The sequence below is a fragment of the Panthera leo genome, chromosome D4, assembly GCF_018350215.1.
Source record: "Panthera leo isolate Ple1 chromosome D4, P.leo_Ple1_pat1.1, whole genome shotgun sequence".
NCBI lineage: Eukaryota > Metazoa > Chordata > Mammalia > Carnivora > Felidae > Panthera > Panthera leo.
This window is the reverse complement of record NC_056691.1, coordinates 90,661,331-90,729,878: the sequence shown is the minus strand read 5'-3', so window position 1 is coordinate 90,729,878 and position 68,548 is coordinate 90,661,331. Positions and strand designations below refer to the sequence as shown.

At 61.4% G+C, this 68,548-nt stretch overlaps 2 protein-coding genes across 7 annotated transcripts in view; both read left to right on the top strand.

The window, feature by feature from the left end:
• Positions 1 to 2,656, top strand: part of TCEANC (transcription elongation factor A N-terminal and central domain containing) — a 14,435-nt gene extending 11,779 nt beyond the window's left edge. Inside the window, 3 exon segments of the mRNA XM_042912127.1 lie at positions 2,032 to 2,284; positions 2,286 to 2,451; positions 2,454 to 2,656. Of these exon segments, the coding sequence (XP_042768061.1) occupies positions 2,032 to 2,284; positions 2,286 to 2,451; positions 2,454 to 2,638 (604 nt within the window). The 3' untranslated portion in view covers positions 2,639 to 2,656.
• A 5,687-nt stretch (positions 2,657 to 8,343) lies between these two features.
• Positions 8,344 to 44,841, top strand: OLFM1 (olfactomedin 1). 6 transcript variants are annotated; one of them, XM_042913684.1, is made up of 6 exons: positions 8,344 to 8,553; positions 22,431 to 22,580; positions 27,358 to 27,513; positions 29,471 to 29,690; positions 36,855 to 36,961; positions 43,924 to 44,841. In XM_042913684.1, the coding sequence occupies exons 1-6, from the start codon at positions 8,458 to 8,460 to the stop codon at positions 44,596 to 44,598; spliced, it is 1,404 nt and encodes a 467-aa protein (XP_042769618.1). In that variant the 5' UTR covers positions 8,344 to 8,457; the 3' UTR covers positions 44,599 to 44,841. The 6 variants fall into 6 exon arrangements, with proteins under 6 accessions (XP_042769618.1, XP_042769622.1, XP_042769617.1 ...); XM_042913688.1 differs by lacking the exon at positions 8,344 to 8,553 and adding an exon at positions 18,803 to 19,071; XM_042913683.1 differs by lacking the exon at positions 8,344 to 8,553 and adding an exon at positions 20,281 to 20,515.
• The last annotated feature ends 23,707 nt before the right edge of the window (positions 44,842 to 68,548 follow it).

Genomic DNA, 68,548 nt, shown 5'->3' with positions numbered 1-68,548 from the left:
CATCAGAAGTGGAAAGTACATGGATAAATAGAACATGAGCATTTCCCCTCTAATTTCTTGCAAACACCTAAGACTGCCTACAGCAAAAAGTAGACATTGTCTTGGGGGCTTATCACGCGTGTGAAGTAACACATTTGATGACGATCCCATGAAGGATCAGGGTGTGAACACCCTTCTGGGCTGAAGGGACACAGCATTGACCGGGTGGACTGAAAAATTGGGGAGTGTATGCCGTATCCCGAGAATAACCCCCAAAATAACGACACAAGGATGTGTCACTTAAAAGTCAAGACGTAGATCATGGCGGAATTAGTTGTAAAAATAGTCACGTAATCCAAAAGGAGGTAAGAAAGTACAAGAGCAGTAACAGACAAAAAGAGGAAAAACTAAATACAAAACAACACACCTAAACATTGATAGAATAAGTAATCCAATTAAAAAGGCAGAGGTCATCGAATGGATAAAATGCAAAACGAGACCTGACTTCATACTGTCTGCAACAGAAGCACCTTAAGTACGAAGACAAAACAGGTTGAAAGTGAATGGATGGAACGCCTACACCATGCAGACAGTAAGGATAAGAAATTAAGGTGGCTTTGGGGCACCTGGGTGGCTCAGTTGGTTGAGCGTCCGACTTCAGCTCAGGTCACGATCTCACCGCTGGTGAGTTCAAGCCCCGCGTCGGGCTCTGTGCTGACGGCTCGGAGCCTGGAGCCTGCATCCGATTCTGTGTCTCCCTCTCTCTCTCTCTCTCTCTGCCCCTCCCCTGCTCATGCTCTGTCTCTGTCTCTCTCTCAAAAAGAAATAAACATTAAAAAAGTTTTAAAAAAAAAGAAGCTAAGGTGGATTAACTCACATCAAATACAATAACTTCCAAGGCACAGAATGTTGCCAAAGATAAAGACATACATTTCATGAAGATAAGAGGGTCCATTCGCCAGGACAAGGAAACAAGCACAAACAGAGCCTCGGGGTACATGAAACGCTGGGTAGAACTGGAAGAAGAAAGCAAGTCCATAGTTGTAACAGCAAAAGGGCTGGAGAGAGAAGTCAATAGAAACATAGAGGACCTGAAAAACATCATCCATCACCTTGACAAAATTGATATCGAACACTAAACCCAGCAACTAAAAGATGCACATTCTTCCCAAGTGCAGATGGTCTGCTCGCCAGACGGACCCCATTCTGAGCCACGGAGCAAATACACTAAGTGTAAAGGAATCGAAGTCAGACAGAGTGTGCTCTCTGGCCACAGAGCAATTAAACCAGAAATCAACAGTGAGAGACCTAGGAAACTCCCAAACGTACGGATGCCAACAACATCTAAGTAACGCGTGCTCAGGGAGGACATCACCATGGAAATTAGAGACTACTTCACCCCGAGGGGATAACGGAAACACAACAGGTGACAGTTTATGGGGTGCGGTTAAAGCCGGGTGCAGAGGGAAATCCGTAGCTTTAAGTGGCTTCTGTCAGAAATGAATGAAGTTCCAAAATCAAACACCAAAGTTTCTAACTCAAGATTAAAAAAAAAACCATCAACTCAAACCAGAGAAAAGAATAAAGATAAGAAAAGATACCAGAGAAACAGGGAACCAACAGAAACCAGAAAATGGGGACAAAGCCAGACACTGATTCTTTGAAAAGATCACACAGTTGACCAAATCGGAGCCAGACTGACCGAGGGGAAAAAAATAAACAAAAAACAAGAAAAACACAAACGATCAATATCAGCAGTCAAAAAATTGCTATTTCAGGGGCGCCTGGGTGGCTCAGTCGGTTGAGCGTCCGACTTCGGCTCAGGTCATGATCTCATAGTCCGTGAGTTCGAGCCCCACGTCGGGCTGTGTGCTGACAGCTCAGAGCCTGGAGCTTGCTTCGAGTTCCGTGTCTCCCTCTCTCTCTGCCCCTCCCCCATTCATGCTCCGTCTCCAAAATAACTAAATTTTTAAAAACTTTTTTAAAAATTGCTATTTCACCACCCGTGAAATGCTTTTTTCTCAGGTTCCACTGGACTAGTGCTGTTTTCAGGCGCAATCATTTCACGGGCGGTGCCCCTCAATCCGCTGATGAGCGATCCAGTGAGTTGCCAGATCCCACAGTACCTGTGAGAGCTAAAGGCACAGAGCTTCTTTATGAAGCTTTACCTAGTTCTTCCACGGACCAGCAGCCCAAAGCCGATATGTGGCACAACTTCGCAAGAGACATTCTGACCGTCTATTTAAAGAACCTCAGAAAATACAAAACTTGTGTTAGAAGCCAAGTCACCAATCTGAAGAACCCCCCCCCAAAATTCTCACTTACAACAAAGCCTGCTCTCTGGGACCATGTCGCCGGGAGAATTTGCCGAAACGGCTGTCATGGAAATGGCACACGAGGACCTGAAGCAGTTGAGAGCCGCATACACGGAATCTCGCATCCAGGAACACCACTTGCCCCGAGTGGTGGGGGGCGCACAGACAAAATAAAATGCGGAAGCTGTGAGAAGTTCAACTGCAAGGTCACCGTAATCACCAGAGGAGCACCTTTCCTTGCAGGCTGGGTGCAGAACTCAAATGCAGACGAAGACACGATGACCTTTGTGATCTGTAATGAGTGTGGGGAACAGTGGTACCACAGCAGGTGGGTATGCCTGTAATTGCAAATAAATGTTCTCTTCACAAAAATAAATAAATAAATAAATAAATAAATAAATGAAAATTGCTATTTCAGATCTTAAGAACACAAGAAAGTGTTACGAATATCTTCATGCCAATACATTCAACAACGTTAAAAACTTGACGAGAGTTTCACTCATAACTTTACGCTGATGCTTTGACAACTCTGGTTCACGGGACAAATCTCTTGGAAGATACCAGATGCCGAAATTCGCACCAGAGGAAAGAGAAAGTCTGTGTATCTCTACAGCTTTTTTTTTTTTTTTTAATGAGCTTTTAAATTAAAAACAAACAAACCTTCCCACCGGGAAAATTCAAGGCCCTGACGGTCTCACTGGTGAATTCTATCAAACTGTCCAAGAAGTGACGTCAGATTTCGCAAACCCTGTCGGTAACAGAGAAGAGGGCACTTCCCAACTTGTACGAGGCCAGCAAAACAAAACAAACAGCAACGGAAAACCAACATTCCTCAGGGACATGGATGCATAAGAACAGCTCAGAAAAGCCAGCAACACGGAGAAGGGGCGATGCGTTACGACCAAGGAGGGCTTCTCTCGGAAAGCAAGGACGGTTTAACATTTGAAAATCAGTTCATGCAGTTGACCCGTATTAACGGTATAAAAGAGAAAAACCAGATGCTCCTTTCAGTGGACACAAAAAAAATTCCTGGACAGAATTAAATTTCCAATCATAATAAAACCCTCGGCCAACGAAGGATAAAGAGAACCGAGAGGGAGGCTCTGTGAACCTGCGGAAAACCTCTGCGTGCGTGAGGCTCTAGGGCCAGAGGCCCCTGCCTCGGTGGCCACAGGCCTCACGGACCCTGGCCGCACCTCTCCTGCGCCCTCCAAGCACGCTCCTGCGGCGAGGCTGTGCTGTGCACGATCCGGTCCAGCAAGGGTGGGACAGGAGCTCCCCGGTGGAAGGCCGCTCGTTTGCCCTTCCCGGAGACAGAGAGCGGCCCCAGGGTGGTCCCCGGAGCCCCGGCTGGACTGGGGGAGGGGCTCTGCTGACAGACAGTGACAAGGGCAGGAGCATCACACCCCCACGAGGCCCCAGGGATTCCGTGGCAGGCACACTGAAGGCCTTAGCACAGGCCAGACACCCAGCAGGGCCAGGGATGGTGGCGGCAGTGTGGTCTGTGCTGCCGTGACCGGCGTCTTCCCGGTGACAGGACACCCAGTCCAGGAGGGAAGCCGGGTGGTCCTGAAGGGCCAGCCCCCTTCCCTCCCCAAAGGCCAGCAACTGGCGAGGGAAGCCGGCCCTGGGCGGTGGGTGAGAGCCTGTCACCGTGGCTCAGGGACCACACCCCGGGGAGGCCGTGGGTCTGGCCCGCCTGTCACATAGCGGGCTCTCGGTCAACACCTGTCGCTCCCCGGAGTCAGATGAGGCAAAGCCATCGAGGGCCCGGAGGGGCTGGGAAGGAACGGTGGGCCCTCAGCTCCGTGCCCGGATGAAGGCGAAGCCGGGCGGCCTGCCTGCTCTGAGCACAGGCGGCCGACACCTTGCGTGGGTGCAGCCCCATTTGCTAGGAAATTCGCAGAGAGGAGAGGGGAGAGTTAGTGCCGTTGCCTTGGCAACCACTCTGTCACATTGTAATGAGCAGAAAGAGGCTTGTCTTAAAGGAGCGTGAAGCATATCGATTCGCCTTCCCGAGGGGGTCTCGGCAGGAGCTCGGCGGGCTCTCGCTGGCGGCGCCAGCTCTGTGGGGAGGACAGCAGCGGAGGGGGAGGTACCCGGATCCCACCGCACCCGCCAAGGAGCAGAGTGGAGCCCCCACGGCACCACAGCCCCTGGGTTCCCGGCTGGTGTGAAGGGGCAGGGCCCTTGGCGCCAGGCTCCGCCCCCACCTCCACCTGGAGCCTCGGCTCTGAGGCTCCCCGCGATTCCCAAGTGGGTTGGAGGGAAGACTAGAGTCTACGCTTCGTCGGCATAGAGACGTGTGACAGCGCCGCTGGCCGTGGCCACCCTGCACCTGACTTCAGCCCCAAAGGGGAGAGTCAAAGGGAGAAGCCCAGGGGGCGCCTGGGTGGCTCGGTCGGTTACGTGTCGACTCTTCGTTTCAGCTCAGGTTCGTGGGTCCGAGCTCCAGGTCTGGCTCTGCACTGACAGCACAGAGCCTGCTTGGGATTCTCTCTCCCTCTCTCTCTGTCCCTCTGCCAGGCACATGCGATCTCTCCCCCCCCCACCCCAATAAAATAAGTAAATATTAAAAACAAAAACCAGAGCTAGGACCAGGTCACAAGGGGACTTTGATGCAAGAGTCAACAGAAATATTATAAAACCAGGATGTGTCCGATGGGGTCACAATGGCAACGTGGGATAGAAACACGTCCAACCCAACAGCTAACAGGGATCTCTCTCTCTCTCTCTCTCTTTCTCTCTCTCCCGATGAGCAGGTCCTTCCGGGACACGTGTACTCGGACGGAGATGAGCGAGCTGCCAGTTCCCAGTTTCTTCTGTTTCACTTTGGTCTCCCAGCCTTCTGTCAAGTTCAGGTCCGATCTGATACCTCCAGGCTGCAGAGCATGTGGGGGATGATCTCATCCTTACGCATCGGTGCCTGCGTATCCCTCCTGCTTGTGTCCAGCCGCTGAGCGTGTGCGCGTGTGCCCGGCACGGCCCCGGGCGTTTCCCTCGCCGTGGCCCACACCCCGCTGGCGGGTCGGCGCTTGGCGTTGGCACACCCGCACAGGCGGACGGCCGCCCCCGGGGACGACACCGGCGGTTCTGGGCGCCGGCTTCTTGTTGTTCTGATCAGCGTGTCATCTTAAAAAACCTGCTTTACCAACATGTACTGCACGTAGTGTACAATTCACCCAGGGAAGCGTGTGATTCGACGGGCTTTTGGTAGATTGCATCGTTATTTTCAAAGCCGTGCGTGTGTCGACCTTCACCATCTTCGCGTGTCCAACTCGGTGGCGTTAATCCCATACATGATGTCGCACAGCCGTTACCTTTTTCCAGTTCTGGAACTTGTTCATCACCCCACACAGAAATTCTGTCCCCATGAGTCATTACTCCCCGCCGTCCATCCCCCGGCCCCTGGCGGCCTCTGCTCTGCCTTCTGTCTCTACGGCCTGATTCCTCTTGGGCCTCGTGGGAGTGGATCCCACAGGGTCGTCCTTCTGGGTCTGGCTTACCTCTCTTGGCACTGTGTCCTCTGGGCTCACCCGCAAGCCCGGGTCAGAATCCCCTCCCTTTTAAAAATTTTTGTTTGAGAGACAGAGAGAGAGAGAGAGAGAGAGAGAGAGAGAGAAGCTCAAGGAGGCTTCATGCTCAGCACGGAGCCAGACACAGGGCTCGATCCCATGACCCTGGGATCATGACCCGAGTCGCACACTGGACACTGGACCACCTGAGCCACCCAGGCGCTCCCCCTCCCTTTGAAAAGCCGATTAATATGCCGGCACCCAATATACTACCTTGTTGATATACCCTCTGTCGCTGAGTTGTTTCCATTTCTTGGCCATTGTGCATAATGCTGTGGTGAGCTTGGGTGTAGACATATCTGTTCCAGACTCAGCTTTCCATCCCTTTGAGTACACCCCACGGTGGACTTCCTGGGTCATTAGAGTTGTGTCGTTTTGAAAATAAAAACAATTCCTGCTCAAGTCAGACCTTAGGTCTCAGTCTACTTGAGGAAATCGACACAGACTAGCCTCTCTGTTCCACAGGAAGAAAAGCCCCAGGACTGGAGCTCACATCCCTGACGCGCGACCGTGTCCTGAGCCCCTGACCTCTTCCGCACACGAGGACACCGGCAGCAGCCCCAGGGCATTGACGCAGAGGTTGAAGGGGACGCTCAGGCAGTATGCCCAGGGCACGGAGGGTGCTGAGTGAACTCTCAGAGCCTCCCCCTATCCTTCCGAGTTTACAAAAGGGTTTTTTTTTAATGTTTATTAACTTTTGAGAGGGAGAGAGAGAGAGAGAGAGCATGAGCAGGCGAGGGGCAGACAGAGAGGGAGACACAGAATCCGAAGCAGGCTCCAGGCTCTGAGCTGTCAGTACAGAGCCCGACGCGGGGCTCGAGCCCATGAACCATGAGATCATGACCTGAGCCGAAGTCAGACGCTTAACTGACTGCGCTTAGGAGGCCCTGGTATGAGCATCTTTCATTCCCATTCTACAGGAGTGGAAACTGAGGCTCGGAGAGCCACACCCTGGAAGGGCCAGGACAAGACACCGGCCCCTCCAGCTCCCCGAGCAGCCTTCTCTCCCCCCCCCCCCCCCCCCCCCCCCCCCCCCCGCAGCCTCTCTCAGCCTTCCAGGGAGCGGAGGGGTCAGGGGCTCACAAACAGCTCGCTTTCACTCTCAGGCCAATGAAAGCCGAAGAGGGGCTGAGAGAACAAAGAGCCCCCAGGGCCTCACCTCGCCTCGAATCTTCTCCCAGGGCCACCTCCTCTGGGCACTCGGGCCCACCCTGCCAGACGACCTACCCCAGGAGCTCTCACCAGGGCCCAGGGGACACAGCCCCTCCCCCACCTTCTCTTCCCAAGGTGCACGAGCCCAGCTCCTGAGCCGGTGCCCACAGGGTACCTCCTCCGTCAGGGGGCTGCACGGGGACATGCTGGGAGTCCCCGCTCGTCCCTGCTCACCCCTGCTCTGGACCTTGCTGGGTGACACATCAGTTGCCCCCCACCACTGTCTCCCTCTGCGACGTGGGAAGATCGGACTGGACCACCCCCAGCCGCTCTGTGTTCTGGGATTCTCGGGCCTGGAGCCTCCTTCACAGAGTTTATTTCCAAAAGGCTGACCACTAAACAACGGGACAGAGACCAGACAGATGCCTCTAAATTCCTGTGGCCACCTTCACTTCCAAGAAAACAGGTGCCTGGGGACTCTCCTCCCCAGAAGGGAGCGTTTAACTGGAAAATGTGGCCCCCAGGACCAGCCGCCCTGTTCGGGGACTCGTAAATTCCGCGGGAACACATGTAAAAGGACAAGGAGGAACACAAGGCAGACCCCCGGGGACCCTTACAGGGCGTGTGCCCCCCACTCCCCTGCCCCGCACACAACCGTGAACACAAGGACACGTCCTCACCCCCACACCCAATGGGACAGGGGCCCCAGCACAGGTTCCGTTCCCCTTGTACCCACACACTGATCACCCCGGGCCGACAGGCCTCAGCCCCGGTCGCCCTGCTTGCAGGCTCTGTCCCCAACCCACACTCCCTCCCACCCCCCCCACCCCCCCCACCCCCCGGACATCCTTCCTGGGTCTGACCGTTCCTCTGTCTCATTAAAAGGTGACCCCCAAGGGCATGTTCAGCTGCCATCTCTGTCCCTCCCGGAGATGTGAAGCCCGCCTGCAGATCCTCCCCCAGCGGCCAGGCCCCCCACCCCCACTCTGCCTTTCCCATCCCAACCCCAGGGGGTCCGGGGCCTCCCGCAGCTGCCGCCAGCCAGGATGGACTCTTCGTCTGAGTTAAATTTCCCCCGCCTTTTTGATGTCACATCCTGTCCCAGCCTGCTTCCCCACCGCCGCCGCCCTCCCCACTCCCGCGCGCGAGCGTGGCGCGCGGGTCCCTCTGCGCCACCCGGCCGCCTTCCTCGCAAACTTTTGGCACCCCCCGCCCAGGCGCGCCCGTGCGGGGGGGGGGGGGGGGGGGGGAGCGCGGGAGGAGGGGCCGCGGAGGGCCGCGCCCCGCCCGCCCGGGGACAGCGGGGACAGCGCGCAGGACGCGCTCGCCATGCAGAGCGGAGGCTCCGGGTGCTGAAGGCGCGGGGCCAGCAGAGCCGGGAGCGCGTCCGCGTCCGCGTCCACGCAGCGCCGGCGCCAGCACCGGGGCTCCTGCATATGCCAGGACGGCGGCCGTGGCAGCCAGACATGCAACCGGCCCGGAAGCTCCTCAGCCTCCTCTTCCTCGTCCTGATGGGCACCGAACTCACTCAAGTACGTGCGTCCAACGCCATTTTCCTCCTTGCGAGCGAGGGAGCGCGGCGTCCGCCCAGCGCCGGGCCGGCCAAGTCGGGGAGCGGCTCGCAGCTCCGCGCCCGGGTGGGGAGGGGGCCGGAGCGCCGCGCACCCGGCTGGGAGGGAGGGGTGCAGGCCGACGGAGACCGCCGCCGGGCGCCCCCACCCGCGGAACCCCCAGCGCCGGCCCAGCGCCGCGGGGGGAGGGGGTGCCCCTCTCGCCTAGGACCCCCAGCCCCCCACCGCCCTGAGAAGTTCAGAGGGCGGCATGGTGGCACCCGGGGCGGGGGAGACAGAGCAGGGTGTCCGAGCTCCTGGCATTTCCAGCCGAAGCTCTGAGTCCCACCCCCACCCCCCCCACTCTGGAGCCTCCTGTGTCTCTGCCTTTGCTGTAATGCTGCCCTTGGGGCTCCCCCGAGCAGGGGGTGGCAATTGTGCCTCGGAGGCCAGACCGGGAAGGACAGGCGGTGGGAGCAGGGCTGGGCGCATTGTGCACTCAGTGTGGAGGCTTGGGGGGTTGTGGCCACATGCGCGGCATGAAGCGTGAGTGCCAGGCGAGGGCCGTGTGCGCGTGTGGGGACCGCTGGGCGTTTGAAGCGGGCTCGCTTGCCACCCCCTGAGCAACGTATCAATAGAAAGCCCGTCTCTGGCTGGTATTCTCCATCTTAAAAATCCGTTTCGGAGCTGGCAGGTCTGGGAGGAGGAGAGGGCTGTCTGGGAGCGCTGGAATGGGGGTGTCTCCTTGGCAGCGGGGTGCTGGGAAGACGCTGCCAGCTTCAGGAGCCAGGCTGCTCGGGGGTGACATTAAAATGCCCTTTCCGTGGTGCCACCGTGCCACGCTCGGAGCTGGAGACACTGGCCCTTTGGGGCTGCGGGTCCAGGGGGCGGACGGGGCCGCCAGCACCTTGCTGCAAGCCCCCAGCGGCCCCTGACCCTCCCTCCCTCCCTCCGCCTCCCTCCATCTCAGGAGAAAAGAGGAAACAAAGAGAGAAGAGAGGGCAAGAGGAGGATCACGGAAGAGAAGGCTCTGGAACAGTCTTCCCTTGTTCTGCCTTGAAGCCCTTGCCGGCTCCCTGGCTCTGCCCGGGAGACGCAGCCCCCACCCCGGCGTCGCGAGGGTCCTGTCCCAGCCGCCCTCAGAGACCCCTGCCCTGGGGCCATCGGGCGGTCGGGTCCCCTAGAGAGGTGCCGCGTGGTCTCCGGGAGAGAAGTTTCCTCGGCGGTGGGGAGAGCCTGGCCGAGGCCGGGCTGGTGTAGCGTTGATGGACAGTTGCACACGTGCATGCACGTGCACACTCACACATTCACACTCCACAGACGGGAGCACACGTGGGCAGCAAGGAGCCAGGCAGGTAGTGAGTAGCGTGTGCCTTATTTACACGTTTTGGGAGAGAGAATGCTGGTTGTCCGTGGCCCTGGACGTGGCCGCCCCCAGCGCCCTCCGAGCCTTAACGGCCTCCTCGCTTCCAGGCACCCCGAGTCTCCATTCCCAGACCACGCAGGCTTTTCCTCGAGAGGTCTCCTCCTCAGGTCTGTGTAAAGATCCCCTGTTCTTGGAAGAAACTTTCGGTCCGACTTCAGCTGGAAGCTCTGTCTCGGTGGCGAAGGCGTCTGCCCGGCCACGCTGCCGGTTCCGGCCCCCGGGGGGTGTCAGCCAAGCCCTGTGCACGCACACCTGTGTCCTCCTCCTCCTGCTTCCGGGTCCCCTTCAGGACCCAGGTCAGCGCCCTGGGCCAGCCAGGGGCCAGCCACCCTTCTGTCTCTCAAACAAAAATTTTTAAAAGGGAGGGGATTCTGACCCGGGCTTGCGGGTGAGCCCCAGGGGGGCTGATGTTTTCTGAGGCTGAGCTGTGGGATGTCTCAGGGGACTGTGTCCCTCGGTGCAGCCAGGAGGCCCGGCCCCTCCCTCCCTGGGAGGTTAGAGAGTCCTCTGTGGGAGGCCGATTGTCCCGTATCCCTGCGGCGGGATCTTAGAACAAAGGCTCAACCAGGTAAGCTCGCTCCCGGTTGTTCCCAGCCTGTGAAGGGTCAGAGAGTGGCCACCAGTAACCTGTGAGGTGGGGAGTGGAGTGGGGCAGGTGTGGGCCAGGGCTGGGCTGCGGTCAGTCTGAGAGCTACTGGCACAACCACGCTCCGAAGTCTTGCTCTCCTGATCCCCAAGTAATCCAGCCCTAGGCAGCCAGATGTCATGAGCAAAGCCAAGTGCACTCGTCAGTGGCTGAGATAAGCAAACAGAGGGCGGGCCGAGCACCGGCGGCTGAGCCGCGAGGTGTCTGTCTCCCCCTCACACCCCCCTCCGTTTCTCTCCCACTTTCTGTAAGTGGCCCCCATGGCCACACACACCCCCCTTCGAGGCCTTTCCGGGGACGTGCCCACAGGGCTCCAGGGCCGCTGCGTTCGCGGGTTAGCCCGCGTTGAAGCGGGAGCGAGTCAGGAACGTGGGGCTGGTACCTGTCGCGGCCGGGCGGGGGAGAGGAGCGCGTGGCCGAGCCACCTGTTTTCCCGACAGCTCGCGGACGATGAGCCGCGCCACCGAATGCCAACCAGTGACGGACGGCCTACTACGTGCCAGGCTGGTGGGCCCAGGTGAAGCTTGTCCTCAGACAGACAGGCCTTTCTTGGCCTTATTCCGTGATTTCCAAAGAAAGGCTGGTGCTTCACGCTTCCTGGGAAGGATTTGGGGAGTGTCCCAGCGGGGCACGGGGGACCCGCCCCCTCCCTCTTGGGGGAGTCAGGCTGTGGGGCCTCCTGGGCTCCAGGCCTACCTGGTCCACCGATAGAAGCATGCTGCCTGCATATGAAGGTGTGAAATGAGGGGGGGCTCTGTAGCGACGACCTTGACCCCAGCTGCCCGCGCTCGTACCCCAATCCCACCAGGCGCCATCGAGGTGACCTTGAGGGAAGCTCTTAACCTCTCAGCCTGCACGTCTGCCTTTTCGTAACCGGATGACTCTGGAAGAGGTGGCCTCACACAGACCCTGTCCTGCTCGGCCGCTCACTCGCCCTCCCTGTCTCGTGCTGTTCTCGGACGCCAGCTGGTCGGGTTTAGCGCAGTCAGACCTGGGCTCAGGGTGCGGACGCGTCCGATCCCTGTGGTCTGGCGTCTGGGCCGACAGGCTTTGTGGGACCCGAGGCTTTGCAAGGGGCAGGAGACCGTGTGGGCCCAGGGCTCTGGGGTCGGAGCGGGGCTGAGCGTCGGGGAAGGTGGCGGCATCGGTCCTGAGGCTGCTCGAGCGCCCGGCCGTGAGCAGGCGGGGAGGGGGGCGGAGGGGCTACACGGAGGCCGGCCGAGGCAGGAGGGAGGGCGTGTGGAGGAATGGGATTTGTTGCAACAGAGACGCAGAGCTTCTGTTGTTACCGCGAGCCCCAGGCCGGGCTTGGCCTTTCTTAAGGACGTGAGCCCCCCACGCGCACACCCGTGACGGCCTTCCGGCCGTGAACAATGAGCAGAGTGCCCTTGCGGCCTGCTGTCGCTGTGGCTGGCACGGCCGGGCCGGGAGCCGGAGCCCAGATGAGAGCAAACCCCGGCCCCCTTTGGGGAGGGGTGGGGGTGCTGTGGACGGACAGGGCGGGTGTCACAGAGCAGCTGGCGTGGGGGTTAGCCCCCAGAATCCCACCGGGACCCATCACCTCAAGTCTGTCCTCTCCTCCTGAGATCCCGCCGGTCCCGCTGTAGAAAACCCAGCCCGCTCCCTGAGCCAATGTAACTAGACTGCAACAGCCCCGTTGTGTGGCCTGCTCTAGACTAACCTTGGGCCGATGACCCCACTCACCTGGACTCCCCCACGGGTGCCCTGCACGCTGGAGTGCGAGCGGAGGCGGGGTGGGGGTTCAGGAGCACCGGGGTCTCGTCCCAAACCGGTCAGTTCACGACACACGGCATGTAAGGCGGCTGGCGGGTTGGTAGGCCACCGGAGAGGAGCCCTCCCGATTCCCAAGTGGCCGCCTTCCGGGCAGGAGGGTGCCGTGACACCTGGGGAGGGTGGGGGGGGGGGCATCAAGCTGTAGATCGTCCTTGCCGACGGCTGCTTCAAGTCCGAAAGCAATGTGCTCCTCCCCGCGCTGACTTCAGCCTTCCCCGATAAAAAGAAAGGTAATTTTCTGCCTTGGGTTGTATTTATTACTAAAGTTATCAGGCCCTGTAATCAGTATTAACATCACCGTGTAAAGTAATACAAAACTAATTACAAGCTAAACTGAATTAGACACATATGGCAACCGTGAGCCGGGCTGACAGGGACGCGAACCGATTTTCGGCGGTGGAGAAAAGCCCCGAGGACACCCCGCGTACCCCGAAACCGGCAGCCTGAGGGTCCTTGCCACGGCAGGGCCGCTTCTGCTGGCCAGTGCGGCTCCCACTGGGGATGAGGGAGGGGGCAGCAGGTGGGACCCGAAAACACCCGTCCCTTCACCTCTCGGGTGACCCCCCCCCACACACACACACGGGGAACAGGGGCTGACACCAGCAAGGGGGGGTTCTTGCGCCACGCTGCCCGCCAGGAGCTTCGTCTGGAGCAGGAGGCGGCGAGGCCAGCAGCCCCGTGCCGTATCCCCACCCTCAGAGTTAGGAAACCGAGGCTGGGGGAGGGGACGCAGCCCCTCTGGCGGCCCAGCGCGTAAGTGACAGACCCCTCCGTGTGCTCCCAGGTCCGTCTGATGCCTGAGACACCCGAGCTCGTGTCTCTGTTAAGACGGAGTGAACACATGAACAGCGGAGGGGAGGCTGGTGCCACTGAGCAGCCAGCAGGGAGGCGCCTGGGGCCGCCGCGCCAGACCCCCGAGCTTCGCGGAGCGCCCCTGGGCAGCCCGTCGTCTCCCGCGTCTCCCGCGGCGGGGCCCCGTGTGCTGCCTGCTCCCACCTGCCGGCTCGGCTTTTAGAAGGGGGGGCAGCAGGGCACGGGAGCGTCTGGCATGACCCTGACCTTGCGGAGCCCTTCCCACCGCGAAGGGCGGGTGGCCTCAAACAAGTCCCCGTGTCCACCCGCCGGGCGTTGGAGAGTGGACACTCTCAGGAACAAAATGGGGGTCCGGGAGGGAGCTCTACGTCTGCTTGACGGCTGAGCCCAGGAAGCGGGCAGGGACACACACACACACACAAACACACACACTCACTCAGCTCTGTGCAGCTTTGGGCGTGATTCAGACAGCGCTGGGGAGGAGGGACCAGGCCCCGCTCGGGGTCTTCTGGCAAACGCAGCTCCCCCTTCCTCTGTGCCCAGGTTCCACCCTGGGACACCTGCCAAGTGACTGGGATGAAGCTGCCCTCTTAGCTCTCGGGCAGTGTTGGAAGACGCGAGCTTTCCAACCCGCTTGCTCTGATCCTGGCCACAGGGGTTTGGCCTGTGTGCTCCTTGTGCGCGGTTTAACGACATCTACAATCTGGCGGCCAGGAGTAGAGTGGGTGGCCGCACCGAGGCCCATCTCCTGGCTCTGTCCCCATTCAGATGCGCGGGGCGTGGCGTTCCCAGAGAGCCTCTCGCTCCGGTCCTGCGGGTTTAGGGAGCGGGCGCGACGCCCTCCGGGAGCTTGGCCTTCACGGCAGCCAGCGACTCCTCCAGTGTGCAAAATGGCTCTCATGGGTGGTTCCGGAAGGACACGAAGTTACTCCCTCTGGCTCTCAGTGATGGTTTGGGTGTCTGAGGGTCGGAGAGGAAGCCGAGGTATATTTATAAATATTATCAGTAGCGGACTCAGCACCCCAGGGTGTTGGTGCTAAATCTGACAGCGAACAAGGTCCCGGAGAAGAAACAGAGGCAGGCTTTCAGAAATAATCCGCGGCTCTCAGACGTGAGTCCCCGAGCGCCGGCCCCGCCAGGTGCAGGAAAGTTCCCGTTCCCTGCCTAGGGGCGGAGTCAGACGCGAGCGAGCGGGACGTGGCATCCAGGTACTCGATTTCCCCAGACAGACACCTCCCTTTGGTAGAGCTGGCTGGGAAGGTTTCTGAGTCCCCCCCATCAGGCAGAGTCCTAATCTGTTGGAGGCGGGGCTGGGGGCGGAGCGTGTGCTCTGGGAGGGAGGGGCATCGGGCAGCACCCTGGTCCTGCAGACCTGGCCTTCTGAGCCATGTTGGAATCAGTGAACCCGTGTCCAGATCAATGACTTAAATTCAGCAGAAACCACACTGCTCTCCTCAGTCAGTTATGGTGACTTCCCTTAATAGGAGACAGGAGGCAGTAATGTCTGGGGGGCCCCCAAAACCCACGAGCTCAGCTCAGAGGGCGACCTGCCTGCAGGGCCGTCCCGTCCAGGGTCTCCAAAGTGCCACTCCCAGAAGCAGACCCCATTTCCGCTGGGCAACTGAGAGGACACACGGCCGTGGCCTCCTGGTCTGGATGCAAGCCAGTCTGAGGCAACGTTTATGAAAGCAGCATGGAACTTTCCAGAGGAGGAGCAGAGGGCGTGGGGGGCCGCGGGGAGGGGCCACAAATGGTCAGCTCTCTGAAGCACAAAGAATCGGGACTGAGGGCTAGAAGGGGGCTTCGTGGCTGAGGGAAGAAGCGGCCCTGGTGACAGCTGTGGGTCACAGAGCACTGTCCCATGGGGAAGTGGCTGCTCTTTCCCGGGGGATTGGAATAGACACCGTGAGTCCCAGCTCCACAGGACCTCGAGCCCGCATGCGTGGACGGCGGAAGGAAGGGACCCGGGAGGAGGCTTCGCAGCAGGATGGGTCAGCTCTCCGCTCTGCAGCCGGGCTAACAAACGTCCCAAGGTGCCCGGCTCCAGACCAGACCTTTCGCTGTTGCAGAAATGTTCTTCCCCAGCAGGAGAGTGATGGAAAGGGCACACACAGGGTGAGGGAGCAGAGTAGCCCCACGTGGCCCCCCTAACCCTCTCCCATGTCCGTCTGCCCTCCCTCTCTCCCCCAACCCGGCTATGTGCGGATGGCTTCAGAAAAATATGCATGCTTCTTCAAGAAACTTTATCTATTGGGGCGCCTGGGGGGCTCAGTCAGTTGAGCGTCCGACTTCGGCTCAGGTCATGATCTCACGGTCGGTGAGTTCGAGCCCCGCGTCGGGCTCTGTGCCGACAGCTCCGAGCCTGGAGCCCGCTTCCGATTCTGTGTCTCCCTCTCTCTCTGCCCCTCCCCTGCTCATGCTCTGTCTCTGTTTCTCGAGAATAAATAAACATTAAAAAAAAAAAGGTTTTTTTTAATGTTTATTTATTTTGAGCTAGAGCGGGTGCAAGCTGGGGAAGGTCAGAGAGACAGAGGGAAAGAGAATCCCAAGCAGGCTCCTCGCTGTGCAGAGCCCGACACGGGGGCTCGATCCCACGAACCGTGAGATCATGACCTGAGCCAAAACCAGGAGTCCACCAGTTAACTGAGCCACCCAGGCTCCCTGGGAAAATGTGCCTGCTTTTCCACAGCAAAAGGGCATCCCAACTTTGCTCTTTGGGGCTGTCCCTTTGCCAAGGCCCAGACCCGAGCGAGTCCCTGCTCTGGGGACCTGTGCTCTGTCTGTAGAACGGAGATGCTCCGACGTCGTGCCTCCTCGCGGGCCACAAGCCCGGAGGCAGGACCTCCCAGGGCTGGACCATACCACGAGCGGCAAATGCCTGCCGTCATAAGCTGCCAGTCGGCGGTGTTTTGTCAGAGCGGCCGGAGCAGACAGACCCCGTGACGTCTGACAGGCAGAGGTGTGCCACGTTTTTGAGCTCGGTCCTGGGAATGGCCGGCTCCCCCCATGACCTTGAAGGTCTTGCCGTCTTCCCGAGCCTGACGCAGCAAGAGCGTCGCCCATGGGCGGCCGCGAGGATCAAGGGACATGATGCAGCCGGTGTGAGGGCGTCTGGGGCACAGCAGCTGCTCAGTTAGTGTTACGGTGGCTATTGAGAGTGGTGAGCGTAAGTGAGCCCTTGCTTCCAGGGAAGCCGTGTGGAAATTGGGATTTAAATTCCTCCTCAGGAACATTTGGGGCTGGCCGACGCCAAGGATCCTTTAATCCAAATGCCTCATTCTTCAACAATGCACAGTTTGCTTTCGGAAATACTGTGTGGCCTCCTAAATCAAATTACACTTGCTCAAGGCTTCTCGGATGACCCTTTCAAATGCATTAAAAGCAAGAGTCTCTCCTACTGACTCATGGATTCCAGTCCCTGGAGAGGACTTTGGTTTGGGATTAGAGGAGTCAGAAGTGACTTACCTCCAACCTCCAGCTTGTCAGAGCAGCGGTGCAGGGAAGGGCATAGGGGTGCAGGGCATGGCAGCAGGGGTGCAGGGCAGGAAGGCAGGGCAAGGTGGAAGGGATGCAGGGTAGGGCATAGGGGTGCAGGGCAACAGGGCTGTAGGGCAGGGCATGGGGTGTAGGGCAGGGCAGGGCCTCAATGGTGCAGGACAGGGCAGCAGGGGTGCATGGCAGGGCACAGGGGTGCAGGGCAGGGCATAGGGGTACAGGGCAGGGCATAGGGGTGCGGGGCAGGGTCGCAGGGGTGCAGGACAAGGTGGCAATGGTGCAGGGCAGGGCATGGGGTGTAGGAAAGGGCATGGCATCAGTGGTGCAGGGCGGCAGGGGTGCAGGGCATGGCAGCAGGGGTGCAGGGCAGGAAGGCAGGGCAGGGTGGAAGGGATGCAGGGTAGGGCATAGGGGTGCAGGGCAACAGGGCTGTAGGGCAGGTCATGGGGTGTAGGGCAGGGCAGGGCCTCAATGGTGCAGGACAGGGCAGCAGGGGTGCAGGGCAGGGCGGCAGGGGTGCAGGCTCACTGTGGGTCAGGAGCAGGGCTATACCCACCACACACCCCTGTTCTGTCTACACACGCCCTCTGGGAGGGAGGGATGTGAATGGTGCCCGTTTGCTCCTTTATAAACACAGAAAGGGATGCAGAGGTGGTGAGGAGGGACTGACAGGCGTCAGGCTGGGTGGGAGCCAGCTGTCGCCCCAAGTCCCGCTCAAATTCTCTGACCTCCCAGCGTCGGCTCGGCTCCCAGGCAGCTGTAGCAGTTCCGAGGCACCGTCCACAGTTGGCAAACCCCGTGGGAGTCACCCAGAGCCCGATGTTTACAAAGACGGCCTCCCAGCCACGCCTTGGGGGACGCCACAAACGCTCCCAGCTCCCCAGCATGGCTGCAGGGCTCACGTCCCCAGGCCTGCCCCCAGTGCCCGTGCGCGGAGGGTCGAGGAGGGTCGAGGGTCGGAGGGGGTCCCAGGCGGGTGGAGCCGAAGCAGCTCGTGGGTCCCGGGGTCCTCCCGCCTCCCGAGGTCCCGGAGCAGCGTCGGCCCCGTCGTCGCAAACTACCTGGTCTTGGGTTTCTCAGTTGGGGAGCCTGACGGACGTGGTGCCCTTCAAATCTCCTTTGTTTCCTTTTTTTCATTCTTTCTATCTGCCCATCTGGACCCTCATCCTCCTCGAATGGGGCTCTGGTTGGGGGGGATTACTTTCGTGTCCAGCAATACCTTCTGAGCACTTGTGCGTCCGTATCAACAGCAGCAGCGGTCACGAGGGGCGGCAGGGGTCCCCGGGGGCACGAGTCCCAGCCCTGCCATGCACTTGAGCCCTGGTCACTCAGCGGAGGGGCCTCCCGAGTGCGTGCTGTCTCCCGCCAAGCGGGGTGATCGGGAAAGGCACCGTTACGGGGTGTCAAACCCGCTCCCGCACTAACGCGCTCCGTCTTCATGGTACCCCGGAGAGAGAGGTGACTGTTATTAGCGAGCCCGTTTCCCAGATGGGCAAACTGAGGCACAGCAGGCCCAATCCCTCACAGCTAGTGGCAGAGCCAGGGCTCAAACCCAGGCCGCCTGCCCTGAGTCTGCGTTCTCCGTGCTGAGCGGCTCGTCCGAGACGCCCCTCTCTGGCAGCGGCGTGTTGGCCGCTAATAAGAGTTTTCATTCACGCTCGGTGCCCGGCCATGGCGAGTGTCCAGGAATCGGCTCCCGTGTTGGTGTCGCTCCTGTCCCGGGCTGCACGGCAGGCTGTATCCAAGCCCCTGCCGCTTCTAGATGTGCGGCCCGAGAGTTCTGTAGACGGGGTTGGGCTCGACTGGAGATTCTTTCCGCCAAGGAAGCGGCCACTGCCCGCAGTGGGATTTGAGCGTGAGTGATCCGGGCCAGCGTGGCTCGCGGCCCTGAATCTGCCGGTCACGCGCTGGCAGGGGAAGGAGGCTGAGCTCCGGTAGTCGCGTGAATGCTGCCTCTCGCACCCGGCCTGCGCGCGTGTGGCCTGGCGTGACCTGCGCGGGCGGGCGGGCTCGCCGCGGAGCCTGCAGTACCGGCTCACACTGGGAGGTGGCGCCCTTCCCCAACGGTTGGAACCTGCCACCTGCACTCCCTTGTGCCCCTCGGGAAGACAAATCAGGAAACCCTTCGTTGGGGTCTCACACCAGACACCCGACACTCGGGCCAGGACCATCCTGGCTGTCATCGTCCCCTCTCCCAAAGGGCGTGGAACAGAGACAGACGCCCTGGGAAGGTGGTGTCCATCTTCGCCGGCCCCGGGAAGGCCGGATCCTTCCAGTCCCGGTTCAGGAAGGGAGATTTATTTTCACCCAGGCAGAAAAGAGTGTGGTGAGTGATCTGGGGAATGCTTCCCAAACTTCCGGGGACGCTTAGTGGGAGGGACTGAGGACGGACGGACCCTTCATCCCCTAAAGGCTCCTGCAAATGCTAAAGCCGCGTTCAGGTGCTCGACCCAGTCAGCCCCGTGCCTCGGAGACGTGCGCGTGTCCTGCCGTGATGCCGCAGAGGGCTGGGGACTTACGCCAGGCTGCCCTGACCCTCCACTTGGGCCCCAGGACTCGGGCTCCTCTCTTGCCCCCAACCACACACCCCAAGGCCCCGCCCAGCTCCACACTCCTCATGGGCCGGGCACCTTCAGCTCTCCTGCCCAGATGCCTGAGCCCAAACCTAAACGCAGCTCCTGCCCTGCCCTTGGACCCCTCCCACCCCAACCCAGGGGCCCACACTGGTGGGTGCTGCACCTGCCAGGAGGCTCCTTTCCTCCCAGAGGCCTTAGAGCACCTGCCCCACCTCCCACCCCCCATCCCCGGGGGATTCCAGAAAGCCTTCCCCTTCCCACCCTTTTCCTCGCCCCTCCCCTCCCCACGCTGGGGCTGGAGACCCCTTCCCGGCTGGGCTCCAGTGCGGGGGCGACAGGGTTGGCGGGCAGCGTGGAGCCTCCACCCCCCAAGTAGGTCCAGGGCAGCGAGGGCGAGGGCTGAGCGCGCGATGGGGTGGCCAGGGGGGGTCCCAAAGGGGTGCCCAGGCCTCGCTCAGTCCTTCCGGCCGCCGGGAGGGAGCAGCGGCGCCACCAGTCTGGACGCTAAAGCCGCCGCGATTTTAGGACTTGGGAGCGGTGGTCGGCTCTCCTCCTTGAACACCCATCTCAACCCCTTGGCGACTGGGGTTTGCAGGCCTCGCTGCCAGCAGCCAGGGGGCGGCGGGGAGCCGGAGCGGAGAGGAAAAATCCACCCATTTCCTGGGCAGATTGCGTCGGCCGCCGCCCGGCCGTGTCCCCGCCTCCCGGCCGCGGCCCCCGCGCGCAGCCCGCGCGGCGCTCAGAGCCCGAGCCGGAGCCGGAGCCCGAGCCGGCGGCGAGGCGCGGAGCGCGGAGGGGCGGCGGCACCGCGGACACCGGGCAGCGGGCAGCGGGCAGCGGCCACCGTCCCCGGCGCCCGGGGCGGCGCAGCCATGGCCGGGGCGCGCGGGGCGGCGGCGGCGGGCGGGCGGCGGCGGCGGGCCGAAGGGGCGCGGGGACTCGGCCGGGCGCCCCTGCCCGCCGCGGTGCCCGCCGCCTGAAGGCTGCCCGGGGGCGCGGAGCCGGCGCCGGCGCGCGCGGGCGCAGGAGGCGACTCGAGGCGCGATGTCGGTGCCGCTGCTCAAGATCGGGGTTGTGCTGAGCACCATGGCCATGATCACCAACTGGATGTCCCAGACGCTGCCCTCGCTGGTGGGCCTCAACACCACCAAGCTCTCGGCGGCCAGCGGCGGGACGCTCGACCGCAGCACCGGCGTAAGTCCCCGCCGCCACCCCGCGGGCCCTCCCGCCCGCTCCCTCCGACCCCGACCCCTGGCTGGGCGGCGCCGAGCGGGGGCGCGGGGGCGCGGGGCCAAGGGCACGGGCAGGGGTCCCCGGCGGCGGCTCCCCCACGCTACCGCCGGCGGGGGTGACCGTGCCCCCCCCCGCGCTTGCCCCGCCGGCCGGCACCCCGCCCCGGTCCCCCAGGGGCGCGCCTCCTTCCTTTGCCGGGGTTTCCTCTCGGGGCAGGGGGCCTCAGGGACTCGGAGGCCTGGAGTCCGCATCAACTAATATTAAGTCCCTCGCGGACAAGGTCAGGAAACTGAGGCAGGGGACTTGGGGACTTGTCCAAGGTCACTCAGCAAGTAAGGGGTGGGGACGCGGTGCTCCACCCTGTCAGGGCTGGTCCAGCCAGGGCTCGAGCGGAGCCCGCCCTACTTTGTCAAAGCCACACGGACTGCCCGAGTGGGCCAGCGGCCGTTGGGGGAGCAGGCGGCTGCGAGTCCCCAAGCCAGGTCCCTGACGGTCCCGGCCCTGGTGGCCAGGGAGGGTGCAGTGGCCCTGGGGGGCACTGCCTGTGGAGCTGGCCCCTCCTGGCCCCTCTGCCCCTCTGCCTTGCCTCCCAGGTGGCTTTTCCTCCCTCATCAAGGCCTTGGGGGGGGGGGGGGGTGGGTGGCGAGTGGCCGGGGCGCCTGTGGGCAGGCCTGAGTCGGATGTTGGCTGGAGCCACTGGGAGGCAGGCCGAGCGGGAAGCAGCCCTGAGCGGAGGGGAACGGAGGAAGGAAGGACCCCAGGCGGGCCCCTCCTGGTGGGGAATGAAGGGGGGGCGGGCAGGAGGCTCCTCTCGCACCTGGTTTTTGCTGCCCTGGGCACAGGTCTCCGTGTGAGCCCCTCCCGAGACCCTTGTCACGTTCACCTGCCGTTTCAAGTGCTTCCTTCCAGTGCTCTCGTAATGACTTTGCTCCCGGGTCTGGGTCCTGAGCCTCTGGGGTTGGCAATGAATGAAACAAATGTATGACTACTATAGGTTCTCCTCCCGGCCGGGCTAAAAATAGCAGGGAGGTGACCTGAGGCGCCCGGGCAGGCTGCCGGGGAGGGTCTGTGCTCAGGGAGTGTTTTCCCACAGCAGCGTCCACCCTGTGCCCCTGGCGCTCGGGACCGGAGCCGGGCGGCAAGGTGACACCGGCCACACGCGGCTCCGGTTCCTTGGTGGGTCCTTGGGCATACCCCGGGACCGAGGCTGGGTGCGAACGCCATGCCGCCAGAAACTTGGTGACATCCACTGAAGGACCGCGCGTGGCAGCCGGGTCGGAAGCCTGGCGCTTCCTCCGGCGGCCTCTGCCGGCGTGCCGGGGACGGTCGGGGCTCGGGGCGTTGCGGCTCTGGGCTGACGGGCGGCTGGATCCCGGGTTCTGCCGCGGGTGCCACATCCCTTCGCGTCAGGGACGGCGGAGCGAGGCTGCGCCAGCCACCCCTGCTTGCCTTGTGGGGAGGAGATCTTCTTTCTGAATTACGTGCTGCGAGTGAACCAGCCACTTGCTTTCCTCCCTGGCTCCTCGCCGGCTTGCGGCCTCTTCCCTCCCGTCCTCCTAACCTATCAATTTGGTCAGATGCCAGAACTCCAAACATCCCTGGAATTTAAAAATGCCCTGGATTTGAAAAAAAGAATTAAGAGAGTCGTGTCTGTTTCACTTCCTTCTGGCCCTGGGGACCCTGATAGGAGATCGCCCCTTTGTTCTCGGGGGCCCCTTTCCCTCCCCGTGGTCAGAACCAACGCGTCTTTGGACCGTTTCTGCCCTTTTTTCCTGGAGGCTGGACTCTGACAGTCCTCCCCGGGTGTCTTTCCTGCTGCACTGCCTTACGGTCTGACCTCTCTCTCCCTCTCGCTCCCTCACCCCCCCCCCTCCAGGTGTTGCCCACCAACCCCGAGGAGAGCTGGCAGGTTTATAGTTCTGCCCAAGACAGCGAGGGCAGGTGTATCTGCACAGTGGTCGCCCCCCAGCAGACCATGTGTTCACGGGACGCCCGCACGAAACAGCTCAGGCAGCTGCTGGAGAAGGTGAGTCCGTGTGGGGCGTGTGTGTGTGTGTGTGTGTGTGTGTGTGTGTGCGCGCGCGCGCGCGCCCACACCAGCACCAAGCCTCGGCCAGCCTGCAGGGTCTGTCCTGCTTCAAGACCTCCCTCTTTCTTGGCACGTCCACACTCAGAATGTTTGTGAACGAGTGACTGAGTGAATGGATGGGTGCAGAACCCCCAGGGATGGCCCAGGAGGAGACGAGTAGACCCCGCCGGTCGCTGCAGGCTCCCCTGAGGAGCCACGTGGGAGCGGGGTGCGGGGACGCCGGGTGCTTTCTTTCGCTGCCACCACCTCTCGGTCCCTCCTGGCGATGCCCTAAACCCGCAGTCCAGGGGGCTGGGGGCTGGCGCGGAGCAGCTCCGCGGGGGGCGTCCTTGCAGCCCTTTGGATTTTGCCCCTGGGGCTCTCCCCCTGCCCCCCCCCCCCCCACAGCAGGCCTTTGGGAGCAAAATCACACTGGGTCCTCACCTTTGCACCCACTGCGAACGGCACCGTGTGGCTCAAATACACACTCGGAAGCCATCGTTCCAAATAATCTCCACGAGGATCATGTAAACTTGGTGAGATTTTTCACCCCGTTTCAAGAGTGGAAGTCAGAGGGTGGACCACCTGTCCCGAGCCAAGCAGCTGGCTCTCGGGGGGGGGGGGGGGGGGGGGGGGGGGGAGGGCCGGCACTCAAACCGCGGAGCGGCGCCCCCGCCTGGCGTCCTCTGCCCCCCCCCCCCCCAAGAGCTGTGCACGCACACACACCACCCACGGACACACATGGACACAACACGCACACGCCATGCACAGGGCCACCTACACACACCCCCACACACCACACATACCCCGTGGACATCCCACGTACACAGTCACACACACCCACACCCCACATACACATCACACACACGCCAGTAAAACTGTACGTTGGCCGTTGTTGAGGACACGAGAGGAGGCGCCGGCCGAGCCGCGAGGGTCTTGGGGCAGGTCAGGTCGCTGGCAGGGGGACCACCTTGTGGTGCTAGGTCAGGACCTTTTCGCTTGGGCCCCACCCAACCACCACCCCTCACACGACCAGGTCCCAGTTTGCCCTCAGTTTCCCGGAAGTGTGGAGGGAAGGGGGCGGTGAGCGACTCGGGGCGGGGAGCGCTCCCAGCTCGGCTCATGGGGAGGAAGAAGGGAGGCCGAGGCTCTGGGCGGCGCTGGGCTGTGGCTCCCGCTCCCCTTTAAGGACAGTGTGGTCTCTGTTCTCATCTCTAGCCCACCCAGTACGTCACTTGCAAAGAATTAATGTAAAACGCATTTAGCAGATTCCACAAACGTTCATTAACACCAAACTAGACCAAAGCCTAATTGGGCCTTTAATTATTCAGAATTGCAGAGGCAGGAGGTGGAGCTTGAAGGGGCCTCTGGGACAGCTGAGGCCGGGCTGGGGGGCGGGGATGGGGGCGGGGCCGAGATGGGCCGAGGGGGGCGGGGCAGGGGGGGTCGGGCGGAGGGCTGGGCTGGGGTGGGGGGGCCCTGTCTGGGGGCCGGGCTTGGGGGCCCGTCTGGCGTCGCGGCTGGGGGGTCCGGGCTGAGGGGCGGGGCTGGGGGGGGGGCGTGCTCTGGCTGGGGGGCGGGGCTGAGGGCCTGGCTGGGGGCGGGGCTGGGGGCCCGTGAGGAAGAACCCCGAGCTCCTGGGGGAGGTGCTTTCTGAATTCTAGAAAGCTCTCAGAGCCGGTAGAGCGCCGGCCCGGGAGCCCTCTTTTCTGCCTACAGACGCCACCGCGCCACGGCTTAACGACTTAAGGCCCTATTTTACACCCCGGTGGGCACCGTGTTTTCAGAGGGCAGCAGCTTTTGTTGTAAAAGAGGGGGCTTCAGCGTTCTCGTCGTGGGGCCTCCCTCCGGTCGCCGCCCCCCCTTCTCTTGCCGTGCGGAGCGTGCACCGAGCTGTGCGGGTCTGATCGTGCGTGCCGTCGGTGGGGCCGGGGTCCCAGCCGGCCACCTCGCGTCTAGTTCTGTGTCTCCCAGGCCTGGCTTCACGTGAAACCACCCGGGGGGCTTCCCGCGGTGGAGTCGTGGGCCGCACGCCCGGGGCTCTGACTGTCACTGGCCCGGAGCCCTTGGGAGGGGCCCTGGCGGCAGCAGGCAGTGCCTGACCGCTAGCTAGCCCGGTTCTGACGCGGGGCCGGGGGCGGGGGGATGAGGGCCCCTGGAAACCCACAGAGTGGAAAAGGCCTGCGGGGGGCCGGGGGCTCTGTTTCTGTTCCCCTCGAGGAAGCCACCTGCCCTGAATTTGGAAGCGTGGGTTTTGGAGTCAGCCCAGGCCTTGAATCGTGGCTGGCCGCCGTGTGGCGGCAGACAGTCTGCTCGACCTCTCTGAGCCTGGCTCTCCTTATGCAGAAAGTGGGACCGGAAATAGTGTTCGCCAACCGGGGTTTCATGGAGCTTGAACGGAGTAGTGATGTGATGGGCTTAGCCCACTGCCTGGAACACTGAAGACATTCAGTAAATAATTAGCGGTTCGCTAATCCCTGGAGGCCGGGTGTGTCCGTTGCTTGTCGCTGCCCCTCCCCCCCGCTTTCCCAGCTCCTGCTCCCGCGCTGGGCAGAGCGTGGGGGAGGGGGGGTCGGTGTCATTTAGCAGCTGCGTGACCTTGAGCTCCTAGGTCTGCTTCTCAGGGACACATCCAGCGGGAGAGAGGGTGGGTGGCCCCGGGCGGGGTCTTCCGGCGCTCCTGGGAGTGGTTGTGCCCTTCCGCTTTGTGACCCGCCAGAGAGGAGGGTCCACCCTCCCTCGAGGTGGGAGAGGCAGAGGGAGAGTCGCGTTTTGTGTTAAGGCAGCTGGGTAGCTTGGCATCCTTAAATTTTGTTTTCTAAATCTTAAATTTGATCTTATTTAAAATTGGTTACAAGCCTTCCTTCCCCGGCAAATGAAAAGCCCGTTGTGCAGCGTGTGGCCCCTGTTGGCAGTTCGAGACTGGAGCCAGCGGACCCAGTGGCTTCTGCTCTGCCCACGGAGGCCCTTGCTCCTGGGGAATCGGATGTCCCAGGAGAGGAGGGGAGAGGGGTCTGGACTGGAGGCGCCATTTGTGTTCCTGCTCCCAGCATTGTGGCTGCTGGGGGGACACTCCCCACGTTATGATGTGTGGGCCTCGTGCTGTGGTTACAGGAGTGAACGAGGCCCAGCCCCCTCCCAATCCCCTGGCTGTTGAAGCAGATGAGTGGGTTACTGCCCTGCAGGCATGGCACCGACAAGGTAGTGCTGTTTCCAAGCAGTGTGCAGCCACTCCTGGCTTGGCGTATCCTGGAAGCCTCCCCGGAGGAGGTGGTGTTTGGGCTGGGCTTTAAGGTAACCAAAACTCACGAGTCTTCTCAAAGGGAGTGCTGTAGTTACTCAGTGTGAGGAGGTAAGACAGCTGGTTATTCAGTGCGAGGAGGGCAGGGAGAGAGAAGGTAAGAGAGCAAATATATTCCAGGTCCCCGTGAAACGTCTAAAGAGAAAGGATCAGAGAGAGTCAGAGTCACCCACGTATTGTATTTTACAAACGTGAATTTTTAAACTGAGTTTGTGTGTTACTTTTAAATAACTAACCGTAAAATTCCGGGCATTTCAAAGTGCTGCAATGAGTAATGTCAATTTTTCTCCCACTGAGAAGCCTTGTAGATGTGCTCTTTTATTTTATTTTATTTGTGGGGGTGGAGGATGCACAGGAGGCACAGAAACCGAACCACTACCAGCTTTCCACTGGCCAAGTCTGACTACGTGTCATACCCAAATGATTCTGTTTCTAAAAGGGAGAGAGTTTTCAAAGGCAGTGGAATAGCAGAGCTGAAAGTTCGCGGTTGTAAAGGTGTCGTCCTCCCTCGTAATTGGATTGGACTCTGGGGAAAATGACGCAAACTCCGCTGCAGCAACCCTGAGCTCCGTTCTGCCTCCCCACCGCCCCAAATGCCTGTGCCCAGGAGCACGAGCCACTTTCCCGAAAATAAAACGCTCTGGCAGGTGGCGGCACTGAAACTGTTTTCTTTCAAGCTCCCTGGAATCCTGTTGAATATTAAAGTTCCATCTTGAGGCGAGACTCAATTCTGATCTGCCTGCAAAGATGTAAAACAGTGATTATTCATTTGCTGGGTGATCGATTCCTGACTGTATGTTCGGAATGTACATGTTTGCAGAGCAGTCATCTACCTGTGATACCGCGGGGCGTGATGGATGGTGTGCAGGATGGGGAAAGGGGTTGATAGAGAGTCAGGGAGAACAGTTCTCTTGTTCCTTGGTTCCACGCTCCTGCCATCAGCCTTGGCAACAGGATGGCTGGGAGATTTAGGAGGAGAGAGAGGCTCTTCCTGGGGTGGGGGCAGCCCAAAGGCACTATTCGTCTTTCTTGGTATGCGTGCCTGCCTAACTGGTTTCATCCTGCAGAGTAGAGAGACTTAAACACAATCCCTGACACAGGGAAGAAAAAGAGTCACCCAAAGCCATGTGCCTGGAGCCGTGACCAGGGAGGACCTGACGCTCCTGAACCCCTGATTGGCAGCCCTGGCTGCAAGGAAAAGCATTCCGGAACGTGGCAGGCGAAATGTTTACCAAAGCAATTTGCTCTGTTTGGGGAGTCCTTGGTCATAACACTCCCCGGTGTTGGTGATTAACTAGTAAATGATGTGTGGGCCGCTTCCGGTTCCCTGTGTGTTGGCCATGTGGAAAAGGTCGCGGTCGTGTATTAGAAGGCAAATACGATGGGCGGGCACCTGCTACGGCTCCTTCCTTGAACCTGTTGCCTTTTTGACAGGTGCAGAACATGTCTCAGTCCATAGAGGTCCTGGACAGGCGGACTCAGAGAGACTTACAGTACGTGGAAAAGATGGAGAACCAGATGAAGGGGCTGGAGTCCAAGTTCAGACAGGTGGAGGAGAGCCACAGGCAGCACCTGGCCAGGCAGTTCAAGGTAAGTGTGTCCCTCCTCCTCCGAGACCAGGCTTGGTTTCCCTTCAGGCTTCACCCCTTCCCTCTGGAAATAGAAACCGGGAGCCCGGGGAGGAGCCCAGCGAGAATCGCCCTTTGCAAGGGGGCTGCTGTCCTTGGAAATAGACAGGCAGCCTGTCCCCGCCCTGGTTTGGCGAATGACACCTTGAAAGGGGTGGGTTGAGGAATGGCTTTCAGACCCCCGTGAGCTTCTGAGGCGGGGGGGGGGGGGTGCAGGGGGATCCCCAGACCTGGCTTCTCGAGCCAGGTCACAGATTAGCCGGGAAGGGACATGATTGGTCGTTGTCATTCTCAAGCTGCTGCAGGTAAATCACATTAGCCAAGGATTAGCTTCATTGATTAGAGCCGTTTCTGAGCGGGGATCACTCAGGGCAATTTTTCACATCTGACCTAATTTAGCTATGACAAGGCACACTGTAGATTTGCAGGGAAGAAGGAGAGAGACACCAACATCTTTCTCACTTCCTGGTAAGTGTTTCTCCCCCCCCCCCCCACCCCCCGGGTAACTCTGGACATTAAAGCCAGAGTTGGCCCTAAAATTATATATACATATGTAGAAATATGTATATATACATTTCTACTTTAGTCAGCTTCAAAATGTTCAAATTGAAAAATTATACGCACCTCAATTAAGGTATACATGCATGTTAATTAGCAATCTAGCCCAGATATAAACGAACAGGTCAAATTACACAACCCTGCTTGACTAGAAATTGCTGATGCTCTGTCTTCCTGTCCTTTTTATGCTAATGTTTTCCTTTGATGTGCTCCCTGCATGAAGCAAGAACTAATCCGCTTTTAAGAGCGATACATTATATAGGCAAAATGGCAGGCTAACGAAGTCATAAATCTATATTATAAATAAAACGATAGCAGGCCTGAGCCTGTTGAGGAGAAATGAAGCGATTGCGCACGTCGGAAGCAGGTGAACATGTCCTTGCTCCTGACACATCATTGCGAATTATCTCAGAGAGATATTTTGACCTGCTTGACCAAAAAGAGTTTGTGTCTCTCCCTGAAAGGGCAGCATTCATTCCCTTCTCCGTGGTAGACTCAGATTCCCCTAAAGAAGAGGGTGCCTTTAGCCGCCGAGGGCTAGCCGCGCCGTGCTGGTACTGTGCACGCAGGCATCCCCCTCCCGGTTCCAAAACTGGGGGCAGTATGGCCCCGGGGGAGGAGAAGCAGCCCCTTGCCTTTTACCATGCTTTAATTGCACTGAGAATTTCAACAGGAATTGCGAGGGAAGCTCTGTAACTGTTAAAGCAGTTGGTTTGGACGAAATCTAGCATCGCAGTGTGATTTTTTTTTTTTAAGTGACCATGAAAATATTTGTCTATTAATGGCTGTCTGTTTAAGGCAAGCTAGTGAGGCAGCTCTTCAACAGTATTTCATTTTCTTGCTTGCAGGGCTAACTTAAAAGCGTTTTTTCAATGCTGCACTGACTGAAGAGGCAGTCCACTCCCATGTAACCATGAAAGAGGGTCAGAGAGCTTGGGCACCATGCAGTTTTGCTATTATTTTCCAATACTTAGCACCATATCACTAAGGAACCTTGAATACAACCAGGATCCTCTTTTGCATGTGACTGTAGATGCATTTCATGGATAGTTTGAACCCTTGTCAATGCATTTTTTGAAAAAAAGAAAAAAAAAAAAAAGAAACTTTGTGTGTGTGACTAAAAGCATGTAACCTTAAGATGTTGCATTCTAAACTGACAATAAAGACTTTCCCAAATATGTTGGTGTTCTGGAGACTGTTTAATATGCTTTTCTACCCCGTTTGGACCAGAATACATAAGCCTATAAAGAAAGCAGGAAGGTGCACACCCTCCCTCACCCAGGGAGAGAAGCCAGGCCAAGGCAGGGTGTGGCAAGTTTTTGCACGCAGAGCACTGAACCCAGCTTATTTTAACCTTGCAGGCGATAAAAGCGAAAATGGATGAACTTAGGCCTTTGATACCTGTGTTGGAGGAGTACAAGGCCGATGCCAAATTGGTATTGCAGTTTAAAGAGGAGGTCCAGAACCTGACGTCAGTGCTTAACGAGCTGCAAGAGGAGATTGGCGCCTATGACTACGATGAACTGCAGAGCAGAGTGTCCAATCTTGAAGAAAGGCTCCGTGCATGCATGCAAAAACTAGGTAGGACCAGAACCCTGCGGGGGCGCGGCTCTGCTCCGCCCACCTCCGCTCCCACACAGGCTTAGGGAGTGGTGCTGAAGCGGACAGCGCCCGCCTGGCTTCAGAGAGGCCCCGGGCAGGGCTCCCGCCTAGGCTCCCCGGTAGGCGGCACTCAGGCTAGGGCACTGTCCCACCCTGTGCAGAGGAGGCCAGCTCACAGACCCCGTGGAGTCGCACATCTGGAGAAGGCATCAGATGCCACACACCATCTGAAGGATGTGTACGAGCGTGTGCGTGTGTGTGCGCGCGCGTGTGTCCCGGGTGAGTTTAGGACACGAGGTCGATAGGGCTGGAAACGTACATCTCAGATTCTCTCCGGGTTGGGGACAGGGGCTGAGGAAACTCCCAAGAGAACGCATCGGGCGTAGTTTGAATAAAAGACAAGAGAAACTCCAGTCACACCACGGTAGAGGACTTGCCGTTCACGGGGAGTAAAGGCACGAGTCCCTCCTAACAGCCTGGATAGAGCAGCAACTCTGAGCCCACCGGCCCCTCCACCCCGTTGTCCTATTCCGGGAAGGACCCCCGCCGCTGGGGGAACCCCTTCAGGTTCTTGGGATCGAATACCCGCTCGCCTTGTCAACTCTCCCGTGGATTGCTTCCACAAGTCGTGGCTCGTTAGCGTCTGGGTCCACTCTTCTAGCACGTTTCAGTTTTTCCAATTAATTCTTGGGTTTTCTTACCGAGACTCGCTGGCCCTTCTCACCTACCGTTTTTTGACACCAAGGTGGTTCGTGTCCCTGCCGTGTACTTCTTAGGGTGACGGAGGGTCATTTTGATTTACGAAGAAGCTTCCCTTAGGTTTTTATCTGATATTCTAACTTGATTCCCTTTTTGTTCCCTCTCCCCCCACACACAAAAACACACCCCAAATGCCTCTTTATAAACTTGCAACGTCCCGAAGGTCACAAATACTTTTTAAAATCCCTAGTGCTGTGAGGTGAAAGGGAATGTCCAGAGAGCGAGGAAGGAGTCGGCAGGGCCCCCTCCCCCGCCCCCCGCACCCGTTTGAGCCGGTCCGAACATCCAGATTATCTCAAATGCCGTTCTAGGCACCTCAGCAAAGGCAGACGCTTGTTACATACCTCAGCCCCGGAAGGGACAGCGAGAGGCGTTGGGAGTTTAATCTGGTTTACCGTGGGCACTTACGCCATGTCACATGAGGGATCGTCTGCTGCGTTTTTCCAGTGACATGGTTCACCGCACCCCAGTGTCGGGGGCTGGGGGACCCAGGACCTGTTCTGACACTGCAGGGGTCCGTGTGGATGTTCGAATGTTCACAATGATGGGGCTATGTTTAAGACGACGGGCTGTGTGGTTCTTACCATTGGGCACAGGTTTGGGTTTCTAGCCACAATTACCCCACGCTGACCATCCCCTCTCTCTGGCCACACCCTGCCAACACCCCCACTGAGAGGTCTGTCCCAGCCTCTGAGGACTCTGGGGGTGGGGGAGGGCTCTTTGACTATGTTTTCCCCTCGCTGGGATACTGACTGTGTATACCAGTGAGAAATGGCGATGAAACCTCCATGCTTTCCCAGTCAGGGGTCAGGGAGCAAAACGGAAATTCAGAGTGGAAAGTTACCAAGGCAGAGAAGCCGCAGGCCTCTCCGAGGGGGATGCCACCCCCTAAAAACACTTGGCCTATTTTTAGAAGCTGCGTGAATTTTCCTTGCAACTTTGAACCTTGGGGCTTTCACGTGGTTCCCCTGGGGCCGCCAAAATGGTTGATTTGGGAGCGAAGAGAGAGGACCAGTCCCGGGGACCGCATTCTCTACGTGTCGGGAGTGCAGCCGTGTGGTCTCGCCTCTGCGTTTCTTTGTTCAGAAACACCTTGACTTGTAGATAGACCCACTGAATCGGAGTCTGCAGGTGGGGCCCAGGGATCTGCATTTAACCAGCACCCGGGCGATTCAGGTAAACAACACCAAAGCGGGAGAACCCTCCGTCTGGGGCAGGCAGTGCGGTAAAGTGGTTAAGTGCTGCTCTGTGGCCGTGTGACTCTCCCAAGGCACTGCCACCTGCTTTATCTGTACGGTGAGGGTGTAGGAGTCCCCGTGCCCTGGGGTCGCGGTGGAAGTCCAGGGACACTGTTCCCATCATGGCTGCACACTGCATCTGGCAGAGTAGGGGGTGACAGGTAGGCAAGCAGGCAGGGAGGGAGGGAGGGAGGTAGGTAGTAGGTGATAGGTAGGCAGCCAGTTAGGAAGTAGGTGATAGATAACTAGGTAGGCAGGCAGATAGCAGAGGATAGGTAAGTAGGTAGGGAGGCAGGAAGGTAGGCGGTCAGTCAGTCGATAGATGAACAGCCAGGTGGGTGAGCAGGTGTGGGGGTAGATGAACAGTGGATGATACAGTGAGCAGTAGCTGTCCCATCTCCCTGGGCTGTCACTTAGGCTCAGTAACTTAAGGACCACACTCCCGTCCTGCGGCTGCTGTTTTGGTCTTTATTTCCGCCTTGCAAACGGGCCCCATCTTAGCGGGCTGTTTGCTTGCTTGGAGGTTCCGGTGAGCACGAAGCACAGGAGCCCGCCTCCTGCTCCGTGGGGGCTGGTGGCTCCGTGGGGGCTGGTGGCTGGGGCTCCCGCAGCTCCCCGGCCGCCCCCCCCCCCCCGGCCCCGCCCCGCCCCGCCCCGGCGCCTCGGTGCCTTGGTCTCCAGTCTGTCTCTTGGTCCTTGGCTTGCCAAACGGCACCTCGTTACCTGCCCGGTGTGACGGTGCAGCGCCTCTAATCAGGGTTCTCCTTGTGGCCGCCTTCTCTTTAAGTCCACGATGCTGGTGATCCCTGACCCCAAAACATACACGGGGAAAAACAAACAAACAAGGTTCCATTTGTTTTGTCTCTGTTGGTAAAGATTTCTCTCTCAAGGGGATTGTATGTTTTTCCCGATGGCCCAGCCAGAAAAAAAACGACTCTGAAACTCCTTTTCTAAAACTGGAGGGGGGCTCAGCATCTCTGGGCATTCCTCTGCGGGGGTGGGGGGGGCACTTCCGGCCACACCCCTGCAGCTCCCCTCATTCCCAGATAAGCGAGCACCACGGTTGCCCAGCGGCCCTGTCCCCCGAGCTGGGGCGTGAAACTTCACTGCCTCCCTGGGGGGAGCCTGCGGAGTCAGGTGACCCAGCAGCTACACCAGCCGAGCCAGAGACTCAGGATCCAGTGCAAAATGTTGTTCGTACATCAACACATCCCGAGCGTGTCGTGTGCCTGCTAGCTTCAGGCCTCGGTTTTCCTGTCTTTAAGAATGGGCGGAGGGATAGCTGATTTTAGGGCTTCCGCATTATACCATCCTGGGTGGGAAAGAAGTGCCCAGACACCCAGAGCACTACAATCTGTGGTGGCGGGGTGGGGGGGGATTTTCTTGTCCCACGGAGAACACATCTGAATGAAGCCCCGGGGCATCACCGACCCCACCAGCCCAGCGTGCACGTTGCTAGCCATCAGACTGTAGACATTTTTGCCAGTTTTGGGTGTCGGGCACGGCGCTTTGCCTCGGCACCATTTCCTAGGCTCGCTCTCCTGGAGGAGGCAAGCCTGAAGCCTCCCTCCTGTTCTCTGGCCCTGGAGGTGTGGCGGGTTCAGGGAGGCAGAGGGATCGGCCCTGACCTGCTCCCTGGGGCCTGCAGGGGCCGGTGAGCGAGCTGCTGGCCCAAGGGTGCTGCGTCCCGTCGAGGCTTGAGAGCTGAGTGTGGGTGCCTCTGCCTGCAGGAGACCCCGAGGCAGTGGCGGGGAGGAAGCAGACCCGCATCCGAGGCCCTCGGCCTCACGTCTTGGCCTGGGTGGGATCCTGGCAGGGCCGGCGTCGCCTTCTGGAGTCCTCCCAGGAAGCGCTCAGGATTATGCCTGCTGAGAGGTCTCCTGACGCCTGCCCTGCCCTGCCCTGCCCTGCCCGTGAGCGGAGGCGGGGTGAGCGGCCCTCTCCGGGTGCCCCTCCCAGGCTCCAGGGCTATGTGCAGCCTGAGCTCTGTCCTCAGGCTGCTCTCCCTGCAAGGACACGGGTCTGCCCAAGCTCCCAGCTTTGCGAACTGTTCCCAGTCCTTGAGGGATGAAAGCTGGGAGCAAGGGAGACCAAAAGCCCGGGGGGCCCGGCCTGCCTGCCGTGGGGCCGTCGACCCCACGGTCTGGTCTCTGGCCTGGTTCTTTGGCGGGCGTGTCGCCCCGGACCCGCTCACGGCTCCTCGTGGAGACTGTCCAGGCTGTTGTCAGAAGCGAGTTCCTTCTAGGAATATGGCAAGAGGCAAATGACTTCGTCTGCAGGACACTGCCTCGTCCGGGCTCCCGGCTCTGCGGGCATCCTCCCTCCTGAGACCCGTCCTGGGCTCTCGAGGGCGGCCGTGCGGGCCCAGCAACTCCGCCCCCTCCAAGCTGCACCTGCGCAGGGGCGCTTCCCGAGCCTCCTCCCCACCTTACGCACATCCTGAGCCCTCGTGACAGAAAGGGACACCTTCCTGAACTGAATGTGCCAAGACTCTTCCGTGAGGCCCTGCCACGGGGCTCTCTGAGATCATGTCAGCTCCCCAGGTCATGGCAGAACCCGTCTGGACAGAGAACCAAAAATAACTCCCTGACTCAAGCAGGGCTGGCTGCCTCCAGCCCCATAGGCCCTGCTCCCCTGCTCCGCAGCCCAGGCCAGGAGGCTCACGGTGGGCAGGACGTGGTGTAGCGGTTCAGGGCAGCCGTGACCCCGACTCTGCTGGGGACGAACCCCGTCTTCTCCACAGCCGTAGTCTGAGTTCACAGCCATGATTCACATCAGCTGCCCTCCTGGACTCTCCCCCCTGGTCAACCCCTTCAGTCTCCACTACTCCCCTCTGAGTTCGTGGAAGAGGAAGAAGGTCTGTGCCTCACTCGGGGGAGGGTGACCCTCGCTCCCTTGCTGTCCCCTGTGCTGGGCACATAGCAAAGCAGTAGACTCATGAGGATTTTCTGAGAGGAGTAATTTCACCTCTAAGTACCTGAGCGATCACTCACTCACTCACTCATTCACGGACAGCTCCCCGGGCTGGGCCTTGCGGAAAGAGTGTGAGTGCAACGGGCTTATTGCCTGGGGCGGTAAGACCGGGCCGCTTGGGTCCACGGCCCCAGGAAATGTGTGGTCGTGAGCATGAGTCAGTGGGGACAAGGTGGGCCGAGTTCAGAAGGCAGAGGTCTCGGGAAGAGGCGTGGGTTTGGGCCAAGCCACAGAGGACCGGTGGGAGGGTGGGGGAGCCGGGGTGGGGGGGTGCATTCCAGGTGGAGGGAACATCCCCAGCAAAGGTGTGGAGGCAGGAAGGGCCCGGCATCTGAGCCGAGCTGCGGCGTTGGCTGGCTCTTTGCCTTCTGAGTATGGCGTGGGGGACAGACATCTGTTCTCCTTCGGGCAGTCATCGTCCAGCACGGGGGGGGGGGGGGGGGGGGGGGGGGGCGGGGTATGGCTGCACAGACTTGGCCGGAACTTCGGTGGGCGATTGGATAGAAACCCGCAGGCCCACTGGGTTCCCCAAGCCATGACATCCTTGGGGGCGATGGCCCCTTTGGACTCCTCCTTCCAGGCAGGACCGCTGTCCCCTGGCTCAGCGGTGGGGAGGCTGGAGGGGTCCCTGGTCAGCATCTCCAGATTCCCACCCAGTTCAGAGAAGCTGCTGTCTCCTGGCAGCCCAGAGCCCCCAGGTCACAGGAACCCTACCGGGCAGGGGGACACCAGCCTTGGGTCCTGCTTCTCCCACGTTCCCCCTCCTCCAGACCAAACACTTAGGGAACCCCACCCTGAATCCTCAAGAGGCGCGTTAGGTGAAAAGTTGGTACGGGCTCTCCTGAGATTTCCGAGAACCCACCCACTTTTTCTTACTTCTAGTCCCTGTAGACGCTGGCTAACCTTGGACGGCCGTCCAGTCCCCTCGTCCACCCTCTCTCCTCCCACAGAGGGGGGACAGGGCCCGGCAAGCTTGCTGTGGTTCTCGGAGACCTGGCCCGCCTGCAGCCTGCGAGCCATGACTGCTGCCCGGAAGCTCGGTCTGTGAGGGGACAGTACTTACGTGGGAGAGCACACGATTGCTCCTGAAGGCGGAACAGACAGGAAATCTGGAGAAGGGGAAGGGATAGGCGGGTAAAAATAGGTGTGGACTCAAGGCAGCAGCCGGGAGCAGGGCGGCACCACCGATGGGAATTTGGAGGCGAAGCCAGCCCCGCTCCTGCCTGCTGGTGGCTCTTACCTATCCCGCCACGGCCTCCGTGCTCCTGCCAGGCACTGGGCCGCGGTGTCAGGGGTCTGTCTCGGCAGTCTTGTGCGATGATGCTAATGTATATACTCACCCCGCTTTAAGTTTGTAGAGAGAGACTAGTCTCTCAGGCCTGGCCTGCCGTCCGCTTTGCCGGATTATCCTGGCTAAACTGTGTCCCCGGGTTAAGTCACTGACAATCTTCCGAAAACTCCCGGATCTTCTTGGGACCTTGCGGACCGCATGTCCGCGTGCTGATAGGCTCCTATGGGTCAGGAGCGCCCTGTGGCCAGGATTCTGGAAGGGCTGAGTGGCTGTGCACACAGGCTGGTGTTCGCCCGAGAGTGGAGTCTTTGCTGGGCCGACAGGTGCAGCCTGGGAGGCCCATGGGACTGTGGGAAGGGTGCTGGGTCCCAGCCTCAGCGGTGCCGAGTGGCTGTGTGGCCCTGAGTCCGTCCCGGCCCTCAGGCCACATCCGAGGGCCCCTCTGTCCCTCTGCCCTGCTCCATCAATGCCTCCAGGGTCTCTGCTCTCAGGCTGCAGGGCTCCCCCCAGGCAGAAGGGAGCTTCTTCCTCTGCGGGAGAGGCTCGCAGGCTGTCCGGCAGAGGAGGAGCTGGCCACTCCCCTAGTCTGGTTCTGACTGACAGAGGGGTGCAGAGCAGCGGGCTCCTCCCAGAGAGGCACCTCAGGGCCCAGGCGGCACCTTGCAGGGAGCCCTGGGGTGACCCTGCAGCACGGGGCCTTCGGATGCACCCTGCCATCTCTCCGGCCGCGTTATGGGCTGGAGCTGTGGCTGAGCCCATTGCCCAGGAAAACAAGGGCAGCCGTTAGACCCAGAGGGGCGGAGGGGACCCGCGTCCTCCTGCGGTGGGAGGCTGGGGTCGGGCCGGGGGACTCACCCTTCTGCACTGTGCACTGTCTTCCAGCTTGTGGCAAGCTGACGGGCATCAGTGACCCCGTGACCATCAAGACCTCTGGCTCGAGGTTCGGGTCCTGGATGACAGACCCTCTGGCCCCAGAAGGGGATAACAGGGTAAGTGCCCCCCTCCGTCGGGCCTGGGTGTGAGGTTGTTTGGACAAGAGTGCCCTCGTGGGCCAGGCGAGCCTGTCTCCGTCCCCCGTGTGTCTGGCCCTCGCTCCGATGCCAGGGTGCCCACCTACCCAGAAAACCACTCCAGCGGTTGTGGCTTGAGCACAGCTTGGGGCCCCTGGGGGTGTGTTCCTGGGCCCAGGCAGCTTTACAGAGGGGCCCAGGTCCCTCGCTGAGGTCCCCGTGCTAACCCAGAGCCCCAGACCACAGGGATGGGTCACTGTAGGAGGCCCTGAGATGGATTGCGGTGACCGTCAGAGCAGGTGGATCCGTGCATAGCCTCCGAGGAGGCTCGACTCTGTCTCTCTGGCTGGGGAGGGGGGTGATGGGCAGGGAGGAAGGGGCAGAGGAAGGGGACAGGGGGAGGGGCGGGGGAGGAGAGGGAGGGGGCAGGGATAGGCAGGGAGAGGGGTTGGGGAGGGGGGAGGGGGCAGGGGTGCTTGGAGTCCTTCTCTGTGGCTGCAGCCGCCCCAGACGTTTCCAACCCCATCTCTGCTCCAGGAGAACTGTTTGGCCTTCCTTACTTTAATGACATCTCATTTGTATTTCATTTGTTATTCCTTTCAAGGCTGATGGAAACTCGTGTTCCTTTTTGATTTAGGGAAGAGGCTGTGTTCTTTTTTTTTCTAAACTTTTCCCCTGGGTAAAAACGCAGAAAAGGAGAGAAACGCAGGGCCTAGGTTGTGGTGTTTGAGCCCCTTTGGGGTGTGGGTGCGAGGGCTGGCTGGCTGAGCGCAGGGACGCCCGCACAGAGCTGTGACGATAGAGCCTCCACTGGGGGAAGACTCGCCCGGGGTTCCCAGGGGAAGAAGGACACGGTCTGGGCCACGCTGTCGCTGTCCCGCGGCCATGCGCCCCAGCCCCGCGTGAACAGGCCAGACTCCGGGGCGGTTCCTGCCCTCCCTCCCCCTTGTTTTCAGGGGGTTGCGGGACATTTGGAAACTGATCACTTTCGTAAAAAGTCTCACCTCTTCCTTCAGGCAGGATTGAGAGCAGGGGGGGTTAGAAATCCGAGACCTTCTAAGGGCCTTGTCTGGGCGACTCTAATGGGAAGGGGTGGGTGGCTTTCTCTCCCCGAGATTCCTGATCCCCCCAGCTCCCCTCCCCCACTCGCACGCCTGCCGGGAAGCATGAGGCATCATCTCTTGTATTTGGGACAAGGGGTGGCTCCATGCTTCTGGCACACTTCCTCCTGGGGAAGGTGGGTGGGGGACAGTGACTGTGGGCTCTCTGGGAGCCTGAGACTTGTCTGCCCACCCTCCCGCCCCCGCCTGGGGCGCCTTCCTGCCTTCCTGGCGTTCTCCAGCCCCTGCCGCGGAGGACTCTGGGGGGGCCGGCCAGGGACTGACTGCAAACCCGGGATATGCGTGCAGACACGGGTCTGCCGGGCATTTCCGTTCTGTTTCCAGAGTCTGGACAGTCAGCTGGCGTTGGCAAGTTTTCTGACAGTTTGATTGGCTAGTTGTTATCCGGATGGGTTTTCTGGTCCACATCCCTCGTGGCGAACCCCAGCTCTGCTCTGGGGCGGCACTCGGGAAACAAAAGCAAGGCGTGCAGGCAGGGCCCCGAGAGAGCACCGCTCTCCGTGCCGGCACCGCTCACGCTCTCAGTTGTGCGCACAGGTCCGTCAACACAAGGGAAGGTAGCGGCTGGGCCTCGACACGCGTGCCTGCCCCGGTCGGGCCTCCTGCGACCCTCCAGCCACCCGCCAGTGTGGAGACCACCCTTACGTCTGCCGTTTGATGAGAAAACCCGGGTCCAGTCTCTTGCCTCAGGTCTCGGGAAAGGCCGGTCCGTGGGTTTATTAACGAACATGTGCAGCAGGCTGAGTCTCCCCAGACCACGCTCTCCCCACCTCCTGCCTGCAGCCCGCCTCCCCGCCCCCTACACACACACACACACCCAGACAGGCCCTTGGGGAGCCTGGAGCCAGCCTTGGTCGCTGCGGAGAATGAACCCGAGTCGGGGGCACTGAGCCCGCGTCTGACGCTGCAGACGTGCCTCTGGCCCCCGTTTTGATGTCGCTTTCCTTTGTTGTAAACAGCACCGGGCAGAGGATCTCTCTTCCCAGAGATACCACGTGTCGGGGCTCCTGGAGGCCCAGCTGTTTGCCCGCCCCGAACAGGGAGGATGGAGGTGTGCGGGGCTGTTGAGGGCTGATGCATGCTCTTGGTAATTAGACATCTATTTTCTGCTCGATGACTCAATCGCCCTCCAGGAGAGGAGGCCCTGGTGACGGACAGAGCGTGCCAGAGAGGGACGGCGGGAGGAGGCTTCGCGGGGAGCCGCCAGCAAGGGGAAGGGAGGAGCCGGGGCTGGCTGGTGGGGGCCGCTGGGCGCTGGGCATTCGGCAGCTCAGAGCCCGGCCCCCGTGTGGTTGGGGCTGTTCGGAGCCACCGCCAGCTCCCGGCCAGCCGGCTGCGCGACGCGTCCCCGGGCCCTGCCGTTGATGTGGAAGAGTGCCGTTTCGTGTGATCTGTTTCGTGTTCCCGTCTGGGGTGTCCCACACACGCGGGAGACCAGTAACGTGCTGCAAAGGGAAACAGGAATCTGTGTCAGTGTTGGGGGCAGGCTCAGCGAGAGGCGCGCGGCCAGAGGCCGGGGGCGGGGAAGTTGCGCGGGGGTCCTTGGCGGCCGGAGGGGGGACCCATGGGGGGCTGCAGAGTAGAAGCCACAGCTTGCTGCTTCCCGATGCCCTTGCGCTGAGCTGTTAGAACAAGGTTAGCTCAGGGCGCCTTTGTGTCCTTCCTTGACTCCTTTATTAAGCACCAGCTGTGTGCCAGGCGCTATGCTGGCCTCTGGTGTCCTTCCACTGTGTCCAGATGCTGCCTTCTCTCGGCCGTGACGGGCCCACACGCCTGTGGTGGCACCGGGACTCCAGAAGCTCTTAACCCTGATGCCGGGCTGTGTCCGCCCCCCCCACCCACCCCCAGGAGACCCCTTGCCCCGATTCTGAGACCTGTTGCCCACTCTGTGGACCAACCTTCTAGAGTCCAGAACACCTTCCTTCCTGTTGGCTGGCTTCTGCCGTGGATGTCCCAGGTGTCAGTCCCTCTGTGTCTACGTCTCTTTTCTTAGGACAGAAGTCATGGGACTTAGGGCCCACCCTAACCCAGAGGCCCTCACCTGGAGATCCTTAACGATATCTGCAAAACTCTCTTTTCCAAATAAGGTCACATTTAGAGGTTCCTGAATGTGGACATATCTTTGGGGGGGGGGGGGCACCATTCACCCCACTACAAAATTGAGAGCTCCCTGCCCCGGGGGTTCCGGGGGAGCGTAGGGAACGGCCTCTGGGCGGTGAGCTTGATCAGTGGGGGGAGAGGGCATCGCGGTGGGAGCATCTCTCAGTCCCCGGGAGCCAGGGACTTGGCCTGGCAGGTGCAGAGGCAGGCGGAAGCTGGGGAGAGTGATGGTCTGGGGGTTCACTCGGCATCAGGCCCCGGAGCCAGCAGGGAGCTGATGGCATAACTGAGGGCACGGGGGCACAGGCCACTGTTTCCATCGTGAGATGCGCTCTGAAGCAGCCTGCTGTGGCCACGGCCGCCTCTGAGCCTCTGACGTAGGAGGCCAGGGGAGAGCACTCGGGGTCACGTCATCCGTGCCGCGTTCCGTGAAGGGGAAACTGAGGCCAGGCAGAGACCGAGGGTCCGCGCCTGTATCTGGGACGATCTCTCCAGGAGGACTGGTCGTCCACAGGGCCCTTCCTCAAGATCACTGGCGCCTACGAAGGTCAAGGTGGGTGTGTTTCTGAATTCGGCCTCGCCCGGGGAAAGATGTGTCTGCTTGGGCTCCTAAGCGGGAGCAAAAGAAACCTCGCGCCTGGGTGTCGCCCACACCCGCTTGCCATGCACCACACAGGTGTGCGGCCCTCTTCCTAGGAGGGGAAGGGAGGGTTTCGGTGGTCTTCAGCCAGGGGCATTTCTGGGCTCCAGGGCAAGACCTTGTGCCCTGAGGGCATAATGCCGGGTTCCGGGCCAGGCCAGCACCCCCGTGGCTCGTCGGCCCCACCGGCTGACGCCGGGGACAGCATCACTCTGTACAGAGGAGGGTGGTCCACAGCCCCCTGGCCTCTACCCCCCGGATGTCAGGGGCACCCCCATCCCTGGGGCAGAGCCCCTCCTGGCTGGGAGCCCGGGGCCTGGCCACCTGGTGTGGGCATAGCTTCTGCCCACTGGCAGACCCACCAGACCCCTCTGGCCTCAGCTTTCTGTCTGAATGGGGGTAACAGCCCTCTCGGCACTCGGGTGGGCATGAGAACCAGAAGCGGCAGGGGGCCAGTCCCGGCCACAGAGTCCCGTGTGTGTGAAGACAGACCGCTTCCCGGGCTTCTAGACACGGCGGTGCTGACCTGGGCCTTTACCTGGGTGGCCGGCCTTGGGTCTCAGACGGAAGAGGAGTCCTCCCGGGAAGCACGAGTGCCCAGAGGTGAAAAAGGTCTCCCGCCCCCACCCGGCTGTGAATGCCAAGTGCCCAAACATCTGGTAGGGTCTGGCCTCCAGCCGGGAGCTCGGGCCTGGGCCACCCTTTCGTGGCCGCCCCACACGTTCCAGAAGCTCAGCCTTGCGGGAGCCTTGGCCTTGGACCTGGGCTGGGAGCAAGAACTCTCGAACGGTCGGTTTGTCAAGGGGACCCCCCTGCTTATCTGCTCTGGGCCGGGCCCTGGGCTGCCCGGGAGGGGACACGGGGAGACGGTCTGGCCCCACACTCGCCCTGTGTAGCTGGGGAAATGGTTTTCCACTTGGTTTGTCTAATCCAGAGATGGGTCTTAAAAATCTTGGTGCTGGGGCCAGGGCGGAAACCAGTCACGTGGGAGTGGTGGGAAACCAGTCACGTGGGAGTGGTGGGGCCGGGGGGCGAGGAGCCCAGGCTGAGAGTCCCGGGAGGAACCAGGCAGGGTCAGGTCCACAGTAAAGCAGCGGGGGCTCCAAGCCGGAGGGTCCGACCTCACCCGGGAGCTTTAACCAACACGCGTGCCTGGCTGCGTCCCTGGAGTCCGGTGTGATCTTTCTGGGGAGTGGGCGTGCCCCGGGGCTCAGAGGGCAGCCGGGTTCCAGGCTCTAGGGGCTCAGCTGTGGGGGTTCAGGACGAGGCCGGAGAGTCGGGATTCCGTGTGAGCCTGGGGACGTGGAAAGGAGGGAAAAGGCATTCCGGTCGGGAGAGGAGAGTGAGGAGAGGTGCCCTCTGTGAAGGCAGGGACCCCTCCTCTCGGGGCCCGTGGGGCTGTGATCATGTGCCTCTTTCTGCATAGAGTGTCTTGTCTCTTTGTGGTTAAACGTTTGGCCCCTTGTGCTGATGTTCCCTCCCAGCCTAAATTGCATTTTCCAAAAGCATGGTGCCCTGCATCCAATTTGCTAATTTCCGGAAAGAAAAGGCAGTTTACAAATCCTGAGCAATTCGATGCCCCTTTCACCCATCTCTGCCCACGGCAAGGAGGCACCGGACCCTGGGGGTCTCTAGGATCACAGGCCCACTCGTGGGGGAGGAGATGTCTGTGCTCATTCAGAGAGGGAGAGAGGCAGTTCCTGCAGGCACGGGTCAGGAGAGGGTTTGGGAGGGGTGTCATTGGAGCCTCATCTTGGAATCAGTAGTGAGCTCCCCGTCTCAGGAGAGAGCCAGGCGGAGGCAGGAGGGCCACCCCTCGGCCGCGCAGTCACGGCTTCCGAAACCCCTTGATTCACGGCACTTGCCCGTTCTGATCCCAGACCCACATCACCGTGGGCTGGTCTGCCGGGGGGGCTAAGGCCAATAAAAGCCTCCAGACGAGACCCGGGTTTTTTGGTGTGTGTGTGTGTGTGTGTGTGTGTTTATCTCGTTAAAAACAGAAAGCGCACCTGCCTCTAAGCATCCGAATGGATGCCTCAGGAGCGAGGTTATGATTTTCTGTAAATTTTTTAACGCGTGTGTAATGCCATGTCTGAAAGCCCCACGCCCTTAATCTCTCCTGCAGCCGGCAGAGCCCTTGATGGATAAAGCAGCTGTCTCATTGCCAGACAGATGCACTGGGGATTGCACTAGCCCGGCAGACTTTCCTCTGACTAACTGCATTGCTTTCTAATTTGCTCCCGTATTGGTGGAAAATGACTAAAGCGTTTTGTACAAAGTCTAGACCGTTTTCGAGTCAACTGGCATTTAAGCGATAATCGGAAATCTCTTCCACCGTGGCCCCAAATGGGGGCCACGACTGGGTTTGTTATCGTGGTGGCTTGTGACACCGGGGCCCTGCGCGAAGCCCACATTCTTCCTGGAGAAAAATCCGCCGCGTCGGGTGTGGCAGAGAGATCCCACGCGCGGCGCCCCAAACGCCAAATCGGTGCCTTCCTGCCCGGCAGGCAGGGCAGCCGTGACGGCCTGGAGGGGCGAGAGGTCCCGTGTTCGGCGGCCCCTGGCTCGCGGGGGCTGGCCCTCCCTGGCGCCCTTGGCGATGGGCCCCCATGCCACAGGAGCCGCTGGCGGCTGCGGGCGTTCTCATCCGGCGCCGTCTCGCTGGTTGGGGGTTCGTACCCTGATGGAGTCCCTTCCTTCCCCCCATGAGTGTGAGCACCTGCTGTGTACCCGGCTGGGGAGGGAGCAGTGGACACAGCCCGAGCAGAGGGCTCCGTTTCGGGCCCGGCGGCCCCCAAGCCCCCTCTGCAGGGTGTGCTCCCCCAGCCCTTCTCTGCACCGGACCCTTCTCTCCAGGCGGGGAGCAGCCCTGGGCCCTTGGACACGCGCCCTGCGGGCTCGGAGGGGGGACATGACGGGACCCCGTGTGGCCTCCCTGGTTCTCTCGGTGTCGGCCCGATGCCCGGTAGATTGAGCCCGGAGTCGGGGGGGGGGGGGGGGGGGGGGGAGGGGGTTGGTCCGAGGGAGGAGCCCTCCCCCCACCCCACCCCCAGCGGCTGACGGGTGTGCCCTCTCCGCAGGTTTGGTACATGGACGGCTACCACAACAACCGCTTCGTCCGCGAGTACAAATCCATGGCCGACTTCATGACCACGGACAATTTCACGTCCCACCGCCTCCCGCACCCCTGGTCCGGCACGGGGCAGGTGGTCTACAACGGCTCCATCTACTTCAACAAGTTCCAAAGCCACATCGTCATCAGGTTCGACCTGAAGACGGAGGCCATCCTCAAGACACGCAGCCTGGACTACGCCGGCTACAACAACATGTACCACTACGCCTGGGGCGGCCACTCGGACATCGACCTCATGGTGGACGAGAACGGGCTGTGGGCCGTCTACGCCACCAACCAGAACGCCGGCAACATCGTGATCAGCAAGCTGGACCCCGTGTCCCTGCAGGTGCTACAGACCTGGAACACAAGCTACCCCAAGCGCAGTGCCGGCGAGGCCTTCATCATCTGCGGGACCCTCTACGTCACCAACGGCTACTCGGGGGGCACCAAGGTCCACTACGCGTACCAGACCAACGCCTCCACCTACGAGTACATCGACATCCCCTTCCAGAACAAGTACTCCCACATCTCCATGTTGGATTACAACCCCAAGGACCGCGCCCTGTACGCCTGGAACAACGGCCACCAGATCCTCTACAACGTCACCCTGTTCCACGTCATCCGGTCCGATGAGTTGTAGTCGCGCCCGCCCGGAGGCCGAGGGTCCGGGTCCTCACCCGCGTGGAAGTCTCTGCGAAGCAGCTGCCAAGATAAGCTCACGATGCTAATAATATACTGACTTCGAAACGATCATCAGCAGCGTTCTCTCCGTGCACTTCTGGTCCGAGCAAGAGGGCGACACCCTTGGGAAGAGACCCCCCGTCTTTGCAGCTGGACCTGCAGTCCAGGGCTCCCTGACCCCCCACCCCCACCCCCAAGCGCCGCCCCCGCCCGGCCCCCGTTCCGGTCAAACAATCTCATGCAGAAGCAAGGCAATGACTGTTGGCCGGCTCTCGGCCGAGAACAACTACCGTCAGGTCGCATGGACATCCCCCCTAGATCGTGCCCAGCTCCGGTGGACGTGACCGCCGTGTCCCGACCAGGGCTCCCCCCCACCCCCGCCCCGGGCCGCGCGGGGCGTCCGCAGGGGCCGACGTAGGCTAGTGTAACTCATCCGTGACGGCCGCCGTCTCTCCACCGCGTGTCCTGTCTTAGCTGAGCTGAGGCTCGGCGTCCCCACGGACCCGCGTGGAGCGGACGGCCGCAGCGCCCACTTGTTTGAGCTCGTGTCCCCCGTAGATATATCGTGCCGCGTCCGTCTGTCCTTTCCTTGAGGCGGTAGCTCTGTGTGTTCAGTTGATGCTGTGAACGTTGTAAATGCCGTGCCGTAGTTTGGGTTAATAAGTGGATGGTTTTTGTTTCCAAAAAGAAAAAAAAAAAAAATACTCAGTGTTCACCCTTAGAAAGAGGTAATCAAGTTCATGTTGATAGTAATCAAAGGAATTCTACTCCTCTTGTTAAATTATCTCAGTAATGTAACCATGGGTGGCAAGGGCTTGTCTGGGGAAACTCCGTTTCCAGTGGGAAAGGAACGTTCCTGAGGGTAACAGAACGCGGGACGTACAGGTTTTAAGTAGATATGAGGGGAACTTTGTACTGTCCAGTTATCTAAGGAACAATAAAGATAGTAGGAGATATTGTTCCCTTTGTCATTCCTGAGGCTTTGGAAGGGACGGAGACTCCGGCCCCTTGTGACATATTCCAGAGTCTGGGCGGTCCTCTCCCCAGAGGACACACGCTCTCCACGGGTCTCTAACCCCCATCCCCTCACCACCGCCACCAAAAGCCTGAGAACCAGCCTGGGGCTCCACGCCCCCTGGGGTGAATCTGAATGCGGGGCTGCACCACGGGACCCCACCTCACCCCGCCCTGGGGTCTCCTCCAGGGACATCTCTGGACGCAGTGAGGGACAGAGAACCTTGCGCATCCGAGGAGCCCAGGCCGACTCACAGGTGCCTGTAGATGCGGAGGGGGGCCCGGCCACACCCCCCACCCCAAATCCTTTCCTGCTTTCTTGTTGCTGCCGGAACCCCAGCGTCCTTCTGCCAGGGAGCTCAGAGAGGCCCTGACCGGTGACATCAGGAGAGGAGGGGCGGGCAGAGGGATGCCCAGCTCCTTAATTAGATCCTCGTCCCCATGAGCAAGACAGCTGTCACACCACTGCAGGACGAGCTTGCAGGGAAAGCTGGTCAAAGGGGGAGGCAGGGTCACACTTTCACGTTTTCACAGGTCTTCTGGGAGTGAGGCATCCAAACCCGTCCCCGTGACGCGTGGGAGCTGGTCATTCACGTAAGAGCCCCAAGTTTCGGTCAAGCGATAATTCAGCCTCCAAGGCCCCTGCCCGTTCCTGGTGTGACAGGAGCCCGTCCAAGCTCATCGGCCAGGGGCTGTTCCGTAATTACAGCTGCAATTATGGGCCAGCTTCTTGGGACTGTCCCCGAATGACAGAGGGGCCAGCAAATGTACAAATACCTGTTCTGAGTTCCAGGAACAAAATAATGACCCGAGAGGTCCAGAATGGATTTGCTGTCTCCGACTGAGTATTTGCTAGGGAAAATATTCCTCCAGGATATTAAAGACGCAAGAAAAATGGTTCCATCCAGAGAGCAAATAAAACAACCGGCCAGCCACTAAATCTCCCAGATTCCAATAACTGAATATATTGGCTGATGGCAGGACATCTGTGGATGAATTTTCTTTATTAAAAGTCTGGCATGGAATCAAAACCCACGGCTCTTTGGGGGAACTCGAGGCCACGGCAGGAGACACCCAGTTCTGAGTGTGGCTGGGCCCGGGGCTTTCCCATTTCCGAAGTCCGTGATGGTTGACCCCACGCGCCTGTCCGTGGAATCTTCTGTGGCTCCCGTAGACCCACGGGGTCCTGTAGACCAGGTGGGGGGAGGACGCCCACTCTCTCGCAAGCCAGCTGGAAGGGGGTCGCGGCTGCGGGGGCAGAGGTCATCTCTGGCTCTTGGGAAGCACGGGGGCGCCATGCAGATGCCGGGTCACATCCATGAGCAGGGTCAGAAATGAAGGGCAGTGATGACTGCAGATCACTGAGCACACGGGACGGGGGTGGATGGGTGTCCTTTACTGGAACGGTCAACTGCATTCTATTCGGAGGTTCCAAGGGGAACTCGAGCACAGACCACATTGGAAGCTGATGTTGGCACCCGCCCCGCCCCCACGTGCCCCTCTGACCTCACACGCACCCTGGAGATGAGGTGACGCTCCCTGTCTCCAGATGGGGGGCCTCGGGCTCCAAGAGGCCCAGTCGTCTCTCAGGGCAGCTGACCTTCCAACCCCCAAAACGGTGTCCACGTGCACAAGACGGTGAGGAGCTACACGAAGGGAGGCATCTGAATGTTCCAGACTCTTACAGGTCCCCGGAGAGGCTGAGTGGACGCTGGGGCGGGGCTGAGCCGAGGTTTGGACGCCGAGCGGTTCCTCGGGGGGAAGTGAACCCCCCCCCACCCAGAGGCCGGAGGGGGATTTGGGTCAGATCCTTGCTCAGCCCCCTGTGCTGGTGTGGCTCCAAGAGACGTGGCAACTTTCACTGAAAGAATCAAGGCCAGGAGGAAGTGGCCGTGGGAACTTGGGCGCCACAGGGCGGGAGGCTGGATTCCCCGGGTGCACGGGAGGGGGCTTTCCGGGGCCTGAGGAGCCGGGAGCCCGACGGTCCATCCGATGCTGAGCGCGTTGGGCCTGGCGGAGCAGAGCTTTCTCAGTGTGAAGGGGCCACGGCAGATCCACTCCCCATCGGGTAAGGTGTCCCTCCCTTGGTGGCCCAGACCTGCAGTACTGAGGAGGCCGTCTGGAGAGAACAATCTCCATTTCCTGAGTAAATTGTTTCCAGAAGGGTCTCCTGTAATTTCATTTTCATAAATCTACTGTTAGAGATTGTTTTCACAGGCTGTGAGGACAGCGAGTCCTTCGGAGCCAAAAACGAGGAGAGGCCTCACCCACACCCACTCTTCTTATACGAAAGGTGCCCCGCCTCTACATTCCCCTGCCCCCTTGCTGTCCTCGTGTAGCAACTTCTCCTGAAGGCGACACTGGGAGCACGGGACTGTGCCCTGCTGCTTGGCACTGCCGTGTGACGTCCCATCGCGCAGAGGTGACACGAAGTGCTTAAATCCAGAGATTTTGCCAGGACTCTAAGAGCGCGGTGAGGTCCTGCCTCCTGAGGGATCCTTGGGAAACCCCGTCCCGCGTGGTGCCGCACCACGTGCGTTTTGCAGACGCCGACCCCGGAGAGCAAGGAGCGGCCAGAACGCGCTGCCGAGTGGCAGGCTGGCCCTGAACCCGGGGCCGCCGGGCCCTGCCCGCCATGCTCCCCGCCCTCGGCTTGCCCGTTGGCACGCACAGCATGTGTGAGTCACCAGAAGCTTGTTCATCACCCAGCAGGCAGCGGAAGGTGCCGGAACGGTGTGCCTGGTCCTCCAACCCCGGGGGCTGGTGACTCACTGCTGCAGGGTGGCTGCGGGAGGGAAGGGACAGGGGTCTGTCCGGGGGGGAGGGGGGCGGCTGGCAAGTAGGGGAGCAGGACCTCCCTCTGGGTGCCCGTCGTCCTGCTGCCCCAGCACACGCGCCTCCACACGTGTGCACGTATGGGTGTGCAAAGCACACGTATGCACACACGCGCACACACACGCGCACACTGGTTGATTCCAAGCCCCTGCAGGCTAGCGGGACCCATCTCCGCCATGACGAACCCGGAGTGGTCACTCGCCCAGCCCCCTTCCAAGGGAGACTCCGCCCAAAGGACTTCGTCCACCGGCCCCGCCTTCCCAGCCTCCCGGCCCGCCCCAGCCCTGCACCATCACATCCATGGAGGGGCTCCACCTTGCCTCCGCCACCCTTCGGGGCCTGAGCATCCTGGCCTGACGCGGGCCGCGTGGGAGGGGTGCTAGGAGGGGTGCTGGAGAGCGTCCCACGTGACGCTGGCACCCGGTCCCCGTTCTCAGGAGGCGGCCACGGCCCCACGGCACCCCTGCCCAGCTGGCCGGGGCACCAGGCGTCGGCAACGACTTCAGGGCGCGATCCCTCGCTCTCCGCTTCCCGGGAGGGGGTGCGCTGCAGCCAGGCCCCACGTGACCTCCAGGCCAGGGGCCCTCCGGCCTCCCTTTCCTGCTCCGGGAAGCTTGTGTCCTGGCAGGGGATCCCTTGCCTCGCCTCCAAGGCACCGCTGTCCTCACTAAGCAGGTGAAGACAGTGAGCCCCGGGGAGCCCAGCTGACGCCTGAACCTGTCAGCACCGCTGGTCAGAGGCTGACCCGGGATGCGCCTCTGCTGAAGGCACAGCTGTGCCTGGAGACGTTGGTGCCGTGTCATATAGCCGTCCCCTAACGGCCAGACTTTCGGCTGCCGGCGCCCCGATCCCGACCCCGACCCCGGGCCACCTTCCTCCCCCAGTCAGGCCTGGCAGGGGGCTGACGCCGTGAAAATAAAAAAACCCAGTAGTTTCCTGATTGATCTCCCCCCGCTACCGGCTTGAAAATCAGGTCTCCAAGAGCGATGTCGCTCCCCCACACTTTCATTGTTTCATTTCTGCTTATCGGATTCTGTGTCGTCCCGGGGGGACGTCCCCTCTGCCTCCCTCCAACAGCTTCTGCTACAAGGACATCGCTGGCCCTCGGCACGGGCGAGGAGGAGGTGCCCCTGCCCTCCACCCCCCACCCCCCCACCCCCAGTGCTCCCAGGCCCGGCCCTGCCGCCTCCTTTAATTAGCGGGACAGTCTCGGCTGTCAGCTCCCGGCTGCCTGTCTGGCTTAGGCCGGCGCCCGTTGTCCCGTTAAATCGGCTGTGGCAGGCCATAATAAAGAAGAAAAACAGCGGCTGCACCAGGTGAGCGGAGGGGCCGATGCTTGCCCAGGAAGGGCCCAGAAAGGAGACATTCAATTAAAGTTTTACTACAGCTCCAAGGCTCCAGGCCCGGCCCTCGCAACCAGGGGCTTCAGAAATGACTGAGGACGGGGGCACCCGGGGGGCTCAGTCAGTTACGCGTCCGACCTCGGCTCAGGTCATGATCTCACGGTTTGTGAGTTCGAGCCCCGCGTCGGGCTCTATGCGGACAGCTCGGAGCCTGGAGCCTGCTTCGGATTCTGTGTCTCCCTCTCTCTCTGCCCCTCCCCTGCTTATATTCTGTCTCTGTCTCTCAAAAATAAATAAACATATTTTAAAAGTTTTTAAAAAGAGGAAAGAAAGAAATGACTGAGGACGGACAGGATGTGCTTCCTTGAGTCCGGCCTCCGGAAGGCTGTCTGTCCACGCGTGACCCCCGGGTGCCGAGGGGCTCTCCTTCTGGCCACGGAGATGAGACAGTTCCAGAAGGCGTTTGCCAGCCCCCAGTTCTCTGTTGCAAAACCAGCAGCTAATTTTGCCCGTAGAAGGGCAATAAAATAACAGAAAAATTCAGGCAGCCTCTTCGAGCCAGGAATGATTCCGTAGGTACAGGCTTAATGTAAGCTGAGAGGGGATTTTCTGGTAAGAAACACCCTGTTCTGAGACCCTCGCCTTCTCTGGCCCCAGCACGGGCTGTCAGGGCGTTTTGCAAAGGAAGCCACAGGGACACGTAGGCATCTAGCACTGGGAGGGGGTGCTGCCCGCTGGAGGCCAGCGTCATCTGGTCAGACCCCTGCTCCAGGGCTGGCCGACGGGGCCCCGGGGGCCCCTCAACTGACCCTCCAGGGCTGCGGCTTCCAAAGGCACCACGGTGAGGACCCCCCGAGCCCACCTTGCACAGCATGGAGGCTGGGGCTTCGGGATGGGGATGCTGGGACCCGGCTAACGGTCCGTCGGTGCCCCTGACTCCAGAGCACGGCGTGTTGGGTGCCAGGAGAACCCCTCGAGTTCATCCCACATTTCGACTCCGCGGCCATCCCATCGCAGGGGCCAGGAAGCCCAGGCCAGAGCAGTCGGTGACCTCCAGCAGCCCTGGGGACGGGTTGGCCGTGCCCACCACCTTGCTGCACTCAGGGAGCAGCCTCTCCGACCACGGACAGATAGCCACAGTGACAAGCCCCCTCTTGGAGCCACAGGGCCACACGGTCTCGGGGAGACCGCAAACGTCGGGTCTGCTCGTCTCCGGCGTGGCATGGCAGGACCTTTGTGCCCTCTGCCCGGCACGTTTGCCCCAGAGGCTCACAGGGCAGACTTTCTCTCCACCTGAAGGTGAACCCCACCTGCAGGGGCACGTCCATCACCTGCGTGCGAGTCTCTGGGTGTCCCCAGGGCCCAGCTCTGCCCCTGCATGACGTGTACACGTAGTCCCACCAGAGCATCGAGGAGGAAGGCTGGTTCAAGCTGGGCACGGGCCTTCGAAAGGCAAAGGAAACTCCAGCCGCGGTCAGTTCTCCGTTCCAATGGAGCAAACCTTTCCAGACGTCCTCGGAGGCGCCCGCCGTGCGTAGAGACGAGGTTGTTCGCGCCCTCCGGCATGCCGTCCCCGTGGGGTGCAGGACCTGGCCTGGCTCTGGTTCTTGTCTCCCCCCCCCCCACCCCCGCCCCGTTCTGGCCTCTGCACACTTCCTCCCTGCTGCTCAAACCCGAGTCGGGTGCGACGCAAGAAGGACGAGAAGGGCCCGAGAGCCCCAGTGCCTTTGGGGCCGTGGAGGTCACACCGTCGGTGCCCCTGCTGTAGCTCGAAATCGCCCAGGCCCCACATCAGGGGAGGCTGCCCGCACCCCCAGCCCGCCTGACAGCGCAGCCTCCCCCTCCGATGTCTCGGCGGAAGGAGCTAGAAGCAGTTTGCTGTGTGTGAATTATTCAGAGCAGCCGAAATGAAATGAGGAAATGAGGCGACGGGTACAGATACAGAGAGTCAGAAAATAGATCCTACTCCAAAGAATGCGTAAGGTTGACGGTGAAAACCAATTAGCTCTGAGTTACAGAAACATTATTTGATGAGGTGCAGCCAGTTGTTTCGAGAACGGTGCCGGTAAATTGCGTTTCTGCAGACAGGCTCACTCGCGCTGTTCCGCGGCCTCTTCCGTGATGTTTGCTGACCTCTGCTGCTTTATCACGTGAGCTCCCACGGGGGCAGAGGGCCTTGGGGCTCGGCCACCGCCGGGGCCCCGGGCCGCACACCTGAGCCGGCACACAGCACGGGCCTGCGGCAGATTGCCAGGGAAGGGCAATCTGTTGCGTCTCCATTTCGTGGACTCGTCTCCACGTGTGCCCCTCGCATGCGTCCCCACCCTGGCCCCGAACAGTGTCCCTGAGCCGCGGCCTCCACCCACCTGGACCGGCCCCAACCACGGGTGTCACGGACGTGCCTCAAGGCGATCGCTCAAGCCAGCGGGACAGACGCCTCCTCGGAGCTGTGCGATCCCCCTCATGGTGAAATTATCCCAATCTGGGCTCCGCTGGCTCTGGGTCTGGGGCTCGCTCAGACCATCTCCAAACACGCTGCTCGTTTAAGCTTCTCTGTGAGACTTGTTTGCCCCGAGACGGGGCATCCCCTGTGGGAAAGTGGGAGCAGAGCTGCTGTGTGGACGTTAAGACCATCGGATAACAAATAAACCAGGCAAAAGCTTCAGGGCTCTAGAATTTTCCCTGATGGCGGCACATGGCCCTGGGGCTACTTGGTCTGGTCTAGAATTTTCCCTGACAGCAGGGGCACTGGGGCTGGCAGCCCTGGGGACGTGGACCATGACCTTGCTCGTCAAGGTCACCTGTGACATCGTGCCCAGGAGCCTCTCTCTGGGATTCCTGGTGGACGCACAGCATGAGAAGTGAGAGGCAGGTGTGTCCCCCGTGCTGCAGCCACGGGTCAGGCTGACCTGCCAGGTTGGCTGGGCGAGGCCATGGCTCTCCCTACTCACCTCCCCCTCTGAGCTACCAGACCTCGATGCCCAAGGAGCTGAGGCTCTTCAAGCCTGATGTTTTGGGGTTCCCCGCACAGGCGCCTGCTGTATGGAGGGCCCTGCAGCCGTGGGGAACACAGAGACCCATAAGCCCGGGTGTCTGCACAGAGGTGAGTGAGCTCAGGGCCTTGTAAATGGCCAGAGGGACCCTCCGTTTCTGGGGCTGCTTTGACGCATTGGTCGGTGTGGGACGTAACCATCTGCTTCTGAGCTCAGTTAACCAAACAACCGTTCATCCGTTCACCCATCCAGAATCTCCGGAGCACCTACTATGTGCCGGGTGGTGCTTTGGGCACTGGGGATGCGGTGGTGAAGGCAGGCTCTCCTCCGCAGGCCTACCATGTTGGGGGTGGAGGCGGAGGGGGCGGCTAGAAATCAGAAAGCCCATGGCCGCTGGCAGCAGGGGTGGAGAGGGATGGGAGAGAAGGTGCCTCTCCCGGGAGGCACCGTCCATGGGGATCCGAGTCCCCGGGACGGACGCACGCCTGGCGTATGGGAGGAAGAGCCAGCCAGCAGGTGTGGCTGGAGCCAGAAGGAGGAAGGACAAGGGCGCAGACGGGAGGAGGGGAGGGTCGCTGGAGAAGTTGGGGTGCCCGGTGCCGTAGCCCCTTTGAGAAGCTGGGAAAGAGGGGGGCAGCCGGGGAGGGGCCCGGGGCCGAGGGCGGGTCTGCGCAGGTGGGGACGCCGGGCCGCAGGGGGGCCGTCAGGGGAATGGGCGGGCAGTTGTAGGACGCAAATCCCCAGGGGTAGAAAGGGACTCACGGAAACAGGGGCCTGTGGTGGGTCCGGGCGCCCCACTCCTGGGAGCAGTAGAGCTTCGGCAGACGCACGGTGGGGGCCCTGGGGGGACGGCGGCCCCTTTCCATTTGCCTCTGTGTTCTCAGTGCAGAGAGGGGAGGTCAGCGTCAGGTGAGGGGGGACTTGGGAGAGGGGGCGTAGGGTCTCGGGTTTCAAGGCAGTGCTGGGAGTCAAAGGCCCCTGGGCAGCCACAAGCACACAGAGCAACAGATCGATGGGTTAACCGCTCGGGGGCCGGGCCTGTCGACCGCAGTGAGAAGGTCACTTCTCACGGCACAGGGAGCGAGTGGGAGCGAGCGGGAGCGGGGTGACCGGGAGGGGTCATAGACGCCGTGCAGGTCAGGCGGGGTGGCCATCTGTCGTGAGAGCACGGCCCCGTCTGAGGACTTACAACCCTGGAGGCTGGAGGGAGGGAGGCTGGAGCCAGGATTTGGGAGGAGGAGATACCCTAGGGTGACCAGGTCAAGCGCATGATCCACTGCCAGGGTGGCCCCGGTAGGGGGGCAAGCAGGCCAATGGAGCCAAAGGGCTGAGCGGCTGCTGGGGCAGGACCGTGCACAGAATGCTGCCGGCAGGTTCCGCAGGAGACGGGCTGGGGCTTCACAGAGCGGGGAGACGACAGGGTTGGACCACTTGGAGAAAGAGCCCCCCACGGGGGGCTGCGGGGGGGGGCCAGGTCCCAGCCCCGGGGGGACCAGCCATCCGAGCAGGAGGGAGGAGGGAGGCGTGGGGCTGAGGCCAGGAGCAACGCGAGGGCACCTGGGTCTCAGAGCTTAAGGAGGCAGCTGGGAGCAATGGCCTGCCAAGCCGGGCTCTCTGGGGCTGGCCACCTCCCTTCTGGGTGAGAAGGGTCCAATCTTAACAGGTGGAGCCTCCAAGGGGGCGGGTCCAGGGAGGGGTTTTCAGCAGATGCAGAAAGAACTTTCCCTTGGTGGTGAGCTGCCCACCACTGGCCGTATGCAAGCGGAGGGGAGGAAAATCACCGGCGGGGTGCCTGCTGCGTGAAGGCAGGGCCGGATCTAGCGACCTCTGTTCTGTCCCCAGCCCCCATGGGGTGCGAGCCTGAGTCTCCCCGCAGCCTCTGCCTGCTGGGCCATCCACCCGGCACCTCCAGGGCACCGCCCCGCCCGCCCGGGGCCATCTGCTTGTGCAGCCGGCCAGATGGGTTTTCTGCACACCAGCATCCGGCTCCACACGCCCCACCCGGCTCCCGCAGCCCGAGCGCACCCCCGGGATGACATCTCAAAGTCAGCAAAATGTGATTTTATTGATTGGAGATGCTGGGCGTGTCGATTTCCTGCGCAGGGAAAGGCAGGCGCTGCCCGGTCGCTTTCTTAAGTCGTAAAATGCGTTGTGCGCGTAAAAGGGCCTCATAAAACACCGGCCACCGCACGCTGCTGGAACCGCTGGCTTTCTAAATCAGGGAGATGAGCCTCAGACGAGCCTTGGTCTCCCTTCTGTTGTAAAACGGTCTCCCTTGACACTGGGACGGGAGTCAGCCAACATGTCCCTGAGGCTGCCAGGGGGCACAGGACACGGCCCTGGGGGGGCCGGGTTCCCAAAAGCCGCCTGCCAAGGCGCAGGGTGGCGGCCACGTGTCGCCCTGAGCCTCCCCTCCCCTCCAGGGAGGACCCTCGCTTCTCCGGGGGGAGAAGCTTCAGGGCCTGGTGCTGGCCCTCCCGAGCTCAGTCCCGGATGCTTCCACTCGCGGGCACGCTGGGCGCTCCGCACAGATGTAGAGAGAGACCCTCCCGAGTACCCCCAGGGTCTCTGGCCCGCGGTCTGATGGACGGGCCGTGTTCTCTCTGACACGTTGGATGAGCAGCAGCGAGCGAGCACCAGGTTCCCTCCTCTCCTTCCAGGCGGTGCGCGGGGACCCAGGGGCGTCCGGGGGCATCCGCGAGGATCCGGGGGGCTCGGTCCGTCCTGAGCCCCCAGCTCTTTGCCGAAAGGCATGTTGAGCAGGTGCCATTCCCAAGGCCAGAGTCGGTCTGTGACCCCCATCTGCGTGCAGGGGAGGCTGGGGGAGGTCGTTTCCCGGAGGCCGGGGAGCCAGGAAGCCGGTCAAGGGGACCAGATCTTGCCAAGACGGTGGGGATAAAAAGCATACCTCCGGGGACCTCTTGGGCCACAGCTTCACGGAGGCTGGAGGTGCAGCGCTGGGTGATCCCGGGTAGGCGACTCAACCTCCCTGAGCTCATGGCCTTGGTCCCCAGAGGAGAGGCTCACCCAGGTTGGCAGGGCTGCGGGGACTGGACGCAACGTCAACACAGGGCGAGGCCGTGCTGCGTTTATGCTGCGGGTTCCTCTCACCCTGGTCCTGCAGCCTCGTGGGCCGTCCCTTTCACCCCTTCATCCCTCAAGGACGGGGCCCGCCGGGTGACTGGCTCCAATTGTGCACACAACTTGGGTGGATCGGTACGTGAGGTCCTTCCAGAAGGCACGTGGGCCCTTTTCAGGACAAAGCCAGCTCACGGAGGGGCCAGGTCCGTGACGGACGCCGCCTGCCGGCGGGACGGGACCTCCTTGGGCGCTGGCTGTGCCCCTCCCGTGGCCGCCATGCCGCGGCCGGGGACTCCGGTCACCGGTTGGCAGGAGAGCCATCGGGGGGGCGATTGAGGCCCCCATCCCGGGCGTGAGGCGGCGGGACCCGGAGTGGCAGCAGGCAGCCACGGAGGGCTCTGAGCGGGGAGCAGGCCACGCTGGCGTTGCTGGAGAAGACGGAGGCAGAGCGGAGGAGGCCTGGCTGCGAAGGCAGCTGCCTGAGGTCACCACGTCCGTTTCCACCCAGAGGATGGAAACTATGTGGCTCCTGAAGGTCGCACGAGAGAAGGTGAAGGCGGAGCCAGAACTAGGGTCTCCCCGCCGGCCCGGCTGGACGGACAGGGCGGGAGGGGGCTCAGCCAGGCGCCCCGCGGCAGCGAGCGGCCCAAGCGAGCGGGGCCCCACTTCCGTTTCTCCAGAAAACAGCCAACGTGTTTTCTCGGGCAGTCACACCGGGCCACAGGAGGCGTGCCGCGGCTCAGGCCCGGCTGACGAGTCAGGGCCCCTGGCCGAAGATCCCGGGGGGGGTGGCGGCTGCTCCCGCTCTTGCCGTGGGAAGAGCCCGAGAACCCGCAGGAGGGGCCCCCGGTCTGGGCAGGAAGCGAGGGACCCTCTGCTCGTCCGTCACCGGCCGACTGCTTCCTTCAACGGGCTCTGGCGGGGCTGGCGCTGACACTGGCAGCCCGTTTCCCGAGCATCTGGCCACATTATTTAGCTGCTTAATGACGGCAGGAGAAGCGGAGAGCAATCGTGCACGTGAGCACGCGACGCATTCCACATCCCTAATTGCGTGTCGCAGCCACTCAAGGAGGAGCGCTGCGCACCCAGCCTGCGCGGCCGCGGCTTCCCGAGGACCAGGCCCCCCCCTTGCAGCCGCAGCCGGCCCGTTTGTCCGGGCCCCAGGGGTGCTGCTCTCTCAGGCCGAGCCGGAGCCGATGACGGGGACAGGCGCACACAGGAAAGGAGGGAAAGGGGCCGGGGACCCTGCGGAAGACGCAGGAGCAGCCCCCACGACGTCCTGACCCCAGAGCCTGTGAACTGTGACCTCACACGTCAGGAGGGGTTGGCAGATGCTGAAGACCGACATGAGCCATCGATGGTTCTGGAGGAGGAGGGATGACCCAGTGGCCTTTAGGGGTCCTTACCTGAGGGAGGCGGGGGTCAGGGCGGGGAAGACACTGCTTTAAAGAAGCAAGAGGGGCCTGAAGCAGGGCGCGGGGACCCCGGGAAGGGCAGGGGAGGGAGGGATTGGCCAAGAGCTGCCTCGTGCACCCCCCACCCCTGCGCCTCGCTGCCCGGACTCACAGTGTGCCCCCAGGCCTGTGTGGCTCCTTAGAGCAGGAGCCCCAGGAAGCAACAGGGGGGCCCTCCCTCTGCCCCTTGGATCTGGGGGTCTCAGGGAGCTTGCAGGGGGGAGGACTGTGTGGGTGACAGCGGGTTCTGTCCACACGCACAGAAATGCGGCCAGCTCCGAAACACGTAGGTGGGCCCCCAGGAAGGGGCTCTCTCCTGCCAGGACCCCTACAAGTGGGAGGGGAGCAGGTGTGCTGGGGAGGGCACTGGGCTTGGGTCTGGCTGCTGGGGTGTCCCTGACCATCCCGAAAAACCTCGTCACATCGCCCTAAAAGACCAAGTGGGGGAAGGAGGGAGTTCACTGATGTGTCCCAGGGGGAGGGGGAGGGGCAGGGGGTGGGTAGACACAGCTCCTCCCCGCCCCCACCAGGTCACCGCCTCCTGCTAATATCTGAGGAGGGGAGGGCCACGACTAACCCCTAACCACCGTGCCCCCCATCCCCCAGCACAAGCAAAGCCTGGCACTGAGGGAGGCAGAGGGGGAGGGGGAGGGCAGAGAGAGGGGGATGGGAAGGGGAAAGGGGGGCAGAGGGAAGGGGAGGGGAAGGGGAGAGGGGGGCAGAGGGAAGGGGAGGGGAAGGGGAGAGGGGGGCAGAGAGGGGGGTGCGAAGGGGAGAGGGGAGAAGAAGGGGAGGGGAAGGAGGGAGGGGGAGGGCAGGGTGGGGAAGGCAAGGGAGGATTGAGGAGAAGGGGAAGGGAGTTGGAGAGGGGCAGAGAGTTGGGGGGGGGTTCCCTGGCCTGGGTCCCTTGGCTGCTCTTTGGTGAAGCCCTACCCCCCTCTACTGTGCCCTTCACCCCAAGCAGCTGGAGCAAAGGTCTGCACGGCTTTCCGGAAATGCCTGCAGAGCAAGAGCGGATGGTGACCTTGTGTTTTAACTTCCAGCAACTCCTAGGGATGGAGCCCCCTCCCCCCAGGAGAAAGGACAAACCCCAGGAAGGAACCTGGGCCATCTGTGGCTGTGGCCCACCCCTCTGCAGGGGGGTGGGCGGTCAGGAGAAAGGCTGTGTGGCCGGACCCCACCTGGTCCTCCCAGGAAGCTGCTGGAAATCACCCTCTGCCGTGGGCTCTAACCCTGTGATGGAACTTGACGGAAGGACTGAGCTAAGAGACACCTGGGGGTTAGGGACAAATTTAGACCGTGCGTGTGAAAGTGCTGAGTCACGTCGCCTGTTTGGAAAACAGAGAGCTAATTAAGTTCGTGTCAGGGAACAGAGGAGGCAGTGGAAAAAAACCTGCTCAGCTCACAGAGGGCCCAGATCCCCCCTCCTGCGGCACGGGGACGGCAGGGCACGGGACGAGGACCCCGGGGAGCAGCTGGCCTCGCCCCCCCAGAGGGAGAGCAGGATCCGGAGAAGAGTCGGGTGTCTGCACCTTGAGGCCTGCCGGGTGGGCTGCTGGAGGGAGGGACGGGACTTCCGGCACCCTCCTCCCATATGCACCCCACCTTCTTTTCTCACCCCAGCACTGGCTCCCCTGCTGGGGTTACGGTCTGGCAGCCAAGACACGTGCGGGGGACGGCACTGCCCAGCATCCGGTGGCCAGTGGCCGGTGGCCGGCTGCTAAAGGTGCCGAGGGCGCGAATTCATGGGGGAGGCCGGTTGCGCGGGGGGCAGGTGGGGACGATTGGAGCCCGGGTCTGAGCAAAGCCCCTGGCATTTGACTTCGAGTGGCTCGCTTTGCAGACATTTGCAGGCGCCCATCCTGGGACATGCTGGTATGGGGGGGGCTCCCCAAGGAGCCCACGTCCAGGGGGACGTGCGCCCCATTCAAACGTTAACACGCAGGCTGTTCCCCGCACCGGCCTGTCTTCCAGGCTTCACCCCTCGGCCTTCCTCATCCGCACGGTGTCGGGGGCACACAGAGGGAGCGAGCCCGGGGCCGGAGGTCCTCCCTCCCTCTCCGCCGCCCCTCCTCTGGGAGGAGACGCCCGCCGTGGCAGTGCCGCAACCCCGCAGGACCCTGGGGGGGCCCGTGTGCCTGGAAGGGGCTCCCTGAGCCACCACCCTCAGCAAAAGCAGGTGTGGAGGCTGATTGTAAGTGACGGGGACTTCTCCACACCGTCCGGGCAGGGGGTGTCGGGAGGGGCTGACTCCCTCTGAGTCTCTGAGATGCTGTGGACTCGGGAGCCCAGGACTCCCCCGGGCCTGGCCAGCAATGAGGTTCAGGGGAGGTCCTTGCCAGGGGACAGAGGCCCTCATTCAGTTTGGGGAGGGGGGATTGGTCGGTCCCAGGACCCCTGCTGACATCACAGACAGGTGCAGAGGACCGGTCCGGAACCCTTTCCCAGCAGGTGGGACCACCAGGATGGGACGCTGACTCCCAGCCCCTGCCGTCTGCCCCTGACAAGCTCCCAGCCTCGTGCCCCCCTAAGTGCGTCCCAACCACTGTGGGCCCCGACGTCCTGCCCTCACAAACAGGCCTTGGCGAGGGCCGTTGCTTCTGCTGGGAGTGGCCTCCTCATCTCAGGTCTCAGATGAGTGTCACATTCACAGTGACACTCTCTCTGTTCCGTTAGACTTGGCCAAGCCACGGGTGGTTTGCCAAGCAGGGATGGTTTGCCAGTTCAGCTTCCTGGACCCAGACTTTTTTGGCCTCCATTCCGCCTCCCCTTTGTCTTCATGGCCCAAGATGGCGGCCCGAGCTCAAGCCCTCACATCTCTGTCCCAGGCATCAGGAGGAAGGAGAGGACAAAGAAGAAGCAGGTCACAGGGTGATCACCCAACTGCCATTTGGGGACCGTCCCCAGAGCTGTCACATGATGCTTCTGCTTATCCCACTGGTCACACAACTACTGTCACGCAAGGGATGCTGGGAAATATTTTCTCCCCTGAAAACTGGAGCACCTGGGCCATCTGGTGTGCCTCAGATGCCCCTCGGGAATCTTCCAGCATGTGTGGTGCGCGTCTCCTGCTCCACGGAAGCCGTGCCCAAGCCCCTGCAAAAGCCCCGTCGTGCAGCCCAGGGCAGGGGTCCCGTCTGGGTGATGGAGAAGGATCCCAGGGAGACCCACAGCCCAGGGAGGAGGGGGAACACGTGCCCCTCCCCCCTGCCCGGTGGGCACAGGTGAGCCGGCCCGGGGAACATGACCACGGGAGACGGTTGACCCTGGACCGCGTCCCTCAGGATCCCCACCAGCCCCGCCCGGAGCCAGGAGCCCCGAGGCGAGTGCCACGTGTTGCTTCAGGAGCGAAATCTCTTGTTTCTCGCGAAGAAGGCTGTCAGAGCCCGCGTCTCCTCACCGCCCTCCTGGCTTCCCAAGGTCAGAGCACGAGAGGCCCCAGTCCTCCTAGCTCCCAAGCTTCGGGGAGCAGGGTCGGGGGCAGTCAGCACCAGCAGGGGACAGCCGCACTGGGGCCTCCGGCCGAGCGGCGCCGGTGAGTTTGGCCCCAGGCTGATGTCACTCCCTGTGTCCGGGGGAGGGGGGTTGCCAAGGCCTGGACGGGTGGCGGCGTGGTTCTTCCACACCAGGTTCCCAGACTCCGAGCGGGGCCCAGAGAGGCTGAGTGAGGACGGCGGGCAGGGGAGGCCTCTGCTCCTGAGCCTTCCGTCCTCCGTCCTCTCTGGAGCCTCCCTGGAGAAGGCCCCCCTCTTCCACCCCAGGGCTGCCCCGGCCCCCTCCGGCCCTTCCTGCGGCCCCGTGGCTGGGCAGAGAGTCCGGACGCACGCTGGCCGGCATCCGCTGAGCACCCGCTCCGAGCCGGGCCCTTCCAGGCAGGGGCGTGCCAAGCGCTCAGAGGCCCGTCCAGCCCCGGCCTCTCCTCCTCACTCTAGACTCACCCACCGGCATCTGCACGCCGACGTCTGGCGGACATGTCCGCCCAGCGTGTGTCCCCGTCACCTCCAAAGCCCCCGCGCCGTCCCGTTCACCACACGTCACCACATTCCCCCCGCGGCTCAGACGGGAGCCCCAGGACGAGCCCTAGGCCCCGCGGTCCCTCCCCCGATATCCGGCCAAAGGTAAGAGGTGTCCGTTCACTCAGCCCGCGACAGCTCGCAGGTCCTTCCGCCTTCTGGGCCTGAGCAGATGCCCCCAGGTCCCCACCCCACCCCGCCGCCCCACCACCCAGCCTCGGTGGCCTGTCAGCGGACAGAGGCTGCAGGCTCTGGCTCCCGCCGAGGTTGGCTCCGAGCTCCCCCAGGGTCTGGCGCTGCTCCGGGGGAGGGTCCCTCCTGCCCGTCCCAGCTCCCAGGGACCCCAGTGGCCCTCGGCTTGAGGCAGCGTCCCTGAGTGTCACTCTGGTCTCACTTGGCCTCCTCTCTCCTTCTCTGCTAAGGACGTTTGCCCTTGGATTTTGTTCCCACCTAAACTAGGATGATCTCATCTCATGATCCTTAACTTAATTACGTCTCCAAAGACGCTTTCCAAGGAAGGTCATAGTGACAGACTCAGAGTAGGCATATCTTTTGGGGGCCACCGTTCACTCCACTAGAGTGTGTCCCTTGTCCTTCCCATCTTCCAGCATCTCCGCGCCTGCAAAAGCTTCGCCTCACCTTCCTCCTTCCGAAGGCAGCGCCCTGTCTGTCTGTCTCGTCATCCTCTGTGCCTGGAGTGGGTGACACTGTAAAAATCCCAGGCAGGGTGTAGGCGGCCAGCAGGAGACCCTGCCGGGCCCCCTGACCCCAGACAAATAGAAACCCAGGGTGGAGACTGGACCGAGCCGCCCCCACCGGCCGCGTCCACAGGCCCCTTGGTCCACGTGAGAGCGCGAAGCTCAGGCTCCCCGAGGGGCCTGCACGATGGTGTGTGGCAGGTGCCCAGGCCTCCGCGGCCGGTCTGGGAGCACAGAGGCACGTTGGCACCAGATGTGACTTGTGGGTGGGCACCAGCCCCTCGTCAGGCTGGCAGCTCGTTAAGGCAGCTCAGGAAGCAGCCGAGGGGGCGAGTTCACAGCGGCGGGCGGGGCGCACGCTTGGGTCTGACTCATCATTATTTTACAGAAGTTCAAACACGAGGAGGAGGTGAACGTGTGACCCACTTCTGCCGGCTGATGGGCACCGACACTGGCAGGAGTGCCATGGCAACCAGACGCACGGGTTTCATTACAGCAGCCCACGGCGCTTTCTCACCAAGATTAATGGGGAACAGACACCGTCACCTCTCGCAGCCGGGGAGGGGGGGGCGGGGAAGGAGCAGCGGGCTCTGTTTACGAGCGGAGCCCCTGTGCACCCCGCCCTACCCGGCCAGCTGCGCCCACGTACCTGCTGGGAGCCTGGGACGCCCGGGGCCGCGAGGCAGGGCCGTGCCCGACCCCCTCCTCTGGTTCCCGAGGCCCCCAGTCCCAGAGGACGGGCCGGGCCTGCCACCCTGAGCGGGCCAGGGTCCCGGCCCGAGCCCCTGACGCCAGACCTGCTCCCCCACCCCCCGCCCCCACTGCCCCCCTTCACTGAACCGAGGCTGGCTGCTAACTTACGCATCTCTTCTTCCAGGGAGGCCTCCTTGACTCCCAGACCTCTGATGTTCAGATGTGGCCCAAAGACACAGCCTCAGTGCAGAAACAGGAGCGTCTTGTTCCAAGTAGGATTGATATTGGTGAGCTCGATGGGGCATCCATTGTGCCCTCCGCCCCAGAGTGAGGGCCGCCCAGGTGGGTGTCCTCCTGCCCCGTCTCACCCCTGTGTTGCCCACTCACTCCTGGTTGCCCACCCTCGGGGTGCCGTCTAGGGAAGGTTCGCCAGTCTCCCGAACCGCAGGTGTTCAGAACCAACACGCTCCCCTTTCTGGCCACTTGGACTTTGCTCTTTAGTTTTATTCCTGTGTCCCCGACTTGGAGCCCTTGTCGAGAGGCCCCATCACAGCCCCTCCCTGGCCCCACCCTCCCCTGGGAGGAAGAGCCCCTGCCTCCACCAGCACCCCTGGCCCCTTCCCATCCTTCCCGTAGGCGACAGGTCTCGGATCCCCGAAACGGATTCCCAGAGATGTGCTCGGGGAGATACACATCTCAATCTGCAGTCTCATTTGGAATTACAGGTCCACACGGTCTCAGCGCCCAAGTCAGTCAGGACGGGTCTGCAAGGTCGCAGGGACTTAAAACAACAAAGGGGTAGGTGTCGCTTACACACAGGGACCCCACGGGTCGGCCCACTCATGGTGCAGGCCGCTGGGAAGCCCCGTGGGCAGTGCTGGTCCTGGAGGCGGAAGCCCCGCACCTGCCCCAGAGATCGAACGTCACAACCCCTTCTGCTCAGAGCTCATTGGTCGGAAGCGGTCACGTGGTGGGGGGGACCCCGGAAGTGCCTTCCCGCCAGCAGCTGAGAGGTGGAGAGCCACAGCCACGTGGCGAACCACACTCATGACATCAAGCCAGGTGGCACCGGCGTTCAAGGCCCCCTCCAGCAACCAAGGTGTCCTCCCTAGAACACGCCCCGACACCACCTGTGCCCCCCTCCCAGGACTAAGCGCAGGGACTGACTGAGTGCTGGCCAAGCCCTCGGTGTTTGTTAAATTAATAAATCAGGCCATGCAGGGGCTCCTGGGGGCTCAGTCGGTGAGGCGTCCGACTTCGGCTCAGGCCACGATCTCACGGTTCGTGGGTTCGAGCCCCGCCCGCATCGGGCTCTGTGCTGACGGCTCGGAGCCTGGAGCCCGCTTCCGATTCTGTGTCCCTCTCTCTCTCTGCCCCTCCCCCGCTCACGCTCTGTCTCTCTCTCTCAAAAAATGAATAAACATTAAAAAAAAACTTAAAAATAAATAAACCAGGCCATGCATAAAACTTAGACGCTTCATGTGTTTAGAAGGCAGAGCCCCCCAAATGCTCTCCATCTGCGTGGGGGGGCATGTCTTGACATGGGACCACACCCACGCCAGCAGCCCCCAGCATGGCTCAGACGACACCCTCCCGGGGTTGCAACTCAGAGCAGAATCCCCTTCCTGTGCTGTGGAGGGAGGAGCTCCAGGGCCTGGGCTCCTCCCTCCCCCCCCCCTCCTCCTCCACAATGGACTCTATTCGTCAGGACTTGCCTCTCCAAGTCCTTGGTGCTGCCCTGCGGTCCCCCATCGCCTCTCCTGCCACACCAGCCCTCCTCCACTCCCCCCCTCCAGACTCGGATCTGGGCACGTCAGGCCCCTGCTCCTGTCTGTGGCTCAGAGAAGCTGGCCTTGGAAGTAACAGAGTGGCCCAGGCACAGCCTGGGGGCGGGGGTCCAGGCTCCAGCCCACGGGGGTAGCTACTCTGTAAACTAGATCCGTTTGCATGGGGTGGGTGCACCCGGGGCTGGATGTTGTGGCTGTGGCACGAGCAATGCTATGATCAGGTATGCCCCTCAGAGTCTGGGGCCACCCAGCCCGCGGGCCCCTCACCCTCCCGCACCCCTGCCCGACTTCTTCGGCTCCCCTCCCCTTCCACCAAAAGCCTGCTCGTCACAGCTGCGTTTGCCATCCGGCGTTGGAATCACTGCTTCCTCTGACCCTCCCCACTTCTGCATGACATTTGCCACAGTGACTCCGACCTCACGGTACTGTGCCCGCTGAGGCCGCCACTGGGGCCTAGTGCTAGGCAGGGCCAGCCAGGGTGCGGGGAGGGATCCACGCGGGAGAAACCCCGGCGTCCCGCTGGGCTCTGTGGCGCCCGACCGTGTGGCTCACCTTCGAGGCATGTGCCATTCTTAACAGAGGGACTATTGAAAGTAGATTTGCAGACGTCAAGTTCAGACAGTGGAGAGCTTGAGCCCGCCATGCAGGAGGGTGTCAGCACCACGGCCAGCACCCCTGCCGTAGGGATGTAGGGAAGGGAAGACATCTTGGGGTCCCGTCACCCTTTCACCTACCGGCTGGGATGCCGACAAGCCTCCTCAGCAGCCTGAGCCTCATCCCCTCCGCAAGGTGAGGACCCTGCCCACAGGGCTCTTGCGTGGCTCCCAGGAGACGAGGGATAGAAGAGATTCCAGCTCAAGGACGACACTGCTAACTGCTCAATAAAACATGCCCCGGGTCCAGCTCACCTTCCGCAGCCTGCGTGTGCGCAGAGGGCCGGGGGAAGGGCTGGCGTGCCGTCTGGCGCGTGCACACGCACACGCACACACCCCCGGGCACATGGGGGCGGACGGGAGGGGCTTCCCCCGAGGCCAAGGGGCCAGCCACGCTTGCCCCGGGAGAGAAGATGGACAGAATGCACACGAGGCTCGTCTCCGGCTGCGAACTTCTCGTCTTGTCCAGCCAGTTCTGAGCTGGGCTGTGTATCCTCGGTGCGGAAGATGAGCAGTCGAGCGGCCCCTTTCCTGCAAAGGTCAGAGAATTCCCCAAGCAGGGACTACCCTGGGCTGAGCACTGGCTGTGTTACCCACTCGAGAGAGTCCTGGGGGAACTGGACCTCCTTTTCCCAAGCGTGAAGGGAGATTGGACCAGGTCATGGGCTCTCAGGCCACAGAGGGTGTAGGACTCACCTGGGGCAGGGGGAGATGATTAAAACTGCAGACTCCCCTGCACCCCCAGGAGCTCTGATTAGGAGAGTCTGGCCAGGCCCAGGGACCCCTTTCAATGACCTCCCCAGGGGACCCCGATGCAGGTAGTTCCCTGATTTTTAGGAACTTCCAGGTCAGGAATGGAGCCTACTGTTTTTTGAGAAGGGGATTCATTTATTATTTTTTTAAATTTTTTAAATGTTTTTATTTATTTTTGAGACAGAGACAGAGCACGAGCAGGGGAGGGGCAGAGAGAGAGGGAGACACAGAATCCGAAACAGGCTCCACGCTCCGAGCCATCAGCCCAGAGCCCGACGCGGGGCTCGGACTCAGGAACCGCCAGATCATGACCAGAGCCCAAATCAGACGTTTAACAGACTGAGCCACCCAGGCGTCCCTAGAAGGGGATTCATTTAAACATTGCTGGTTCCTCTGTGCTTTGACTCCAGGTCTGAAGGACGCGGTTTCCTCCTCTCCTCTCTCTCTGCGGCCGCCTGTAACTCACAGCCATCTGGCAAAGTGAGTCGTCGACGGAGGTCGAAACATTTATCTTCCTCTCCCTACCTGATCCCTCCAGAATTCAGAAACTCTTAGTGCTGTCATTCCTCATGACAATTTATGTATTTGCCTGAGACTGGGAAGAATCTGTCTTCCTGGAACAGGACACAACTGGACGGATCCTTGACCTGGCTTCCCGGCCCCTGGAGGCTTTTCGAAGTACAGTCTGGATTCCTCGTGGAAAGTTCCGGCAAAGCAGGTGTAAAAGAGCCTGTACGTTCAGTCACTCTTCTCGCTTAAGTAACACTCTCCTTACATCCATCATCAGGCCGAGTTTATTGAAAACCAGACTCGGTGCGCAAACAAATGAACCTTAACCGTGTTCAGCTTTGCTGGAGAGGAAAACCGTGTTTGCGCGATAACCTTTGCGGACGTCAGAGTCCAGGACTGCCAACCGCCTGGGCTTTTGTCTTCTGCCCGTCACGCGGACCGGATCCGGAGTTCTCCCACTTTCCTCCAACCTGTGGCTAGAACCCCCCAAAAGCTGACTTTGCTAAGTTCTTCCCGCTCGTTTGCCTTGGAGTCAGATGGAAATCAAACTGCTCCTCTGCTGAAGCCACATCGGCTCCCGCAGGGGACAGGGCGACTGAACGTCCGGGCAGCCACCGCTGCGGCTCCTATGTGCATGGCCTTCCCACCGGCGGCCCTGTGGCAATCTTCTCAGCTGGACGCTCTCTCCGCTCCGAGAACGAGTGCGGGCCTTGCTGGGACTACTTACCCTTTGTTTTTCTTTTGTTTCCATGGAAATGGCTCTCGGTAAACTACCTGATTGCTCAGATCACTTAGAGACCTAGCTGAAGCGGAAGTAACACCACCCGGAATACACGCTTCTATCACCCTGCCCGAGTCGCGTGAGGGAGGGGGCGTGATTGCTAACGTGTCCTGGTGCGCCCGTGTAAACAGCTTCTACAAAATTGGAACCCTTTTGAGTCATCTGATGGTTAAACAGTGGCTCTTGGGGATGTCCGCTCCCAGAGGCATGTGAGTCCTTGGCTCTGGTCCTGCCCGGAGCCTCCACCCTGGCCTGGGGGCAGCCACTCCCAGGCTGCAGGGCCCCATCGAGATCAGGCCCCGGGGCGACATCCACAGTAACCACGGAACGAGGAAGGCCGGGACCAAGGCGGGACCATACGGTGCTCTCACCAGCCGGCTGTGCTGGAGGAAAGCCCCGAATTCGGAACCCCCAGGGCAGACGGTGGGTAGGTGGTGACAGGGTGGCGCTTGGGGCCAGCCATCTTTCCAGTCCGTGGAGCCAAGGACCAAGGGTGGGGACAACCGTTAACATAAAAAACAGAGAGGGCGCCTGGGCGGCTCAGTTGGCAGAGCATCCAACTCTTGACTTCAGCTCAGGTCATGATCTCACGGTGCGTGAGTTCGAGCCCCGCGTCGGGCTCTGCTTTCTGCCTTGTCTAGCCGACAGCGTCCTCGGAGATCGCCGTAGGGCTTGGCGTGCAGGGAGGAGAGGCGAGACTGAAGCCGGGGGCCTTGGGGAGGTGAGAAGGGGCCCAGTGGGCGGCCGAGGCCTGGGTTCCTGCCGGCAACCTGGGGTGCTCTTAACCTTCCCAGGATCTGCGTCCGGGCAGTGTCTTGGGGCCTCCTGAGGGAACGACGGATAGAAAGTGCTTTGCAAACACACACCAGGATCTGGCCCGGCTGGGTGTGGATGGATTTCGGCCAGCCTGGAGCCTTCCCACTGCTCCACAGTTAGGGAGGCGTGGGGAGGCCAGGCGCGTGCCGTGGAGGCGTGCGAGCGGCTCAGGGGCAGCGACACCAGGGTGGCAGGGCCGGTGGGAAGCTGTGTGGAAATCTGGCCCTGACTCTGCCCTGCCCCCCCCGCCCCCCCGGCTCAGGGCAGCCTGGGTGAGGTCGCTTTTCTTCTCTGCGCAGGGGTCTCCCCGTCTGACGGGGGTCAGCGGCCCCCCGTGTTTCTCAGAGCCCTAACCCCTTGGCAAACCAGAGAACTGACCAGTCCCCGGACCCCGCCCCGGCGCACCGAGCGAGCGGGGCCGGAAGGAGCGGAGGGCCCTTCCCCAAATGAACTGGGAACAGGCCTTTTGTCCACGGAGCCTCTGC

Bases quoted from the DNA above. Each gene is read 5' to 3' on its own strand.
- OLFM1 (XM_042913683.1), top strand. From the start codon at position 20,366: ATGTCGGTGCCGCTGCTCAAGATCGGGGTTGTGCTGAGCACCATGGCC. The intron at 20,516-22,430 runs GTAAGTCCCCGC...CCCCCCCTCCAG, and splicing joins CGCTCGACCGCAGCACCGGC to GTGTTGCCCACCAACCCCGA. The intron at 27,514-29,470 runs GTAAGTGTGTCC...TTAACCTTGCAG, and splicing joins ACCTGGCCAGGCAGTTCAAG to GCGATAAAAGCGAAAATGGA.